Raw genomic sequence first — 72089 nt, 5'->3', positions numbered from 1 at the left:
CTGCTGTATCTGTGGTTCTCTTCGGTTGACGAGTTTGCCTCTCATGTAGTGGGCCACTCTAAGAAAACTTAGGTATCGGTTCCCTTAGAGACACGGACAGCTCCTTCCAGTGTGGAGATACCGTTGTAAGACAAATCTTTTTTTTTTCTATACGAATTTTCCCAACTAAAATACAACTTTCTTATATTTTCATGTAGTCAATTAACATAAGATCTCAAAATCTCACGCAAGCATAAGTTCAAAAACTTGAGAAACCTTTGTTCATGCCCAAGTTCAGGCTTATTAGTTGTTGTATTAATGGAATCATCATTTTTTTTTTTATTGTCTTTGTTCTGAAAAATGACTCCGAACGTGATTAGTTCCGAATTACTATAAAACTAGATTTTGCTAAAATATAAATAATAGAAAAACTGAGATCAGTTTAAGGTTTAGCACTCAAACATAAATTGATAGTATATCAAATCATCTTATTCTCTCTAGGATTATATAAGCAGAAATTTCGGATTTTAAAGTACATTTAGTACATGTAGTAAAAACAATCAGGGACTTAATCTAGGTGAAAAATTTGTTGACTAGTGATTAAAAAAAAAAAAAGATATACATTTGCCACTGGGAGATGAGCCAAGGTTAATAGAAAGATAAGGTTAGACCATCATGTAATTGGGCTTGCTAGAATTTTCAATTTGATGTACCGTACCGACTGCTGGGCAAGACAGACAGATTTTGAAAAACACGTAAGGATTCATAGTCTTTGACGTCACTATTACTAGAATTTTCAATTTGATGTATCGTACCAACTGCGGGGCAAGAAAGACAGATTTTGACAAAACATGTAACCACTTATACACCATGACGTCAATATTAAAAGCATGGTGTAAGTCAAACATCAGTCGTACACGTGCTATGAGGGTTGTATTTCTATTAACCTTGGACATGAGCAAACTAAAAAAATATATTGTATTATGAGCAAGGTGGTGCGACCTTCTGTAGCCTGACCTAATATAAGAACGCTCATGTCCTGTTAAAAAAGGATTCCGTATTTTTTTTTAAAGTGTAAAACTACTTCAATCCTCACATCATTATCCAAATGTTAAAAATTGTGTGCCTCAATGTAATTGATATTACTTACATCAAATCAAAGTTTGACTACACATTTTTTGTTTTTATGAGACACATGGGAACAAAATATACATATATGATCACTGCAACAATATTTGTTATTGTAAAAATACCCATTCCTCAAGTTTTATCCCACTCTATTATAAACAATGGAGAAACTCATAACTCCAAGCATTATCATCTTATTTTCAGTAGCTACTGCATCAGCCAACTCCGTCATCGCAGAGCACGAATCTCTCATGCATGATCTATTTGCTTCTTATAGTGTCTTCAGTGGTCCTTATCATTCAAACAAACCCCTACTGATTGGTTTCCATTTAACTCCAATCTATATAGACGTAACGGAGGACGGATTTATTGAAGGAGAATTTTGGTACAACTTGGCATGGAATGATTTCCGACTGCGATGGGATGAAGAGGCTCGTAATATAAGAGACCTTCACATATCCAAGGAGATTATTTGGACACCAGATATTGTACCTCTTTCTGGGTATGCTATCGTTATATTAACCACAGTCAACTCTCATCTTTATATCTATCAGGGACGTGGTTGAGACTATTGATGACAGAAGGAGCGCTATTCTGGATTATAAAGGGGAAATCATATTTTTCCCAAGAGTATTTCTACGAGGACGCTGCAATGGTGTTGATTTATGGAATCCATGGAAGGAATTTAATTGTTCACTAAAGTATGGGTCATGGAGTCACACTAAGGAGTACTTGGACTTTACAAATATAGTCCAATCCGAACCAATCTTTTTTAATGATTTATCGAATCCAGTTAATGTAAGTGCATTGCTCCAGTTACTTTTTACTAATTAACAAACTCTAGGTTATAAGAATCTCAGTATCCAAAGAGTATGAAAACCGGAACAATGACGATAAAATCTATGCTGTCATCAACATTAAATTAACTCTGAAGCGGAATCGATTGATATATTCCAAATCAATCATACCCAATCCTCATACAACGCCCTCTACTTGGTCTAAAGCATATGACACCATTAAAAGCTATTCGTTTGGTATTCTCTAATGACTTTCGAAAAATATAATGAAGGACATCTATTATTTGATCAGAGTTTCAAAGTCTCATCCCTCTCCCATAGGCGCAAGCAATGAAGTAATCCCTTTTATATAATATTATTGTATTTTATTTAAATCAAATATCAATAATAAAAAAACTTACGCAACTAATCCAGTAAGTTTTTCTATTGGCATTGCGTAATCTGTAGTAGTTAACGTCAAATGCATTTAACGATTTCATGTTATGAAAAATTTACTACTATAATTTCGATCCTGAAGATTCATTTCCAACTCTTTCAGCACGAATTTTTTCAGATTTTTTAGTATTTTAGAGTAGTGTGACTATATATTTAGATTCATACAAAAGGATGCCACACGAGTCCAACGAATGTTTTGTATCTTGATTTTTTCCCTGAAAAGGAAAATATGAGTTAACCTACTTACTCCATCCTTCATGAAGAAAAAAAAACAAAAACAAGCTAAGCTGGATGCTTTATTATCAATGTTACCAGGCTACCTCCTAGATCTAGTTGGAAAAAATATAATTTAGCCAAATACTGGACAGCTTAGCTGATCTATGCAATAGTTTGGCTGTTTTTTGTTAAATTTTAAACAATGTTAGAAATATAAATAAAAAATATATGTTCAATTTTGGGCGTGTAAATTCGGACAAATGATACAAACGAGGAAAAAATTGAATATTTAAACTAATTTTCTTTAAATACCTATGAATTTTGAAATTTTCTTCGCAAAAAATGTAGTCTATGAAACTTATTTCAAAAAAGTTTAATTTTTTGTTAAAAGCTGTGGATTTATAAAAATTTTATCGAAACATTTGATATTTAATTTTGTTAATTTTTGTCCAAAAAATTAAATTGTCAATGATTTAGTTATAGATAAAAAAAATATTGCAAAAAACCTAATAGTTGAAAATTTTATTTCAAAAAATTGAATATTTGAAATATAATTTTCGGAATTTTTTTTTCTTCAAAAATTACATTTTTCATATTTGTATACGAAAAATTTGAATTTTTGAAATTTTTTATCTGAATAGCAATTGATTTTTTAAAATTCTAAAAACAAAGTTCTTTTCAAAATATAATCCTGCGGACTCCCTTGTACCCTCTTCGACCCTTTAGGGTCGAAATGAATATATAATTTAGGAAATAAGTTATTTATTATGTCATGCGTTGCTTCATAAAAGAATAACAGAATCTCTGAAGACTCAGACTTCCCAAATAAACTACTTGTTTTGTGCTATTAAATAAAAAATACAATCAATCGAAAGAACATGAACCTTTCGAACAAAATAAAGAAAATGTGGACAGATTTAGATATTTATTTTGAAGACTTACAGGAAAATATATATATAAAAATCGTTTCATCTAAAAAAGTGTAAATGTTAAAATTTTCAGAAAAGGTTAATCGTTCAAATTTAGTTTAGGGATAATACATTTTTTTTATGAGCAGGCTCATTTGTCCAGCTAAAACTTTGAAAATGATAAATTTTTATTAAGGATGCCTAAGAAAATTAAAACCCTCTAATTATAAACCATTAAATATATTTAGCTCATTTTCTTTTAACCCACCTGGTAACACTGGTTATTATTCCATGTGTCTTAATTTCATGGTTAAAATGTTTTGAAGAGTGTAAATTTGTAAAAATTACCTTTTTTTTTAAAAGACAAACAGTTTTTTCTTTTTTCCGTTAATTATTAAATCTATAATTTTTTATTACACGACGAATATTCTTTATTGCAATAACTGTTAATATTCCTCAAAAGGCCAGTGGCACTGCTGTAAGGATATTATACCCCTAATTCAATGGCTTCTCCTAATATATTATACTGTTAATTCTCCTATCTGGATTCTTAGTATAGCTAAAGTTCATATAGAGTCTTTCCGAGTCCAAGACGCTCCTACTCATCATGGACTTACTCCATAAAAATCCCAGCAATTCTTGAGTGTATTAAAAAGTACTTGTAACTTTTGAAGAGGATGTAAAAAGAGGATATGTCGGGTTAAAAGAGAACGTTTGGTCCCCTTATTCTCGAGATTTTTATTTCTTTGAGAAAAATAATTCATTATTTATTGAAAAGATTGATTCAAGAAGGAAATTGTAATGTACATATTTCGTATTTCCTTCCCCCTTGTTCTTCTTATCGTCTTGTATTTTCTTTTATTATCTATTAAAGTACTGTCTTTTACGTACTATAAATAGTCATGTATTTTGTATATTAATTAGAGTAGGTTTTTGTATTATAAAGAATAGAGATGTTCCTTTAATAAGTGTTATATTTTTCCTCCACGTGATTTCTTCTCATTTGTCTCTCGGTCGTCCTGGATCTCTCCACCTATAAATAAGTTTGTGTCTCCTCTTCCTCGTCAAGACACAACAGAAATCATTTTCTTAGCATTTTACTTTTTTTTTAACAAACAGCTTCGACGCGAGACTTAAGATTACAAGGTATGTTTTATAGAGAGCAGGGCTTAAGTCAAAGATAAATGTGTGGTCATTTTCTTTATTATTTAAAATCAGAGTTAAAATTAATTTTAATTTAAGATAATAAATTTCTATTAATTTTTTTAGAAAAATATTTTGCACGTCCTCGTACGTTACAGTGTGGTACCGTGGTAGGTTTGGTTTTACCGTGAACTACAGGAACAATAATGTATTTGCAAATGTGGAGGGGGAGGGGGTTGACAATTTTGACGCTGATAACTTTTTAAAGCTATAAATTTTTTTTTTTTAAGGTGCACTTTTTTTTATTGTGAAGTTGTATGTCTTCACTTTTAGACCAAGTATGACCTTTATTTTGTAGGACTACGAGTTGAATTGAGGATGGATTTCCTTGTAATTCCTGCCCAGATCATTGCTAGATATGGAATCGGGGTTTGTGTCGATTTCCTTCATTTTATGGGTGCTCACAGATAATTTAAGGAAATGTCATGAGACCTTAAGCTGATCTCCTCCAAAACATTATAAAAATTGTTAGGAGGACTTTGTTAATTTTCCTGTTTTGTTTTACTACTTTGTCAGAACATATTATTTTCAACTGTGATAATGTACATTGACTTCAAAAACAATTCCTATGTCAGGTGAAGATTTGTAATATTTTCTGACCAATGAACCGAATTTTTTTTTACACATATTAGAAACACCTTTTTCTACATGAATCCAGCTCAAAATAGACACTCCTGCCGTAATGTATTCTTTAACAATAATATGGAGGTATAATTTAAATACATGTTCGAGTGTTTCCAAGATAGCTTGCCAATACCTCGGAACTACAAATAAATCAGTATTAAGCGGAATAATATTTTCTACAGCTTGGCAATATTGTGATTTCTAATCGATCTTGTTTATTATCGTAAAATGTAGACTGGCTCATTTTTTGTTATTAAAAAAATTATAAATTCATGAAGTATTACTATGAAATAACCCGTGTATATTTTATGTGAAGCTTTTTTTTTTGGAGAACTTTAGTTTATTTGTACTGAAAATAAATTATTAAAGAATAAATTATCAAAAAAATAGAAAAACTAATTTAATTCTAACAGAAAATAATACTAAATATAATACGGAATTGCGTATTTAAATATTTTTATTTAGGCAGCTGCGTTATTTTACCCTAAAATTTAGTTGTATGTGATATTTTGAATGTAATCCTTTTCTTAAATGCAAACTGGGAGACTTGTTATTTGTTTTTTTTTAATATTGTATTTGTAAATATATATTCATAATCACAACAAAAAGAGGATACTATTTACCTTCTGTTTTTATGAAAATCAAAACTACATATTATTTACTTAAGCTTTTATTACTCAACTAATTCTGTATGTGGACCATTTTGCAGTGTATGAGAGTATTTTTCATCTTTTTGTAATAGTATTAATCAAGATTGATAGACAGATGACAATATACGTAAACTAAATACTGTCTAATCTGTCTAAGTGTGTGATTTGCCAGATTAAAGAAACGTACTTGAAATTCTCGTTAGACTTGGGACTTGATTTTGAATTGTAAGTCGAACTACGGACTCGGGTCTTGAAGTTCAAGTTTGACTCAGGACATGGTATTGAAGTTCAAGTTGGACTCGGTACTATGGTGCGTCCTGAAATTTTGGCGAGTTCACAGCCCTGATGATTACATTCACACATATTTACTTGATCCTAGAAAGTACTCTCCTTAAGGATAAAATAATAATGATAACACTTAGAAAAAAAAAAAAAAAACACTGTGCTCCTAAATACAAAAAAATCAGGGCCAAAAATTCTTAGGATTTACAACACGAAATATACGTACTACCACATTGTTTCTTTAATTTATACGACGTGGGTTGCTTTTGCTACAATTTCTCAGTGTTCAAAGCGAGTTTTTCACTGGTTAACAGTCAAGATATAGACGTGTGGACGGTCATGAGTAATTTCGTATTTCCCGCCCTTTTTTAAACTAAGTATATCTTGTTCATTATTGGTCACATCGGATCATACGCTAAGGCATTGTAAAGGTGTGAATGCAAACTACAAACCCTTTTGAACAGTATAGTAGTTGGTCGGTTCATTCGTGAATTATCGTGCTTTGAGTATGGATTGGTGAATAGGAGACAACAAGACATTATTAAAACAACACTAGGCAGCATACATTTTTGATGACGTCCCAGAAGCTCCGTGAGTTTGAATGACAACTTCTTATGCATCCATCCTAGAGTTCAGACTTGCCACCAAGTGAGTAAAATTTGCTCTATAGCCAACGCACTGGGGGGTACAAATTTGGCCTCAATGGAGATTGTGAAAATTGGTTGTCCACATTTTTGTCAATAGGGACAAGGTTTCCACGAAAAGGGTATTATGAAGTGTTGGATTCTCATTGGTAACAAGTTATCAAACAGAACAGGGCATACTTGGCTTAACTCGGATGATTGCAATACTTCTTATAAAGCATTAAAGTAAAGCGAAAAATACGAAATTACTTTTTCCCCAATCTTATTAATATGTATCAGTGTATAAAGTTTTTGATACAAAAACTGGTCAAACTGCTCAAATAGAGGATTTTTTAAAACTCATATATCAAATATATCGACATTATAGGATTAATAATAACAGCGTCTCTGGTTAATTACCGTCTTTTTGAGTGATACAAGAAATTTGAGAAATCATTACTCAAATGTTTCGAGTTTTAATCACTCAAAATCAAGGAAAGTCATATTTTACAAAGTATGTATATTTCGGGTGAGTCCGAGTAATAATCAGAAAAATTAGTAGCTTTTATAGACTTAATTTTCCCCCCGATTTTGACTAATATTCGACTCCAACACTAATCAAAATAAAATACTATTGTCAATTATTTGTTGGTAATTATCATGACAGGTGTTATAATTAAAACAAATGTAATGAAACAGGCAAATTGCAGCTTAAACAAGTTACATATTGATCATAACATTAATAAATTATGATTAAAAAATTAAAAATTAAAAAAAAATCCTTATGAGATATTTTAGATCAATGTATGTATGTAAATTGATGAATAATATTGGAGCATTTTTCAACTTTGTTTCCCATCTTTTTTTAATATATATAGTATTAATAATAAGAGTAAAAATACAATTTCTATATCAGGGGTCGGAAGAAAACCGTGGACTGAATGACTGATTTTAGAAATATGTCAATAATTTTGAATTTTTTTAACAAAACTTTGAGACACGACCTTTGTTCACTCAATATAGCCGCTCTCAACAGCAATCACAGCCTCTGGAAAGCCTTGCAGGAGTTGATGATGAACTTCTCAGACAAGTTGTTCCACTCCTTCACAATGGCGGCCTTCAGGAAGTACATGTTCGGGTGAAATGTCCGATTAGTCTCACTCTCCAAAGTACTCACACAGCCATTCCAAAGAGTTCAAATCCGGTGAAGATGATGGCCAAATGTCCTTGGCCCAAAAGTCAGCAATTTTGTCGGCGTAGAACTTCCGTTATTTGGCCGATGTGGGTGAGGGTTCACAATCTTGGGTCCACAAATAGTTGTCCTCTGTGTAGGTACAGTCCACGTATTGTTTCCGAACCCTGTATGTTTTTTTTTTTTTTTTTTTATGGTGGAGGGGGGCAATTAAAAAAAAATGATTATAGGAAAATCATTTCTATTATTCAAAACTTACGACTATTATACAAAAAATAGTTTTTTGGGGAATAAATTTCTAAAATTCCCAGGACTTCTCAAAAAAATATTTAAAAAAAAATTAAATTTCTAATATAAAACTTTTTTTTTAAGAAGTGGAGAAAAAATATAAAATTGTATATGTATTTGAAAAATTTTCGTCCATAAATTTAATATTAGCAATATAATTTTTCAAAAAAAAATTAAATTTTTGGATTTTTTTTCTTCAAAAAAAAAATTCTTAAAACCAAGCCCCCCTCCAAAAATAATACTAATAATAATATATATACATATTTATAATCATTGCAAAATTCTTTTTGAGAACAGGTAGCGAGATCCGGTATAGATAAAGATGTGTCCAATGATATTATCACAAAACCTCAATTATCTAATCATTTTATTCCAATACTAATAACTAGGGATGTCCAAATAGTACATAAAATGGAGCTAAATATACAAATGCTAATAAAAAAAAACTCAAAAATATAAATAAAAATGCAGATCAAAAAAGCAAATAAATCTTTCAAAAAAGAATATATTATAGTAAAAAAAGCAAATGTATAGTTAAAATTTATCAATCAAACAGGTCCTTGTCCCGTTGAATTATCATTTGGAGAAGCTAGGCATAGTCTTTTTAGAGTACTTCTCCAAAAAGTCTTTGAGTTCCCTGTTGCTGATCATGGCAAGGGGGATATTAGCAAAGATCAAGTCCCTCACTAGATGAGTATTGAAGATACTATCGCTGATATCGTTGGAGGGATCGCGTTGTTCACCACCCGTGTAGCTTTGTCTCCCTTGTTGTTCAAATCAACATTTTTTTTGTGTCCATGCTGTTCTAGGACAGTCTTCCTGTTGGCTTAAGCTCTAAAGTTGCAGAACTTGTACAGCAAATACTTTGTTTTAGGCACATAAGTCCAAATCCTGGTACCACTGAGCTCCTTAATGAGTACTGAGGGTCCATTATCTTAGTTATTTATCTGATTTCAGGTCTTTTTTCTGTTTCTCTCTGGGAACAGGTAGTGAGATACGGTATAGATAAAGGTGTGGCCAATGATATTAAAACAATAGTTCAAATAATAAGTAATAATAATTTTGTTATAATACTAATAACATTGATTTATTCATTCTTTCAGACTCAGAAATAAGTAAAAATGTAACCGTAATATGGGGAAGGTACTCATAAAATTAAGACAAGTATCCGTTTAATTTTAGTTTCGAATCTGGATCCAAAAGTTTGAGTAACCAATATTTAACCAAAATTTTACTTGAAAAGATCTGAACCGACCTGAATCCGCAAAAACGTAGATCTGTGGTATGTTTAATCCACGGTTTATTATAATTCAATACTCACTTTATGTTTTTCACAAAACCTTGATCAGAAAAAGACTAAAAAATGAGTATTAGAAGACACCATTTTTATAGATACTGAAGTTTCCAAGGATCCCGCGAAATTAAAGAAGGAATAAGACTTAAGTACTTACAGATCATCATTCGATAGCTAACTATCTAATTAATTAGTGTATTAACAAACATTCTTACTATGTATATTTAAATACACATTGAGTGATAACAATCTGGGATGATAGTTACGCCTGTAGAATATGTAATAAGTACCTACTTGATAAAAACTATTATACGTATAATTAATGATGAAGTCTCGAATGATGTAACAAAATAACTCATGGAAGCGTTTATGACAACCTTACTCACCTATAATTTTTTTTTTTACGTTTATAACACTTGTTTCGTCGTACGGGTCAAAATGACCCGTTTTTAAATTTAACCTAGGAAAAATTTCATGACTTTTCCTAAATAGACCTCAACAATAGAAAAAGTAAATAAAAAAAATTTATCATTGTCTTACGGATCACTTTGACCCGGTTATTATAAATAATTTTAGAAAATCATATACATATGTAGGAAATTTCAATGAAATGTAGGGACCAAATATGATCATTTTGGACTGAGAGTAAGATTAGTCTTATTTTAGAATCAGTCGATTAAAAGCGACTAAGATATTTGTAACTCAATATGTATTTATATGAACTCTCCAAATATTGCACGAATAATATTAAAAATGACTTATTTTGAGGAATTTTATAAGAATTGGCGAGAATTGAACAACCCTTGATAGGACTGACCTTCAAGCTTACATTTGATTATTGAGATTGACAGGTGTCTATCAATCTTGTGATGAGGAGGCTACTCCTAGTCTTTGGGACGCAGAGAGTAGTAGGCTAATTTTTTTAGGGATACAATGACGTTGAAAGACTTCCAGACATACTCAATCCTATCAATTTTGCGTCTCCAAAAACGAGTGTGAAACAAGCTATTGATCTACAAAATGTAAACAAATACATCTGTAAATCCAAAACTAATATTGATATATATTGTCCTACATTCATCAAATTGACAAAATTATATTCAAAATATTTAATAGAACGTATTCCTAAATTGAATTTATTTCTTGTAATGCTCATAGTAACATGGATTCCATAGTCTCACTTTTGGCAGAGAAGTAAAGAAAAATTTAATACCAATTAATGTCAATGTTTACAAAAATGAATTTTTGGGACTGCAATTACTGAAGAGAGGGAGAAGGGTTTATGGCAATATATTCACTTAAAATTAGTATTTTTAAGTGAATAGAAGAAATATGTCTACGCAGGGTTTACAATATTGTACTTACCAATAGTGCCAGCTGCGAGCGTTTGTTCTCAAAGGCCAAACAGATCCTGAAGAGGACGAGGCTGAGAGACTATAAATTTGAGAAGCAACTCCTGATTATGTCAAAGAGCTAGAAGAGAAATGATTTATGTAGATATTTTATTATTCGCCAGCCGACTATATTTGAGTTTTTTTCTACATACGTAAATTTTTTTATTATTGTAAAATATTCTAAAAAAAAAAAAAAAAAAAAAAAAAAAAAAAAAATCCTCAGCTATTCATAAAAAAAAAATTCAAATATTAAGTTTTTTGGAAAAAAATTCAAAAATCCACAGCTGTTAAAAAAAATTAAAGTTTTAAAATAATAAATTTTCTTGTAAAAAACAAAAATTCCTTCATTTGAGGAGGGCTACGGTCCCTCCAGCCCAGCCCCAGTCGACACCCCTGTTTCAATTGTCTAACCGTCAATCATCGAAAATTAATTGAAACAACTAAAAGAAATCCAGAGGTTAGTTTTGTTTATTTCAAAAAGTTACATTTGATAGTTTGTCCAAAAGCTTTATTTACAAATATATTTTCGTTTTCTTATTGGCTATAAGTTGAGCAATAAGAAGATTGTCATCTAAAACTTTTATCATTATTTTCCGCACACCGGTATTCAGCATGACTTTACATTTCTAAATGTCCGATAATATGGAAAATAACTTTTAAATGCATAAAACTTTAATAGCAAAAATAACGATAAATGACTATTAAAAAGTAAAGTATATAAATGTATTTATATATCGTTGCGTTTTTTGTCAGGTAGTTATTCTTCAAAATATAAAACTCATGTTCCTTCCTAGGATTCAAAACGTTGAAATGTTGAGCTCATTTATGGATTGTGAAACTCTGCACAATTTCCCAATATTATTGAAGAATAATTCAACAACTTGGAGGAATTGACTTCCTACCAACGAATTTTTGGCTGTTTATTACTCCTCAAGATGAAGACTTACAAAAAAAGATAACAAATGGATGTACCCAACACCTTTCGCCACATTCTTATAGAAATTTCGCTCTTATCTGGATTTTATATATTTTTTAAGATTGTATCTGTATTCAGTGTAGCACATATTTAGTCTCGTTTTTTAAAGTTTAAATTAAACAATTTTTATTGAAATTTCTGAAAGTAATTGGCAACATTGAATTTATTAGGTTCTCAGCTAATAAATGATGTATTACATGATCCATTTGGAGTAAAGATGTCAATGGAAACTTACTAAAGACAAATGTTAGTTGATTAGATTCTAGCGCAATAATCAAATGTAAATATCCGGGGCATCGTAAAAGTAATTATTCAGCTCATCAAAAAACTTATAAAAGGTAGAGAAAAGCATGAAGAGGCTGTGAATGATTCCAGATGGGATAGTAAGCCTTGTACAGATGTCCAAGAGCAACTGAAAAATATCCAACAATGTCCAAGGGCAACTCAAAAAGATCCAACGATGTCCATGAGAAGAATCGGAGGAAACATGGAAGTTTCGAGGTCAACAATTTCACGACACCTCAAGAAGCTTGGATTGAGGTCTTATATATAAATATCGGTACAAATGTAGATGATAAAAAGTTTTATACAAGAATGAGCCACACGATGAAAAGTCCATCGTTAACTTATAAAAAGATATGAACAAAGATATATTTACAATTGCCCCAGTCTGCAAAAGGTGTATTGACAGATATCTGAGAGTATCACCAGGTAATGTTGCTAGTCTTTATTGGACAAAGCATCCAGTTCAAACCATGGTTTTTAGGGTTATTGCTTCAGGCGGGAAAATAATGCTACATATTTGGTCGTTGCTATACCATCAAATCAACTATATACAGTCTTTATGGTGCTTACATCAATATCCTTGTTTCAATTGGAACATATGATATATCATTTGAAAGCTGAGATCCTAATCAATTTAGTGGTATCAATTCCTTTTAGAAATTTTCATAAATAAGCGTTTAATTTAAACTTTAAAAAAAGTGACAATAAATATGTCCCACCCTATGTATTCCATGATAAATTCCTTCTGGGGTAGTGAGTAATTAATCATAGATTAGAGTAAACATACTAAAGAGGACACGTGGCTCTCTTAGTGATAGTTTTAGAGGTTAAGGGGGATATTGGAGCTAGTATTTTGTATGTTGTTATTTTATTAAAAAAAATCAATTTGACTTATATCTTTAGTCGATTCAATATTGATATAACACACCAAACCGGATATATAATGAATGAACTTGTAAAAAAGTGCCCTTTTGCTCTGGGCAGAAAATTAAAAGAGAGCAATGGTAATCTTATCCTAGATACTTTTAAATAATCAATAAAATCTTTTAGGCGCCTTTAATTGTGACAAAATATTATTTCAGATTTTGAAAGAAAATACTAAACTATCCTGAGAATGGTATTTTATTGATTTCATAAATATTTAAATGCTTTAAACTATATGTTAAATAAAATGTAACATTTTTAAGACAAATAGTAGGAAACACTCTGGATTGATGTCGTCAGATCCGTCTCACAAAATGAGTCAACAAATATAATTATTGTCTTGAACAAACCCAGAAAATAAGAACTAAATGAATCAATTCTTCCAATTCTTTAGAAACTCTTCAATGAGCCTTTCTCGAGTGATATATCCAATTGTAATAGCTCTTGAACTTTTCAAATTCATGGATTGTACAAATATAATTGAATCAGCATCCTTTTGAAAATTGATTGTAGACAAAGCGTCTAAAATGGAGGTGGATGCATTAAAGTAAGGGAATTTGGATATATACAAGTACTTGTCTATATCAAAATCCTTCCGAACAGCGTCTTTTACATTGACATATCCCACGACAGAGTTGTCTGGTCCATCTGTCAGTAGAATCATATTTCCTGTGGCTTTATCGAGGGATTTTTCACTATATGAGGACAAAGGCACCGTATTTAATTGCTTTATGGGTAATGCTTTTTCTCCTAGAGTAATAGGTTTATTTTGAATGACATCCTGCATGATTTTCATTTCCTTCTCAGTAATAATATTCTCTGATAATTTTTGCATAACCAAGAATAGTCCAGATCTCGTGGTAATGCTGGACTTACTTGATGGATCTCCTATGAAATAGTTTAAAAATAAGCCAAGAGGATAGGATAAGGGTGATGTTAAAATGATAAGAAACCGTGTTAAATATCGAAAAAGGTTTCCAAAATAGAGAGCATGGCGTAGACACACAGCTTGGGGTAGAATCTCTCCAAAAACAACTATGGTAAGTGTAGAAATGGCAACAGCAATAGTGCCTGAGCCAACAAGACTATCCAGAAATAAGGATAATATACTATTAACACACACATTTCCGAGAAGAATCGCCACGAGAACAACATTTCCTTCCTTTCGTATCTTGAGTACTTTTTCAGCATAGCGTCTTTCTTTTTTACTATCTGACGTCTCCGCAATTATGTTGAGATCCGTTACGTCCAGACTCATTAACCCAACATTGAGACCTGAGCAGAAGCCAGAGGCTAGTAAAAGGGCAAAAACGATAAGAAAAGAAATCAAATATTGGATTGCACTAAAGTGTCTCGATTTTGCTCCAATGATATTGACAAGGCCGTCAAAGACACATTGACATTCATAGTGAGTCGAGTTAATGCGAGTACGAATAGAAATAGGGGAGATGAGAGTGGAGCAGCAAACACTATTCAAATCGTTGGCAACATAGGAGGAAACCAATTGTCCTCCCGTCAAAGAAATACATATAGAAACCAGGGAAATCAATACAAGTCCCTTCCGTTCCATATTTATCCAACTATAAAGGAACTGCACCTTGAATCAAGACTGAATTTACTATTTATTGAATCACAGAAACATTATGCAATTCAATTGTAGCTCTTATTAAACATTTTTTTGATCTGTTACACACACAAACACACACTAGTGCGAGTTTTGACTAATTATTAACACATAATCATTATGATCCATACTACTCCAAACACCTTTTACGTATGTTAGCATTTAATAAGTGTAGTCGGGGAAAAAAAAAAATTACATATATACGAAACTGAAGCTCGCCCTCATCTTTTTTGATAATGATACACGATTTAAAAAAAAAATAACACATTAAACTTTGATAAATTTATGCTACCTCAAAGGGATCCTAACCCCTGATCTAAAGGGGTCCTTCTTTCCCTGACATCTTTTGACCTTTGATGATTTTTGAATTATATCATAATTCCTTCTACATAATACCTAGTGTGGAAATAGTGTTGTGTAAGTCCTCAATTATTTGGTCAAGTCCAGTCTCTTAGGACCGGTCTTATCAGTTCTTGGGCCCGGTCCTTCAGACTATTGGTCCTTTGCACTGCTAGTAGAAACCACACACACGTATTTTCTCATATTGCACTTAGTCAGTCCTTTTTTAGGACTGAAGACTGCAGGCCCGTCCAGTTCAGTATCGATCCAGTCCAGTTCAGTCCTGCATATCAGTCCTAAAACTTATAAAGTGGGGGGGGCGTGTTCGGCCCCTGGATGAACTGTTGATGATGACGTTAGATGTGTTTCCTAATTTTTAACATCCGTACAATGACATCATATGAAGTGTCTCAAATGAGTAAAAAACTCGCATAACCGTAATGAAAAGATAATTATTCTACAGGAAAATTCAGTCTATAAAGTAAGATTCAAAGGGTCGGTCCAGGATGGTCTAAGACTGGAGTATTGACGAAAATATCCGTCTAGAAAAAATGACTTAATCTCAAACCGGAAAAAATACCGGTTTCAGACTGTGTCTCAACACTACTAAACATATACATATGTTTTTATGAAGTGTTCTAATTATACTATGGTAAGTATAATTGTACCTGCATGAATATTTATGCCTTTAGTTATCACAATATCAGTGCATTTTTCATAATTTTAAATACATCAATAAGTATTTATGTTTGTAGGTAGAAAATTGAAAGAATGTCAATCCAATAACAACAATAATAGATATTATTGATAACTATTGTTGAAATATCCGTAGATATCTCGAAGGATGATCTCATTCATTCATAGTAATATATAATAATTAATTATTTTTCGTTGTGGAGGAGACGTCTTATGTATGCTCTTTAGAGTGTCTCTATGACTTTTGACAAACAAATAGTAGAATGTATTATGTAGCTACATCAGGGGTGTCCAGAGGGGGTGTAGCCCCCCCCAAAATTAAATAATTTTTGATTCTTACTAGAAAATTTAATATTTGCATTTTTTTTCAAAAAATTTAATATTTGTATTTTTTCTTCAATAAATTTAATTCTCTATGAATAGCTATGGATTTTTAAATTTTTCTCCGAACAATTTAATATTTTAACTTTTTTCTGGATTTCTAAAAAAAAATTCAAAACATTTTAAATTTAATTTTATAAATTTTTTCAAAAAAAATATTTTTTTTTTGTGAACAGTTCTAGATTTTAACGAATTAAATTTTTCAATTTTTTTTTCCCAAAAAATTGTCATTTTAGGATTTTTTTTTTTTCAAAAAATATTCAAAAACAAAGCCTCCCCACCAAAATAAAGTTTTTTTGATCTTACTTTAAAGGAAAGTGACAAAACGCACTTTTCAGCTTATGTAGATTCCTTGTTGTACTAATGATATCTTTTTTCCCCGCACAAGAGGTCGTTTTTTTAAAGCACTTACGTCATCATTATTAGAGTTGGGTTTCGGTCTGGAAATCCTGGAACCGGTCTGAGAACATTATATTTGTTGGACCAAATTAGTTCAGCCCAACAAAAAAGCTCGGTCTGGACCGGTCTCATAAAAATTGGGTATAGATCAGTTCAAAGGAAAAATTCGGTCTAGGTCGAGCCAAAAGAAAAATTCGGTCTAGTTCATTTCTAAAAAAATTGGTCTAAAAGGGTTTTACAGATAAATTGTTTAAACATGACATTAAATGTTTTTTCGAGTACAATAACGTTATACAAAGTATAAAATGAGATGGCTCGGATTAATTTTGACCCCACCGTCTCTTATATATATTCAGTAGTTATTCTAGAACTTATCGTGTACTTTTGAAATATTTTGAAAAAAATAAATGACAGTTGATCTAAAAAAAAGTATCTCATAATATATGAGACCGAAAAAAAATCGCTCTAGAAGAAATCTCTTAAAACCGAACCCAAAAAAAAGTTCGGTGCTGGACTAAGTTTGAACACTAATCATTACTCCTTTCTACCTTTTTCTTCCCTTCGCAGAGTTTACCTTGATAATTCAGTTACATATAACAAGAGGTGATATTTTTGTAATAGAACAACTAGGTTAATACATTACTATTTTGTTCATAATTAAATAGGTTGCCGTAGCGGTAAATTGTCCCTCTGAAGTAAGCATTCTCGTATATCTTTACTTTGAAATGTTTTTAAAATATATAATGACATAAATATATTTGAATTTAATTATAATTACAATATGTTCCCCCTACAATAATGCAATTTTAAATGTAGAAGGATATACTCTTTATAGAAGTTCCTCATTTTCTCTCGACCCCATGTGACAGGGAGCTGACAAGTGTCCATTTTGATTTAGTTGACTCAGAGGCATTAAACTATAATCACAACTACTTTTTTAACGGCTCATTTTAGGATCTACTCTATGTATTTGTAGATAGACGGTCAAAAAGGGATTGAAAGAAATCATTGCATAAATTCAGATGCAATATTATATTAATATGGATTTACCCATAGGTTAAAAAAATTAAAGATAGGAAGATTGTAATTCCTACCTGAATATAATTTATTATTTAAAAAAGTTGTCATCATTGTTACAAATGTCTTGAAGATGGAAGAATAAGTATAAAATGAGACAAAGAGTAACCTGAGGATTTGTTTTGTAGTTATATGTCCTTGTTGTCCTCGGAGTAGTAGAGTTGAAGATCCACATCACTGTATGTAATTTCTGCCTATATCATGGCTAAATACTAGCGTTGTATCGGTCCTAAGACTAACTTCCTAAACAGTATCCCCCCTTTGAGTCTTTTTTTATGTGTCCAATCTGTTTTACTAGTCAATGGTCCTAAGGACCGATAAGTTGATCTTTCAGCCCTACGGTCCTATCTATCTATGTATTTTCTTCACTCTTGTCAACGATTGAATAATATAAAAAGGAAGATAAAAATATAAAAAGATAAATCCTATAATAATAAGTTTTACCCACACACTTTCAACTTTCAACTTCAGGTGTCTTGTTTCTTTGAAAGACATGATGCTCAACAGCTAAAAGGACATATTAAAACCGTCATTTTAGCTGCTATAGTTACCATATAATAAACCAACAAGGACCGGTTCTAGGACTTACAAAATTTATTAGGACCAGACTAATAGGATGGTAGTCTTTTCAGTTTTATGGACCAACCAATACTTTTAGAGTACGGAGTGGGGCTGTGTTTATTTCCTTCTTCAGATAGCTGCAAGCAGCAATGAGATGAAACGTCATGACAGTTAAGCTGCTCTCCTCCGAAATAATCTGCAAATTATCAGGTTAACCAAATTACTTTTCGGTTATTTTGATTTAACGTATCGGTATTTCATATTATTTGACATACGTTTGTACCATGTTAACATCTCTTTTAAATAGTGAATATGATAATATCTTCATATATTACATCCAAGTCCGGAAGTATGGGTTTATGGAGCATTAATCGTTTGTGCGTTGGTATACATTATAATCCTGAACAACTAGGAATTTAATAAACAATACCTTGGATTAATCACTATGTATGTATGTAGGTTATTCTCTTTGATGAGTAACCCTATTGTAAGAGCTTCCTATGAGGTAACCAGCTTCTTCAAAGCCTCTGAAATATGGGCAACTATGTTAAAAGCAGTGGAATAGACAACTTTAGTTACTGATTATCAATTTTTTAGTCCACAATTTTTTCCACAAGCCTTTTTACTTCACCCAAGGTTAATAGAAATACATGGTTATACCATAGCGCATGTTTGACTGATGTTAAATTTCCACTACACTTTTAATATTTACGTCATTGTAGATGAGTGGTTGCGTGTTTTGTCAAAATTTGTTTTTCTTGCCCAGGAGTCGGTAAAATACATTAAATTGACAATTCTAGCAATAGTAATGTCATAGACTATGAGTCGTTGCGTGTTTCTTCAAAATCTACCTGTCCTTCCCAGCATTCGGTACAATCCATCAGATTGAAAATTCTAGCAAGCCGGATTACCTGAACCTTGTATTTCTATTTACGTTTGGATTCCCGAAATTGAAACGAATACAAGCTATAATAATATATTAAATCGTATTAATGACAATATTATAGAATATGTATGGTTGAGTAGTTGGTAATTTAAAAAAAAAATCACGAGGAGAAGGCGAGAGCATGACATATATTACACCTTAATTAAGGTCTGGTGCACGGAAAATATTGTTATTATATTTTAATTTATATATATATCCATTCTATTATTCATTTTTAAAACAATTTAGACCAAGGATAAGCAATAATGCATACTTCAGAGAGAGGAGTTAACAACATGAGAACCGATTAAATAGAAAAGAAAAAAGTGCACACGCAAAAACCGTTTTTCCTTTTATCATTTCTATTTCTAATTTTTTCATTACAGAAATGTCAACTTTACTCATAGGAAGTGTTGGACCAGTTTAAAAAACTATAAGGATCCAAGAACAGGTAATTATATTACTATTACTACTTATATTTGCGGCTAGAACATATTATTAATCGTTTTACCTATCAATAATAATTTTTTTCGCTATTATACTCTTCAATCCCAATTAAAAGTAAAAAAATAAAAAGATAGCTAGTATTGAAACCCGACCATAAGGTCATTAGGACCGTTGAACGGTAAAAAGATCGGAATGATAAAAAAAAGAAAAGAATGTAAGGGACGGAGAGACTGATTAGAGGATCAGTCCTTGGACTGATTCAACACAAATCATAGGTAAAAATTGTAGAATGATACAGAATCTCGAGTAATCTTACTCAAAGGCCGTTTATGTAATTACTCAACATAGGTTACCAAATTACCCAAGTAACGAAATATTTTACCATAATAATATTATATTTTAGGGTCCATCTCCTCCAAAAATGTTTTTTTTTGTTAAGAAACAGTATATCATTTTACTGATCCTTGTATCGTTTTATCTTTATTATTCGAGATGTACTTGCTTATAATAAAGAAAAAATAAAGTCTATTATATTCGTAAGTTGGACATTTATTCAGAGACGTTTTTGACATATTTACATGAATGCAAAAAATATACATATGGATATGTCTTGATTGATTTAAATTGTTAATTTGCAAAAGCAAATACATATCAATGAGATAATTGTTGGAGAATTCTACAAATACGTCCGATTGGGGATGTGTATATCCCAAAATTTTGACAGTCTGTTCTAACTCTTAAAGACGTGTCCGAATTGGGCGTAAAATACTTTTGTAAATAACGTCATCATAGAGATGAGGCAGTGACGTCATTCACTCATCTTCGATTTATCTCCATTAGTTGGATAAAAGAGTTTCTCCAAACCATCAAGAACTTATATACGTCGTTATTGTATCAGGCAACCTTTCAAAAGAAAAGAGACATGCAATAGTGTCAAAATCTGTTTACAGTTGGTCAATTCTTCGGAACTATTATTATATAATTAATGAGAAGTCTTTAGTGCTTAACAATAGCTAATTATAATCCCATCAAAGAATCCGTCTGATATCCAAAATACACACGGTGCTAAAAATACTATTTAAATGCCGCCATGTGCTCGAGGACTAAAAATTTATGGAGCTATAAGAACCTATATGAAAAATTTCAGCAAAATCCATCCATTGGTTCGGCCGTGATTGAAGGACACACACACAGACACATACATTTAATAGATAGATAGAAATATTGTTGAAGTTTAAAATTTAAAGTGTTCAGATTTTAATGGACCAATCGGTATATATACGAAGTCTGATTAAAAAGAACTCAGTATTTTCTAATTCCAAATTCCTAATTTAATTCTCATTTTTTTAATTATTATGTTGGTACGCCTGTCCACAACGTTTGCATTGCCAGTTTGTTTTTGATAAATCAAAAGGTTAGACGTCTTTTTTGACATATTGTCGTAGGGAGGCTTTTAACTATTTGGCACGTTTTCCATCAACCGATAACAGGTACGGAATGGAGTGTGAGACAAAAACTATTTGAATTCGCATATTAAGGGCCCATACACTTCAACTACGGAGTAACCATACGGATAGAAACATGCAAATGCTTGCTTTTACATACATTTCATTATATCATCCTATGTATGTATATTGAAAATCCAAAAAGCATCTAAGTGATTATATAAAATCATACGTAAATCCAAGCCACAGTGTATATTTATATATAATAATCATTATTATTTAACATAAAAGTCAACGGATATAAATGACTGTTCAAAAGACTCGTAAAATGACTTTTAAAGGAATGTGATTCGATGAATGAACCATCATGGTCTGTTCATTGTCATTAGATTTAAATTACAAATACGTATGTAATATGCACATAAGTTAATATAATGGGATAAAATCAACAATTAACACACATGTACGTATTTTGAAATAATCTTTTTTTATTTAATCACTTGATTATAAATGAATTTAGCAACCAATCAACTTCTAGGGCAATCTTAAGCTATACTTAATCTTTGTAACCTTGCTTGATACAAAATCAAAAAATAAGTTAAAGCTTTAAAATACGTCAGTTAGCTTGAGTAGCTAATTAGACTCCTTCTCATATTAGTGCCTTTTTTCGACACAAGATGTCTCTTCTTTCTATATCTAAGATTATGACATTTTCATATTTTCACTCATCTTTTGATTAAAGTTGAGTAGTTTGTGATAATAAAACTACATTTAATAATTAAAAAAAGATAAATGCTTATTGCGCGTGCTCTTTTTTTTTTTTTTTTATTCATTGTCTAATCGATCGTCATGGTGTTATCTTCTCCCTCTGCTGTAAGCATGATTCTCGCCTATATGTGGTATAAATTGTTTTACAAATGGATAAATATATTTGATATTTAAATATAATTACAACATTTTCTCTGCACTAATACTATTTTAATGTAGAAAGTGCATCTCTAAACAACAGTAATTCATTTTATTCCTCTAAAATCATATAACAAGCAGCTGATACTAACTTAATTCAGGTTTTCTTACAAAAATGTCAATTATACTCTTGATTAGAGTTGATATTAGAGCTCGAGGAATAGGCAGGACCGATACATATAGTATTACTGAATTAAGCTATCTGTTATATGATTGGAGAGGGGAGGGGGAAATGCATTACGGCTATAAAGAGGAGAGAGGTCTACATTTAAAATAGCGTTAGTGGAAAGAAAACAAGTTAAATTCATGAATATTTATTTTATTGAACATGTTTAAATCCCTTTAAAGCAAAGATTGGCATGAATTCTTCTTTTAGAGGGGGATGTTAAAAAGCCCATTACGGTTTAAATCATCAAAACCCCTTCTACTATTCTATAATGACCCCTATCAATATCAATTAGTATTGTTTAAAAATGTCAAAACCTTATTTACTACTGCTTCCTTGATCCTAAAATCACTGCTCTCCTTTTAAAAATGTGAAACCAATCACTTTGGTTTCCCCAAGGAGTTTACCAGCATCCCCTTGAATATGTTTAATTTTATATTACATTCATCATATTCTCTTAAATTAAATCCAGATTTTAATGAAATATTTAGGAGTAAAAATAAGAAATGAATGGAACAATTGCACTCCAATTTAACATACCATTCCATCGTTCAGTGATTTGTAAATGGTGTTTTGTGATAAATTTAACAGGAGAAAAGTAATGTACATAGTAATTGATAATTTTTCAAGATACATTAATTTTTATTTTAGGCACCCTCAAAGATAATAATAATTATATCCATAATCAAGAACAAAAAATTTAGTAATCTTGGGAAAAATAGGGGTATATTGTATAAGTAGGGATGGGATTTGTCTAAGAGGGCAAGAAAAGGCGAGAGCTAGACATCTGGCATTACTGTATAAATGCCTTGTTAATGTTAGCTGCCTGTTATATGATTTTGGGGGAGAAAATGAATGACTACTATCAAAAGGAGACAGGACTACATTTCAAATAGCATTAGTGGTGGAAAGTAATATATTTTTATATAAATTCATATATATTCATTGTATCATGGATTTTTAAATCAATTTGCACCAAAGATTGGCAAGAATTCTTCCCTTAGAGAGAAATACTAACTGTAATGTATTCGTGTTTTCTTCCCCCTTGTTCTTCCTCTTCTCGTCTTAATTTCTTCTATATATATATATATACATATATGTATTAAAGTACTGTCTTTTACCTAGTATAAATAGTCATGTATTTTGTATATTAATTAGAGTAGGGTTTCCTTGCTCTGCCTTGGAAAGAGCACATGTACCTAGAGTTACGAGCGTCTATCTACTACGATACGACAGCACTTCAAAACGACTGTACCCAACAAAACGTCGACTCCATCCACTAGCCTCTCACACACTATAGATCTCAGAATATACTTCCTTCGGTCTACCTCTATTTTTATAGTCTGTTCCCACACACATTCAATAAGGGTACCAACTACCATGTATTGTCATTATCTTCTTTTTTGATAGACTGGGCATCTTCTCAACGATAACTGCTCTGATTATGGTAAGGGTGCACCCTGTATTGATGAGGCCCCAGACCATCATACCGTCAGCTTTCAATTGGATTTTTGGGATAGAACACGTTGCATACTATTTGTATTCGATGGCGCTTACAATGTCCCCGGTTCGTTTCCCTGTACTTTGCACCATGTGCCCTCCTTTGCCACATACGTAGCATCTTTCCCTAGAAGGCCATAATCTGCGTGGATGAGGGCTAGAAGGATAGATGAGATTCAAAATGTCGTGCATAATCTGTCATGATCTTTACTGGGACACAATAGGGTCTATATTATCACTCAACAAAGGTATTTGCTACTCTTTTAAGAGTTATATCTTGCATTGAAAGTGCTTCTGACCACCAAGTAAACCTACCCAATATTGTAAGCAATTATTTAAATCCCTGAATTACAGTGAACGGGCCTAAAATATCTATATGTATCTCTTCAAATCTGCAATCAGTTTGGAATAAACGTCCAAAAGGTGACTTGGTGTGACGTATTATCCTTGATTGTAGGCATTGTACGCATTCTTTGTACCATTGTCTAATATCTTTCTTCGTGGTAGGCCAAAAAAAGGATCTGACACTCATTGTATCGTTGGCAATGCTCCTGGATGCGGGAGTTCGTGAAGAGATTCGAAAATGTTACACCTCATCCTCATCTCAAAAGGTCGTGCTGTACCCGCAGAGACATCACATGTTATAATAGATTTGCTTGAAAGATATGGCAGACGTCCAAATTTAAGGGACGAGTAATGTAAGTAGTGCTTCTAGTTCTTCATGCTCTTCCTGTAACTTTGCCAGGGCAACTTTTTCCACTTTTGGTAATTGCATGAAGAGACAGACTCGAAAGTCCATCGCCCACCTTGTTTGCTACGACTTGGATGTGTATAATATCACTTGTGAATTCAGATATAAAAGTCAAGTGGCTAATTTGACGTTGTAAACTCATATTAGACGTAGACTTGAGTGCATAGTTCAAAGGTTTGTGATCTGTTTACGCATGAAATTGCCGCTCCTCAAAAAAGTAGCAAAAGTATTTGATTGCAAGATATATTGCGAGCAATTCATGACCAAATATGCTATATCTTGCTTCAGGGGATTTAAGTTTCTTTGAAAAGAATGTAAGTGGTTTCCATTCATTTTGAGTTTTTTGTTGCAGCACTGTACCAGCTGCGATGTCTGATGCGTCAACCATGATATTAATGGGAGCTGTAGGGATGTATGTATTAACAAAGTCGCATTTGTAATTGCAATTGTTGTACCGGCAAAAACTGAATCAGCGTCAGTAGGCCAAGTTAGAGATGCTTCCTTTCCTTTTTTTGCCTCGGATACAGAGAACCCAAAACCGTAACACAACTTTAGAAAAACGATGATAGTATGTTATCATTCCAATAAACTCACGCAGTTTTCGTAGTAACGAAGGACAAGGAAAATCAACAATCGCTTGAACCTTGTCCATAGCAGGTTTGATCCTATTATAATCAATTACATGTCCAATGAAGATCAAAGATAGTTTCCCAAGTTCACATTTATCTGGGTTAGTTGTTAAGCCGAATTCTTGTAAACGCTGAAAATTTTTCTTAAGGTTATCTTCATTTTATTCTTGCTTGCAACTAAAGTATCGTCCAAATAAAATCAACAAAATTCAAATCCTAACGAAACTTGATCGATAAAGCTTTGAAATGTTTGAGCTGCGTTGTGAAGTCCAAATGACATAAACTCGAACATACCAAATGGTGTAGTAATTTTATGTCTTGGGAATATCTTCTTCTACTACTGGGTTATGCACGAAACAAATCAATTTAGAAAATTTAGATGATTATGGTAGATTTACAGTCAAATCCTGAATATGTGGAATTGTAGACATATTCTGGGTTTGAAACTCTTTGCAGGGCCTCCAATCACCATTCTTCTTAGGTACCATATAAAGAGGGGACAAGTAAGCATTAGAAGATGGCCAAATAATTCCTAATTATAACCCGTGATTAAGTTCTTTTTTTGCAGCTTTAAATTTATCCAGAGGAAGTCTCCTTTCTTTGGCATGAGCCGGTGGACCTTTACTTTCTATATAATGGCAAACGTCGTGTTTAATATCTTTAGTAAAGGTTGCAGGTCTGAAGAGCGAAGAAAATTTCTTAAAAATGCTTTGGAAGCGATCAGTAGAAGGAGGAAGAGCAGTGATTTTGAAAGACGAAAGTGAAATAGGTAATCCTATAGCACAAAGTTTGTTTAAACCATCAATGAGTCGAAATCTTCGTACGTACGGCAACAAATCAAAATAAGACAGAAAACTGGCTGCTGGAGTGGCCTTAATAACACTTAATTAAGCTCATGTAGAAATTGTTACTTGGATATTACGATGCTGATAAAGAAATGGCTACTTCATGTTGAAGAAGAGATGTCTATTGCAATTACATGGCCCATTCCCGTCCAAGAGCACCGCTTTTATACAATGCTTCTACTTCTCCCATTGTATTCATTTATTGCGAGTGAGCGGATAATTCAACCCTGTAATTTTCTTTTCAAGTCCTTGGAACTCTGAAGATGGCGATGTACTAACTGTAAAAATCATAGGTGTTGATACCTCCATCACTTTGTTTGCGACTGCAGCTACCACCTCCAAGTTAGCTGTCGACGTCGATACACCTGTTGCAACTGCGGTAGGTAAACATTGAACAAATAACATCTTTAAAATATTGTCGATGGAGGCCGTGACAACTAACTGTAGCATCCTACGCAATAGTAAGGAAGGCTTTATGTCTTCTAATACTTCTGTGACCAGGAGTTGTTGTAGTCGCTTCTCAGATGCTGAAAGACAATCAATAAACGCATCTTTCAAGCCTTTGAACAGATCTGCAGATGGGGGAATAATAATCAAATCCCGTACCTCTGCAGCAATTTCTGATTGACGGTGCCGACTACATAATTAAATTTAGTCCCTCAAGAGGTGTTTCTTTTCGATTTGAATATGGCCTCGATCTGGCCGAGGCACATTAGTCCATCGCTAATCCAGAACTCAGGTAGTTTAACATACGCGACTGTCGAAATATGCGAGTTACTGGGAGTTTCAGCTCATGAAACGGGGTTGCTTTGCTCCAAAGTAGGTTCGACGTCTTCAGGTCTAACCATTGCGCATAGAGATAAGAATAAGTTGAATTATTCGCTTGTCGGGATAACCAATGTAGATTATTAGTAATTAAATAATTAAACACAGTAGATAACGTCTTATCGATACTATATTTTGCAGTACACCCTTCTACAGAAAAGGAACAGAATAGTCTAAAATAATATAAATAAAAACAACACTAATTATGTGATGCACCGGTTTGAGTTTTATTTGCGGCATATACTACAAACGCTTTTTTTAGAGTATTGACCTTATCTAGTTCAATCATGAATTACCGTGCGTAGAGTATGAAGATCTCAAAGGAAAAAATTCACCATATTTTACATTTTGACTGCTGAAAGGAAAAAACGCATCGAAAGTGACCAAGAAAATTTGTGATGTATACGGGGCCGATACTTTTTGGTTAGTGTTGCACATTAACTGTCCGAGAGATTTTTTTTACCCCACAATTATGTCCTCAAAAGTGAAAGACTCGACCATTTGAAGCTGATAATCCAACAGAAGAAGCCAGTATTGGTGAATAGGAGACAATAAGATAGCACCAATCCGGACAAATCTTGGATGACGTGCCAGATGTTCCAGGAGCACGGAGTGGAAGTTTTTATGCATCCACGCCAAAGTCTGGACCTTGCACAAAGTTACTACCACCTATTTCTGTCTATGTTTGTCATTTTTTTTCGCAAATAGGGACACGGGCTTCTACGAGAAGGTCATTATGAAGTTGGATTCCTGTCGGCAACAAGTTATCAAACAGAACGGGCATACTTGGCATAAATAGGATGATTGTAACACTTATTATAATGAATTGAAATAAAGCGAAAAATACGCAATTAATTTTTCACCAGTCTATTATTCAAAAAAAAAAAAAAAAAGTAAGCCTTGTTGCTGGAATAAAGACAAAGTAGAAATCCAGGTAGTTAGTTACAATTTAATTGATATGAACATATAATTTAGACAACAAAAATAGTATATTTTGAATATAGATGGTTAACTGAGTTTTGGAAAGATTATGAACACGTCTTTCTGAAGCTTGTCACAAAATGAATCATGAAAATAGATAAAAAGTGCTATATCCAAAAGCAGAGCCCATACTAATAGCAAAGAGACCTCGAAATGTTATCCACGTCTTTGAATGGAGTCTGTGATTGTAGGCAGCCATAGTGATACAAGGATTGTTGATTATCTGTTCATTTAATATTTTCTTGAGACTAAAGATAATGAAACAATAATATGAGAATACAAATAATATTGGTAGTGTAAAATTATAATAAAAGTTGACATTTTTGTAAGAAAAAGACGGGAGCAATGATCAAATGATCAATGAACATATCAAAATCCAGTGTAGAATGATCATGTTAAAAAAACAAACAAACAGAAAATCAACATGGTATCCCTGACAATTTGAGGAATGTTTTGGACGAGAGAGAGATTAATGCTCATCACGTTTCATTAGATCAGCTGCAACAATTAGCTGTGACAAGAGAGGAAAGGAAAAAATAATATAAAATGGGACATTTGCTAGAATTATTCCAATGCCGATCCTCAATTCTAAACTGACTCCGACAAAGGTTTACTATTATAACTCCCCAACAAAACCTCAGGGTTACGGGCCGTCTTTTATGAGCACACACGAACGTTCAAACAGGTTTTGAATATAATTGAATATATTTAGGAAAGGATATTCACTACTCAGGAATTAAATAATAATGATAACTGCTAAGGAAAAGAAAATTTATTCTTTATACTACCAATTACAAGTTCATGGGCCAGCTAGAAAACATACCGGATTTACATCATTGCATATGATACTACTCAATTACGACCCTTTATAACATCAGCTGCCTGATATATGATTTTGGGGAGATACAACAAATTTTAGCTATAAAGAGGAGAGTCATCTAAATTTGCAATGACATTAGTACATGGAAAATATTAGGGTAGACTCCATAAGTATAGAAAGAGAGTGAGAGAGAGAAAAAAAAAGAGGAAGAATAATTAGAAAGAGAAAGTGGTGATGGTAGATTTTAGTAAACATGCCCGAAAGGACCTCCTTTGGGTGCATGGAACTAACAAATACGTTTGGATATTTGTCATAAATAATATTAAGTGAATTGATAAGGTAGTATTCTTCTTCAGGAAGTTTGAACAAAATACGAGCAATTTTCTCCAGGCCAGTTTTCCACGCACGATATTTTTTGTATTGTGCATTTTTAAAACACTTTAAGCAAAGATCACGCCCAAGGGAAAAATTAGGAGCACGTCTACCTAATCAACAAAAAAGAAGCAATAGAACACACAAAACCCATTTTTTCTTTTCTAATTTATAAACCTAGATATTTTCTTTACAAACATTTCAACTCTAAAGGAAATAAAAAATATTAATATACATACATAGCTTTTCTTGGACACGCAACTAAAAAGCGTTTTGGAAGGTAAGGTTTGGCCTCAATGTGACCATATTGGCAATACATATTTGACAGCTAAAAAAAGATAATGTTAATAAAATATATTTAGGCGGGCGGGTCCTTGCAGCCAGGGCACTGTTAATTAATTATTTCAGTAAAAAAAAAACCTGACGACGTTCGTAAAGTTTAGACTACACATTTATTTAATGAAAATGTATTTTGTTAAAAAAGAAAAATAATTTCAAATTTGAGTTTGAAAAAAAGAGGTATATTTTACTCGGACCTGTGTTGGAGGGGAGGGGGGTGGGGATTATAAAAATGAAAATGGATAACTATTAAAAAAGGCTATAAGAAAGTTCATTCAAAAAGTAAAACAAAACATTGTTTTCTAAAATGTCATTCTCGATATATTCTTTATTTTCTATAAAAAGTAATTTTATATTATATTAAAGTCGGGAAAAGTGGGAGGTCAGTCGGAAAATAAAGCATTCACCCCATAGGAACGACGGGATTTGACATCCCTTTCCCGATGGATATGCCATTTGAAAAAAATGGGATATCAGTCGAAAAAGTTTGAAATATTTTGTTGAGACGATTGTGGCATTTTGTTGTCAAAAAATTATGAATATTCAATAACCGGGAAAACATTTCTAAAAAGACAATTCAATTTTAGCCATATTAAAACAAGGTGATCGATTTTTTTCTAAAAAAAAGAAGGATATTTCGTCTTTTGATAAAAAAAAGTTCATCCTAAAAAATTAAACACAAATTTTAAACAACCCCCCTCCCTCAATAAAAACATACCTTATTAGCACTAATTGATCCATCCTTGCATGTAACGTATAGTAACGATAAGTTCTGAATTTCATCCCTTTCCAAGTCCTAGAAAAGAAAAATAATAATTTATACCAAATCCTCTAGTCACGGATTACAACTCACATAGTAGGGGAAGGATGCATTGGAGACATAAATTTTATTTTTATATTTGAAGACTGCCTCCAAATGTGCACTAAAATATAGAGGAGTCATGAAATTCCATTCATAAAAAGCAATAGCTGAAGATATATGAGCTAGATAAATAAATATTTTCCCAGTTATTAGGGAATCATATCCAGCGACATGAAACATGGATTGGCCCTCATAGTCCTCAAATCCATTATCAAGTCTTACAACGGGTTCAAAAAAGATTTTAACTTTATATAAATTTCCTTCAAGTTGTTTGTACAGAGACGAGAGCCTGGTCTTTCTCAAAAGCTCTATAGGATAAATTAATAAGATTTTTTTGCTATAAATATTCAGCTTATAATAAATTACTAGAAGCATCCTTCATATTACGAGACTCAAGTTCCCTCTTGAGAGATACGGCCATATACTTTGTATCGAAAATGACTGGGAATTCCTCCCTTATCTTTTCTTAAATGTCTCATAACAGTTGGATAGTGGATTTATAAACTGATGGTAGAGTTTAGCCAAATCCAAAATGAAGTTATGTCCAACAATGGGCTTCTTAACTTTTCTCAGTATACTTATGACTTCGGAAAGACCAACGTATTTTTTGAGTAACTCTTTCTTAATTTCGATCATTCCTTTTGATCCCTGAAGTCGAGACTCTTTAACACTTGGATCTATTTTAGAAATCAAAATGTTCTGTAAAATTAAGCAAAAATTTGTCACATTGTTATTTATAATGAAGGAGACCTCACTTGGGGCTCGTCCTTAAGAAGTGTGCTCCATAGATATTTAAAGCGTTGTTGAACTTCAATATGAACAATATAAGGGCAAATATATTTGCATTCTATTAGAAGATCTTTGGTTATATCCTCAGATAATCTCATTCGAATCTCCTCAAGCTCATCTTCCTCATTGCTAGTGAGGTTGAGCATTAAATGTGTTCCTTCTATTTCTTCTTGAAAGCATTTGACATCCCTTTCATTCAAAAAAGGAACGCCATGATAAAAGCACTACATAAGGAAAAACATAAATGGTGTAAGAGCAAAGAAGGAATTTTAAGATCACTTACTTGATTAAAGTCAAAATTATTTTGAATCAAAAATTTCAGAGAAGCTCCAGAGCAAGTAAATGGGAATTTTAATGAGCCAAAAGAGTCGGGAAAAACATAAAAATTCCAAGATTTAACCTTATATATAGTTTCTAGAGGCTCAAAACGAAAAGCAGTGAGTCCTAATTGAATAATCAAGGTATCAATTGATCCCTTGTGTAACTTTTCGAATCTTCGACATCCATCATCGAACAAACTATAAACAGAGTAGATAATAGCTAGTTGATCAGCCGACTCAAAATCAATTTGTTTCCCCTTTTGGAACTTGCCTATACATGTTCGAAGATCCTATTTTTAATCCTGTAAATTCAGCATCGAGTGCAATAAAATCTGCATTGGTAATGCTTTCCTCTATTTCTGAAAAGTGCTTAGAAAAGTTATGCCGATTTATTTCACACATCTCGGTAGTTTAATTATAATCCACTCCTACAGTTTTGGAGGGAAAAAAAAGATAGAACATTCAATTACATATTAGATGAATTAATGCTTGACCCAAAATACCAATTGCCTTATAGAAACTAGACTCATTTGCAGGATCAAATCGAATATAATAACAATAGTTTTATAAATGCATATATTTTCTTATATTCAACAATTGTATATGAATGATTTAATAAAAATTAATAAACTAGGAACAAATGAGGTTATCAAGTTTAAAATATTATTTTTAAGCGAACCACTTAAGGAATAATACTTAATCATTGATCAAAATATTTTTGTATATTTGACTAGAAAAAGGTGACTTAATTAGATCATATTTAAAAGGATTATATTAGATGAATTACTCTGAATAGTTAATGGAATTAAAATTGAGTCACATTTTCAAAAAATGCAAAGTTTAGAGATGTGCTTAAAGATCATAAGAAACAAAAATAATTCAAGAATTATAAATCTTGAAACGATGAAATATTTGTATCTATTCTAAAAAAGATGGTCTCCAGAGGATATGAGCGTTTTTCTTTATACACAGTATTTAGTGAGTGAATACAGGTTAATAAGTTAAAGAAACGTCATATTTACATTCTTAATATTTTAAAGAAAATAAGAGTAATCAAAATATATTAAGGCAACAAGAAAAAAGATCAATAGTCACTAAATGAGTAAGAAGTTATCACTGACTTCCAAAAACTTTTTCGGATTCTTGAAGAGCAACTTTAAAAGCATTGGCTTTGGCTCTTATTTGAGTCACAAAACTGTCGGTAGAAGTGCCAAGAACTGAGGCTGATGGAGGACCTGAAGGAATAACTAAATCTTCTAATTTTTGTTTCGACAAATAACTACTACTTCCTACACTGGACAAACTTGAAGTGCCATGAGTATTACGACATGAAGAGGGCCCCGTGGTTCCTTTAGCTCCTTGTTGAACTTTGCCCTTTCTTTTTTTCAAGGCAGCTGGTCGTAGAGGTCTTTTGTATACTTTCAAAACTCTATTCTCCATTTCATCGGCACTTCCAGGATCTGAGTCATTGTCTGGAACGGTTTCAATCACGTTATTTAAGGATTCTATCCTTCGATACTTTGTTAAGTCTTCAGATACACTTTTAAGATCTGGAGTACTCAAACTTCGTAAACATTCTGATAGTGACTTGAGTCCATTAGATACTTCTGAATCAACTTGCTCCTCTGGTGAAGAGGATTCAATACCGTTTAGGTTTTTAAATTCTTGTCTGTTAGATTCATTCACATTTTCCAAATGAGACAAAGGAGAGAGCCTTTTTTTCCTGATGGATTTAATTGTATCTCTGCTGCATGTACTACTACAATCTGTATCAGATGAGGACGAATGACACTCATTTGAAGATGCTATGGGCGATTCCTCAAAGAAGGTTGCATCTTCACATGGGTCTTCAGACCTTGAAGAAATTGTTTGTATGGATTTACCTAAATCCGTTTTGATTATTTCTTCCTCAATATCACATATTTCTTCCATCACTTTTGCTAACTCTCTTTTTATTATTTTTTCCTGAATATCCGCCGATGGAATATTAACAGGACTCTTCAAATTTTTGACGTCGGAGGAACAAATTTGAGAAGCTATTGCTTTTTCAATTTCATGATCATTCATTTCTGGAGATATAAGTCCTTTTTTCTTCGCCAAGGCCTCAGCCTCTCTTCTTTCTTGAATCACAGATCGATGACATAAAACGGATTTAAGTTCCTCTAATACACGAGATTCTCTTTTTCTTCTTCGAAGCTCTTCATCAGTGAGAAGAGTGGCAGGATCTTCATTTGATTTCCCTTCTTCCTCTTCAGCATTCGCATCTATCACAGCCTCAAACACTTCATCAATATGTTCTATTGGAGTGTCATCTATTATTGGGGGATTTTTTGTATCTTCTGACTCTTTGTTCTTTGGTTCTTGAGGAAATGTATGTGAGGAGTCATTTCCCTTTTTCTTATTCTGAATACCAGTGACTTGAGAAGCGCCATCATCCAAACAGCCTACACAAGCCTCTAATTCCTTTTGAATGTCCTGGAAACCATTTAACCAAATTATCAATTGATCTTCATTTGGAATCAAATCAAACGGTTCCTCATGCTTGATACTTTTCTTGTTATTTTTTTTAAACTCGATACTTTCAAATATTTTTTCTAGCTCTCTCACTTTCAAGAGTGAATTTTGAAGATGCAAGCCTGAGCTAAAAAGTGAAGTATAAATACTCTTCAAAGGAACCAAATCGAGTGAGTTTGGTTTACGTAGATTAAGATTTAGCTTCGTTTTATCCTCCAATATCCCCATTGCTTGATGATACTCAAAAACATTAGATAACTTTTTATTTATCTTTTTTATTGTTATAGCCAAATCGTGAATGTGCTTAAGAACACCAGCTTTGGATAACTTTTTATCTTCTCTTGCCTTTTCACAGAATGTCAAAGAAAATCTTCGAAGATATTCTGATTGCTGAATTAAGGCCAGTTGAACTGCATCTTTAAGTGAATTAATAGATGGTAAGCTAGCCTCGTTAATTTTGAATTTTTCGAGCTCAACAAATGCTATATAATGATCCTCATAATCAATGTGATCCGCTAAAGGACTCACTTCTAATAATGTTCGAACAGCTCCACGATAAGCTCGTATGAGATCCACTGTACAATTATAAGCCGCTGATCGTAGAGCTGGAAAACTTGTGGTACATGAACTATTCAAAGTCGTATCCATTCCTCCATGGGAAGAGTTGATAGATGGTAACTTGGCCCCCGTTTGTAAAAGCTCCATGCCCTGTTAAAAAAATAACAAAACCCAGTTAGTTATAAATGAAAAAAAAAAGAAGAAGATATTTATTGTAAATGGTGACCTTTAATAAATTTAATGTTTTTCGAGCAAGATTCTTAAAGAGCTTCATATCCTCCAAGAGATCCGAAAGAACTTGCAGGAACTGTTCCGAGGGCTTTGGTCTTTGAAATAGAACAGGTCCATTTGCAAGAGCAGCAATTCCTGCAGGAACTAGAGTTGCAATAGTGGCGGCCGTCATTTTGGTCCTATCTGACAACAAGAGAAGTGTTCCGGCCACTGCAGCAATGGAGCAGGAATAAAACAAGACTTCCCCTAAAGATCGACCTCCTTTTGATATAGTAGTTGTGAGAGCTTTTTCACTCTCAATTGAGGACAAAACATAATTTGTTATAAAATCCTCGTCTTCAACGACAAGGAGAGAGGACTCTAAGATTTTATGAGCAATATCTGCGCAAAGCACTTGCGTCTCTTCTTTGACATGAGATGAGGAGGGACTCTCTAAGGGAGGCAAACAAGACATGATACATTCTTTCATTTAGCATTTTAAGTTAAGAAAATTGGAATTGCTGCGAGGATTGGAGTTAATGTAATAGCCAGGGCTTGGATCTCAACCTTCATTCATTATTCAATGCTCAATCAATTATCCTCAAGTATGCAACTGGAATCTAAATGATAATATTTCATATTTGTGTAGAAAGAATGTATCATGGATTGCATGAATGGGGTGCAAGTCCCCTTCTTTCCTTCATCTGTGGGAGAGAGATCCGTAAGAGGCCAAACACTCTCTGAGGACTTTCCATGAGATCGAAGAGGAGTCACCTCCAATGGAATCCCTCTCATTTTCATCTCCTCATGAAGAGGAGATCCTTCAAAGATCACGTCTTCTTCCTCTTCCATCTTCCCTCACGACAACCAACAGACCATGACTCCACCTTTACCCAGCACTTGATTACACCGTTCATGCAGGTGGGACCATTGGCATTAGGACTTTTCCTCTGGTCTAGTAATATATCGTATAACAAGCGCCAGCTTCAAAATTGCCGTGACTAAAAAAACCGTCTGTACATGGAAATTATTAAAGAGAAATTAATAGAGAGAGAAAGAGAGCGCGAATGTCAGCAGCAGGGAGCTGAGAGAGGAAAAAGGAAAATAGAGAGAGAGAGAGAGATAGAACATCATCGATCAACCAAAAAAGGAGAGAAAAAAGTAGCTAGACTAAGACATTTCCATGATGAAATTTGAGACCCCCCATGTCCTTTAGAGAGCCCATTACAACCACTATCTCAAACAAATTGAGTACATTTATTAGATTCAATTTTTGTCCTTTTTTACTCATTAATTCTGAAGTATCGTAACTTTATGGTTCGTGTAATAAAATTTATAAGAAATTACCTCTAACAAAGTGGGAGTAGAACACTACTCATAATGTAATAATATAAAGCCCCATTATTCATGACTTTTTTTTCAGTACGGGTCATGAATTTTGGCCGTATGCATGGTTATAAAATATATCAAATAAATGATTCTAAATAAAAAGTATTGTATGTTCTATGAGGGATAAAATCTGCAGCATTATATTGTCGGGGGCTTGATTTTTTTTTCTTTAATTTTAAAATTAAAAATTATTGAGCTGGCACAGAATTTGACCAAATCTCCATTTTTTTACTATTTTGGCATCGGAAACTCCTTATTTTTAAGGGGGCGGACATCCCTGCCTATTATTAAGCATGTAAGTACCTAATTATGTTCAAGGGAATAAATAACAAGGATCTAGCTACCAATTTGTAATAGCCAGAATGATACATCTGGTAACAATCACTTGATATGACGTCATTCAGTAATAAATTCAATGTAAGTAAACAAAAAAGTTTCGAAATGTGGATGTGGACTTTAAAGTCTAATATACTTTCGGGATTGAAATGGACTTGTCACATTCGCACCCTTGTGACTCCCGTCCAAAAAAAAGGAACGCGAGTGATTTCAAAGTATATTTTGGAGTATCAAAGAGTGTTTCGTGAGAATGGTCCCGTGAAGGAACTTGTTCCTTTAAATGCACTTGGTTTTTTACGCATTACTCCTCTATTCTATTCCCTACATAGTTTTACTTTGACTTCTATTATCATCCTTATTTATTATTTGACAAGGAATTGTTTTTTAACGATTCTTATTTCACATTTTTTTATGAGTAATAATTGATAATGTAGAAATTCATTTAGTTGTGATTGATAATTTATTATGAATGGAATTGAATAGAGAGGCTTATTAATACAATTATTTATTTACTTCTACCATCATCATTGTGATAATTAGGTTATGAAAAATATATTCAAGTTCTTCGACCTGAAAATAGCATTGTCGATAATATTGTCAATTACATATACTACAAATCTGCAATTCAAACCCCTAAATATAACGCACTTTATAAAGGGATAATGAAAAACGATTTTTAACCTTCTGAAACATTTTATTAATATTTTATCTTCAAAAATTAGTTTTTAACTTATTAAAGGTGGACATAATACATATGTCTACGAATTTATTTCCTCAAAATACTGAAGAAAAATCTTATCTCTGAGTTTCTTTAAAATGACTTTAAAAAATATTCATTGAAAAAACTCCTTGGTTGGGAGTGACCAACATTTATTCTAGCAAAAAAGAAATGTAGAATTAAAATAATGAAGGGAAATCGTTTTTCTCTCTTTATCAATTTTAGGGAGCTTTGGAGTTCTTCAAACGCGTTTAAATTTTATAATGAAGGAAAATAATATACCCACAGGTCATTTCAAATTAGAAGAATCCAATTCCATTATCAAAAATTGGAATGAACTCTCTGATAGGTTTGGACTTGATGAAAAAGAAAAAACTGAATGTATTGAGGGATTTGATATTATTCACCCAAGGTCAAACAATCGATATAAAAAGCACATTTTAGGAATCTATTTAGGAAAGGACATTGATAGACACGGACTTGCTTCCTATGAGATATGGAGACGAATATGTTTCAAACGGAGAATGAGCCGTTTCTCAAAAGAAGAGGAAGAGCTTATACTTAAGCGGGTTGAAGAACTGGGTATGGGGTTATTGATTATCATCATTACTTTGTCTCTTATTCAAATTTATTTTTCTAATGCAGGAAAATCATCTCAAGCGTTTCAAGTCATATCGAAAGAACTTGGTCGTTTTTACTCTGTTAGTGTGAAAAATCGGTATAAACAGCTTACACAAAAGAGTCCCATGTATCGTCGTGGTCCATTTACTCAAGAGGAAGATGATTTCATTCTTGCAGAAATTGATAAATTGGGAGAAAATGCAAAAGCTTTTAACGAAGTTGCCCTCAAGATAGGTCGGAGGCATAGCCGCAATATAAAATTTCGATATTACAAACTCAAGTACAGCACTGTGGCAGAGCCCAAGAAAGACTTTACTCCTGCTGAACAAGAGGAATTGATCAAACTAATATTGAATGAATATCCTAATACTGAGCTGAAATATATTAAGCCGACCGATGCCTTTTTCACTGATTTGTATAAAAAATTCAAACGTGACTCTAGTATTCTTGAAAAACATTGGTAAGTGCATAATAATTATTATATTTCTGAATAGTCTCATACAAGCTTACTTGAAATATGTATAATACTCCTTAGGGCCTAGGTATTATTATGAGACAAACTGAGTTTCTTATTAGATCTATTTATATATGTTCCCTTTTGTTTGATTTTCTTTCCTACACTTCTTGTTATTAGTGTTGGTGTAATGTTATTTATTTGTTCCAGTCCAGTCTTAGGACAGGTTCTTATCAGTACTTGGGAAGGGTCCTTAAAACGAAGGACCATCAGTACTACAGGGTCTTTCAGGTAAATCCGTACAATCTTTACCTACTTCCTGAACAATTTTACTCGTTTATTTCAATTTCAAAGTGAGAGGTTGAGCCATAGCTTTACGTTAGTTGCGCAACTTTTAATTCAAAACAAGTATTTACGATCTAAGAGACCCAGAGGAACACAATTATTGAATTTGCTTGCGCGGAACACTGTCCAGCATATATCAAGAATAAGCTGAGATATCCAAAGAGTACATTCTACGACGTCTACAACGGCTGGAAGGAGGAGGCGTATAAGAGAAAAGTCCACAAGTACCGGAGTGATAAAAAACACTCCTCATGCCCATCATGATTGTTAGCAACGGCAGTGACATCCCCCATCTTCTTTGAGACAGTGGAGAGGGTGGATGCCGATATGTACTGCAAACACTTGTCTCACCAAGTGATACCTTGGATGAAAGCTGATGCCAGTTTATGTTTCAACAATACTCGACCCCCTCTTATAAGGACCCAAAACTTGTTTAAAGAAGAGAAGGTGTCATTTTGACATGCACACTTCTGGCCCTCTGACTCCTATATGAATACCATGGATTACTTCCTTTAGGAAAAGTTGGAAAGGAAACTTTCTGCCTGTTCAAACAACAGTATCGACTCCTTGAAGGCCTCCATCATCAAGTACAGGGACAAAGTCTCCCCCACGGACGTGACCAAGGCCAGGAAAATACTTTAGGCCTCGTATCGAGCAAATGATTGGCTAAAATGTTAAACACATTCAATGATTTTTTTCTTTTGTATTATTATAACTTGTAAATGAAATTTCAAACCTCTACTTGGATCAGGATGCAATTAATATAATTATATAATATGCAATTAAAGGTAGTTCGGATATACCTGATTGCTCGGACCACTGTTCTGGAACACAAAAGAAAAGAGTCTGTCTTGGTGACTTTTGACGCGTTTCTCACTTTCATGTAGTAAAATGAAAATCGTTTTAGACCTCCATTCTCGACGTACGATAATTGACGACTGAACTGGCCAAGGGTAATACTATCAGAAATACGTTTTTAGTATACACTTACAGCTTTACAACACCTTATCGTATTATCCCATGTGACCAATAATGAGCAAGATATATTTAGTTAAAGAAAGGGACGGGAAATACGAAATTACTTTGTTCCCAACATAATGTCATCCTAGAAGTCTGATATTTGATGTTAATACTTGATAACATGGAAATTCAGAGTGCTGAAAAAAAATTCTCAGATCTATCTTATTGTAAAATATGAATATACCAATATTTATAGTGAAAAGAATTGAGCTTTTCAGCTTAGTTTTGTAAAGTAAATATTTGAGTTACGAAAATTTGGCTCTCATCCCATCGTAAATTGGTATATTTTCCTAAGACGAACTCGACTGCATTCGAAAATGATGACTCGAATCCAATATTAGTATAAGTATATATCTATTATTTATGACCATTGAGTAATAGGATATAATTATTACCTATGAATAAATGGTTTAGTTCCTTAAATCAGGGGTGTAACTAAAATGGATATTACAGACGAGGCACTCAAATATACCCTATTTTTTTAAATTTCCTTTGATCAGGGCCGTGACTAAAAGTTTATTGCCGAATTTGTGTTATTTTCTGAAGAATTTTAATTTTTGTCGAAAGATTTAATTTAATAAGTCGTAATTGTGTTCCTATGCCCTTCTAAAAGAAGAATCCTCGCTCGCTTATCTTTGTGCAAATTATTTTAATAATGTATAATAAAATATATATTATTTTTTCCCTGCCTCAATGCTATTTTCTCTTCTTTATAGCAGTAATTCATTTTCTCATCATAAAAGTTATATAACAGGCAGTTGATATTAACAATGGTCGTAATTCAGTAATAATAAATGTCTCGCTTCCGCCTTTTCCTCCCCCCTCTTACAAAGATTCATTCTCACATCATAATTTATGTTCCTTTTAGTTAAAATTTAAATAAATAAAAAATACTAATTTGTTAAATTGATTTTGTTTGTTTTTGTTAGTGAGGGCTCCTTGAGATTTACAGTACTCTTTAGTTATCCTTTTCTTCTTCTTCTTTTCCAAATCGTTTTAATACTCTTTCATTCTTGAGGATAGAGTAGGTCATATGAATTGATGTAAGTATTGAGTAGTTACGTGTGCTCATGACAAATGTTGAGTAATTATTTCTTGGGGATTTATCTTCTATATTATTAAAACAAAATTTGTATTTTCGTTGACGTCTAATAACTCCGGACAATCCTGGGTATTAGCGCAAGTAATTATAATAATTAAATAAAGCATATATTATGAAATAATTAAATTTGAGACTCGATTACGATAACAAGCTATCCCGAGGGAATCTTTGGAAGGAACCAGGTACTAGACAGTTTAACTAGTCTTTCGCTCCTATACCTGCCCAGCTCCGACGATCGATTTGCATATCAGAATCGCTGCGGTAATATTTAGCCTTATGAAGATCCTACCTCACACTTTGAGCTGCTCAGAATGTTCTATATTTACTCTACCCTTATATGTACATCCCCGATAAACGAGATCCCAGGAGAGAATCTCTTACTGTGCCACTGTTTGAAATTTTCAGGAACTAAGAGTCCTTCGTTCGTTGAAACAAGAAAAGAAACAAAAAACAAAAATGCTTTCCGACATATTGAGTATAAATACAAAGTTTTAATTTTAATTGCATATACGATCAAATTATAGTCATATGAACAGATGCGATTCCATTTCCTATTGCTGTGCATTTATTGCTATATGTATACATAATAAATTATGGTTTCAATTTTTGGATAAAAATACTTAAATATGAACTAATTAAGTTGTAAATTTATTTAAAGAATGCTGCGCATCTTGGATGTAATTATTCAATTATATTTCAATTTATTAGTGTAAATCATAAAATTGATTTAATTATAGATTCTTATAGTAGTGTTGCTGGGTCTCAAAAACTAAAAAGACTCCAGTCCGGTCCTAATAAAGTTTGTCAGTCCTTGGACCGGTTCTTCATCATAATTCATAACCTTTTTCAAATAAAATATGAAAAGAGCCATGGATTTTTGAAATTTATTTCAAAATAAATTAATTTTTTGTTAATAGGTGTGGATTTTTGAAATTTTTTTTCTAAAAATTAATATTTAATTTTTTTTTCAGAAAGTTCAATATTGGGAATTATTTTCAAAACCTTTAGTATTTGAATTATTTTTCCACAAAATTTAATAATTGAATTTTTTTTCAAGAAAACTGCCTGTGAATAGCTATGGGTTTTTGAATTAAAAAAAAATGTATATATTAATTGAAATTTTGGTGTACAGCTGTAGATTTTTTGAAATTTTTTTGCAAAAAATTAAATATTCTAAATTATTTTCAAAAACTTTAATATTTGAATTTTTTTTCCACAAAATTTAATAATTGAATTTTTTTTTCAAAAAATTAATTGTCTGTCAATATCTATTGGTTTTTGAATTAAAAAAAAAATTAATTAATATAATTTTTTTTGTACAGTTGTTGATTTTCGAAACTTTTTTTGTGTTCAATTATGGATATTTGAAATTTTTTGAGAATAACTGTGAATTTTTTTTGAGCTTGACTATGAATTTTTGAAAAAAAATCATTTTTTTCTTTGGATATTCAAAGAACTGTGTAAATGTAATACGAAAAATAATTGGACATTGATTAAGTTTTTTGAGTAGATGTATATTTATAAAAGGGCTATAGGCGTAAAGGTGTAGGGGTTTCTTTTTGTTTTTGTGTGTGGATTTTGCCCAAATATTTGTGACAAGCATTTTTTTGGTAAAAAACAAACAAACACGTACTTGACGTTTCTTGATGACCATTACTAGACTTTTATACAAAAGTGTATTATATACTATTCTATTTGTCAGTGTCGGATTTGTCTGACCTCCTTTGAAAAAATTGTCGCTCTGGGGGAAAAACAATAAGAAAATCCCTGAATTTCTTTTTTATAGCATTTTTTTCTAAAAAAAAAGTCATTCGATCAAATTATGCAGAGGAGCAATTTAATTTTTTTTTAACAAAAAAAAAAAAGAAACCAAGCCCTTTTGGATCCCCAAAACACAAGATTTTTGCGCACGCCTCCTGCAAGTTTTTCCTCTCCTTAAATCGACATTTTGTTTACATACCTTCAAATTTAAAAGGATCATTATTTTGTTAACTATACAACTATACATTAAGCTATATTTAAGACATTTACAAATTAGGATGTTTAAAATCATTAGTCTGGCAAAATTTCTTAATATTTTTGGTTATCATTACCCAAAACGCTGATTTAAAATGATTAGCATAACATATTTTTTTGATTTTAGTCGGCTGTAAAACGCCTAGAAGGCTACTTTTTGTTCTAGCCGATTTTCATGACTAATGAAAATCCTATCCCTACGTCTCCTGATGAAAATATACGACAATAGGAATTTTTAGACAATTTTTAGAACCAATACGAATTTTGTAGGTATTTATTACACATTGCAGAGTCATCTGTTTGAGTGCTGTTGCCTTTATACTTACATGGTTGTACATTTGTACTTGATTCATGGATAGAGTAGATACTACAGACCTTGCTTTGCCTTGCCTATCCTTATTTGATTTATTTTTTAATTATAATATACTCCCTATTTATTTCATTTATGGATCTCGTAAAAAATGCAATTTATGTTTAATAACAAAACACTCTAATTAGTCAATAATCAGTGTGCCGAGAGGCCTATTAGCATTGTTATATCCAAATTAAATGTAATTGTAATACTCTCAATGGATATAAAGTGTTGTTTTCTCTCCCGTCTTTTTGCTCAAGGCATACCAGAACTTATCTTGGCTACACAATTTATTCCTTTCGATTTTTCAACAGTGAAATTTAAAGAAGAGGTTTTGTGAGGACATTCATTTAACAAAATCATCTGAATATAGTACTCGCCACAACTTTTATTCAATATTTGAGTTCTAATAATTGCCTAAAAGTAGTAGTCCAAAGGGTTCACGTCTTTAGTGGAGGTCGGTCAAATGTTGAGGTCCCAAATAGTCCGGAAAGTTGTCTCTAGGAAAGGACTTGGTCTTAGCAGTGGGATGACACGGAGCTCCGACTTCAGTGAAAACAAAGTTGTCCCCGAACTTTTCTCTGGCCCAAGGTGTCACTTTCGCATGCAGAAGTTCGATGTAAGCATCTGTATTGAGCCGTCCCTTCCTCTCCACAAAAATAAGGGCATACTTCGCCTGGGCTGGCCACGGTGGTTTCATCAGAAAAGAGAAAAACTTTGCCAGAATTTTTGTTGTACTTGTGAAAGTTGAGAATCTTCTTTGCTCTTTCCAACCGTCTCAGCTTGCTCTGTTCAAAGATAAGATGCCCTGTTGTCCTCCTCCGTGATTTTGCACCAATGTCATTCCGGATTGAAAATAATAAAATGTGACCACTAGTTAATATCAACCCTGTACTTATGTATATAAGACTGTGCCATAGGGGTAACACGTGAACAACAAAAAAAGAGCTATCATAGGCTTAGGTATAAAAAGGGCTTTTAATACAAAGATTTCTATTTACGAGGTATGTACCTATGAAATGAGAATTTAATCTTTTTTTTTAAACGTTTATTGTGAAAAAATGCTTACAAATTTAATTTTCCATGTATGCGCCTTCGCTACCCACACATTTTTCCTCATCTTACAGACAATTTATGGATGCCTTTCTAAAAAGAATTATTCGTCTTTGGCTGAAAACCAGCCATCGATCCATTTTGTGGCTTCAGCGTGAGAATTGAAGCGTAAATTATTGACCCATCTATGAAAATTTGTTGTTATGGGTGGTTTCTTGTTACATCTCCGAAAATATATCATAATCTGCAATTTACTCATGACAGGCTCCACCTTAAAAGCCCTGGAAAGATTCGGATTGGTGCCCACTACCCAATCAGTTTCTGACGTGGAGACTTGTAGTTTTTATTTTTATTTTACTTGACACATCCTTACCAAAGGATTCACCCTATTACACTCGTAGAAAATATGTGCTGACGTTTCTATTTTCTCGCTACTGAATGAGCAGTTCATACTTTGATCCTCGTTATTCGATGGTTAATGAGTTAACGACGTGCTCACAATCACAAAAATGTTCACTGTATTTTGTTGTTAGCTGTCGAAATTCTTCTTCTTATTAGTATTCTTAACATCGATTGATTGGATACGAATTACTTCCTATGAAGTTGTGAACAATCGCATAATAATACCATAGTTGGAGGAATCGGCTAACTACCAACTGATATTACAAAACAGTCATTATAATAATAAATAATAGTTATGTTGTAATATTAATAAAATTGGTTTATTAATTATTTTGGCAACAGTAATCACTAAAAATGCAACCTTCCTCCGGATCTGGTTTTATTTAGATCGAAACTTTGAATAAAATTCTCCTAAAATTCGAGGCAAATGTTTCTTCTAATTTTTGTTTTAGATCTGAATCCGAAAGTTCGGGATCCATAAATTTAATCGAGTATTTACGTCGAAATATCCAAGTTGACTCTGGTTTGAGAAAATGTGGATTTATCCTATCTTCAGGTGGGGGAGGGTTATTAAAGATAATCACTACTTTAATGTTAAAAATCAATCTTGGGAGGTATATTTATAGAATCTATGGGGGTCAGGGGTGTGCCTATGATTTTTCTTTTTTTAGATTAGTTTTTTGATAACCTTTTTTAAAATGACTCCTTTTTTTAAATATGTACTAATATCTATGTATTTTTCCGATTGACATTTCCATCAGTAGGGGGAGGGGTGTGTCTTAAAATTAGATTCAATTTTAGACCTACTTTTTGGATGCAAGAGCATCTTTTAAGCACTCTAGAAAAAATAATTTTATATATCCGGACAAACCGGGTATATAAAATAAAAATGTAGCTTATTATATATAATTAAATCTATCCAGAAATATACAATACGAATATTTTAAATACACGGTATGGTGTTTGCATGGAAGTTTGATACCCTTCAGCAATATGGAATTATTTATCAACGACATTTATTCTTTATTTCTTCTACAAAGAGTTGACCATATTATCTGTTGTCCAACTATGTGTACATACATTTGTTATTGGCATTCCACATAAAAGTAATTTCTTTTACTTTAGCATCTTACAGTATAATTTAGGGCTCAACTGTTCGATTTGGAGCTGAGTAGAGTGGTTCTGATCGTTTGAGTATAAGAAGTATTTCGTTGGGCAACAATTTGTTTTTCTTCAACATGAAAAATAAGGATTATATTTTTATGTATCCCTTGAGAAAATTAAGTATAGTGGAACTTTTGAAATTCAACAACATCACTTTAAAATTTAAACTTTTGAATCTCTTCATAAATAGGGAATGTCGTTAAAAAAAGTCATTTTCAAATGGCTATAGAGCTAAAAAAATACCCTTTAAAGGCTGATACTTTACAAACATGACTTTTTCTGTTATATACAAAAGAAGATCGAATTAACAGGTCACCCTTAAAATTGGACATCTTTGTACACATCCTATAATATTAATTTAGAAGAAGTTGAGCTTTTTTGTAACTTTTGACCTTTTATATGACCTTAAAACTGTACTTTATAAACTTAAAGTGTTTGCTTTTAGCATAAAAGTACTTAATGATCACAGAATTTGTGAGTTCCTGCTTATTACTTTCAAAATAGTTTAAATAAATTTGCATTATTGGGTGAAAAAGTAATTTTCTGAGTGTCTTTGACCGGAAATAGTTTTTTTCTAAAGTTCTTAAAAGATGCTTTTGTATCCTAAAAGTTGGAATAAAATATAATTTTCTTATTAGCAACAACTACAAAACAGCCTAATGGGTGGCATATACCCCTTGTCGCCTTTGCCAACTGCGCCAATGACATACATTATTATGTAGGTATTTTTATACCTACATGTGTAATGTGTATATACATGGTACCTACACAATATATTTATGTTACAGTTCCGTTAAATGTGTAAGGAAGACACAAGATGAAACTTTTAGTCACGATTCTTCTCTTAATTCTCCTTCACTGGCTCTTCGCTTCTTCCTTCTTTTAAATACTTTTCAAAAAATAGCGCACAGTTACTAGTTAAATAAAATGTAGATATATTTATGTCAAGGGCTCTAGAAAAAATCATCTTCAAATCACTTCCTGTGTAACTTGTGGATTTAAAAAACAGAGAAGAAATTGAATTACTTCTTTCCTTGAAACGAATACCATTTTAATTTATAGTTAAAGAGTTAAATTATTCAATATTAAATTGAAAGACTGACCTCTGATGCACTTACTTATTTGGTACATTCAAAGCTACATTTATTATCTAATTTCACTGAAAAGCAACATAGGTATTTTATGCTTAGGGGGGGTATAGCGAATCTTGAAGTATAAATGTGTTTATTCATAGATTTGGATATCTTCTCTAATAATTCGTATTTTATTATCTTCCTCCAGGCTCAAAGTAATTCTTCCAGCACTTCTATCACATGAACTCGGACTATCCAACAAAAATTGGCAAATTCCGCTCATTCAAATTCTTTTGACGTGGACTAAAGAGTCCAAAATCAGAATGGCTCGTGATTTGGACTACATGGAACTCCTCGAACTTTTCCCTGGTCAGACCAAACAAAGTATTCAATATTTCCTTACCATTATGTCTAGAAATATTATCAAGAAAGTTGGTAGAAAGGATCTAAGTTTCCAAGAGATTCTGGAAAATGCTGTTAGGCTGAATTATTCGGCGAGAAGTCCACTAATATCAACCGTCATTCGAAATGATATTCTTGTGGACATTTACGAAAACATTAAAAAGTCTAAGCAAATTAAGAAGTGTTGAATGTGTTAAAGTGTTAAAATCTTTGAGAAAATATGCATACTTTACTCGTGTATATATGTTATATAACGTCTCCAAGAAAATAAACCTTAACCAAAATAGCAGGGCGTGGACACGATGCCGTGAGATTGCTCATTTTGGGTGCTTCTAAATTTGTTTGTGTGCTTTTTTGTTTTTTTAACTTTAATGTGTTAATAGATCCAACAAATATTGACAAATAAATAGTGAAAATATTTTATAAATATACATATATTAAAGTCCATGAAAGTACATGATGAAATAAATTAACAAATTGAAACAATCATAAAAAAAGAATTGAATGTGTTTGTCTATTGAAAGACTTTAAAAATATAAAAAGAATAGTAAAAACACTTTATTCTGATTGAATAAGCTGGGAAAAGTATAGTTCACTTCTTAGCCGTGGTAAGGCCTGTAGACGGGGGTGGGATGGTATGGTGCAGGCTTGTAAATTGGAGTAGGATGGTAGGGAGAAGGTTTGTGATAAATAGGAGCAGGCTTGTGGTAGATTGGTGCTGGACGATAAGGAGCAGGCTTGTGATATATGGGGGCAGGCTTATGATATACAGGGGCTGGTTTGTGGTACACGGGAGCAGGCTTGTGGTAGACTGGAGGAGCTGGCTTGTAAGGGGCTGGCTTATATTCATCATAGTGGGGCTTTCCCTCGTATTTTACATCAGCAACAAAGCCATTGTAGTCATCTGCGGTATAAGTGACGGTTTGAAGACGACCATCAGGAAGCTGGACATTGTATGATCCATGTACGGTTTTTCCATCAGTTGTTTCTTGAGCGTTGAAATTGGTTCCCGTGTATTCATCATGGACACCATATTCGAAAGCATAGGGCTTGGCCGGCTCATGATAAGAAGGCTCAGGATGGTAGGGAGCGGGGTGATAGGGTGCTGGTGCATGGTAGGGGTTATCTCCTGCAACAATGCAAAGTACTGATGCTAATACAACGAAGGCTTTAAACATCTTTGTGGTCTTAATGTTGTGTTGTTTGAAGAAACTGAATTGATAGGAAGAACTGATGTCATATTCTGAGAATCCAAGTGCTTTTATACAACTTTCAACGGAGTAAGCAAAATCTTTATTTTCCGTGATTGTAAAAACAAGGAGGCAACATGTCTGTGGGCCGCCTTGTTTCATTCCGTCACCGCCCAAATTCCTTGCGTACGAAAAATGCGTAGACTCATAATAGTAGTGAAAAAGGAAAACCCGTGTTGAGATATCAGTAGTATTTCCTTTCCTCTATTATTACCTGTTTTGTTTATGAAGATATTTGTTTATTGTAATACTTTTAATGATATTTTACTGCATATAGCAGTAAAATATCATTAAAAGAGTCTCCATCTTAAACAAAAGAGGTCATTTTTGTCAACCAATACTTTTTTGTAAGTTGAATGATTTTATCATAATATTACTGGACAAGAATCAGGGGAGTCCACAGAGAGTGGGACGAAACCCTTCAATCCCCCTAAAATGAAGAATTTTTGCTTTTTACTATAAAATTTAATATTTGAAATTTAATTTAATTCTAGTTATTTTATAAATTTTTAAATGTGAACTGTAGATTTTTTCCAAAAAAAATACTTTTATAATTTTTATCCGAAACATTATAAATTTTTTCAAATTTTTACCAAAAAATGCAACTTTTTTTCAAAAAAATTACAAAAAAAGTAGAGAAGTGTAAAAGTAGAGAGTTTTATTGTACTTTATTTTTGTAATAATGCATTCAATTTTTCCTGTAGGTGATATGATTTGAATTATTAATTATTTTGCTAGGAGTTAATATAATTTTTATCAAAATTTAAAACTCCCCTACAGAGGTGAAATTTAAGATATTGTAATTAGTTTTGTGTTGGGCCTTATTTATTCGGTCTAGTCCAGTGCTTCATGGACCCGTCCTTAACTCTCGGTCCTTGGAATTTTATATACAAATATCGATGGTTTATTAAGACAAATAAGATATACGATGGATATGTATTAAGATAATTGCACATATCTTGCAAAAAATATTATTATATTCATAATAATACAATATAATACGCCCATATTATACTGTTACCTAGTTAAATAATTTAGTCGATTATATAATGGAATAATAAATAAAAGGAAAAACACACTCAGTGACGTCACGAGGGATCGATTTGACCTGAATTAAGGACCGACAAATGGTACTGGACCGGACTGCAGTCCTCAGTCCCAAAAAAGGACGGACACAAGACTAACTATAACGGATTAAAATAGAAGAAATAAAGTTTTGTAACGTCGTGAAGGACCGAACTTTTTCTGTTTTTGGACTGATGTGCGGAACTAAACTGGAATGGAATGAGACTCAACTAGACAGGACTAATATCTTCATTCCTAAATAAGAATCAAAACAACACCTCTAACTAGGGATGGGTTTTGGGTATTTTTTAGAGGAACAGATAATTAATCTTTGGACACGAGTAAACCCGGGTAATAATTCAAGTACTTAAAAGTATTATACTAGAGTATTTTGTATGACCTATTTTGTATTGTCCTTGCATAAAATAGGCATTTCTTACAAGAACAAAGAGTTATACATTATCATTCAGACTGACCCCGCTGTAGAAAAAAATCTTACACTTGAGAAATCCGTTCCAAATTTGTTAATCGCCATTTTTTTCTATAAAAAGTGGAATAGCTAGCTTATGTTCCAAAAATCGTTCTAACATCACAAAAGTACTGTTTCAGTGCGTTGTGCAGTCCAGAACGAGAACCAAACTTTCCATGGTCAACTAGGATTGATCTTTATGAAGCATTTGTGCTTCGTCTTATCAATGTTAAAATTGACTTTATTCCTATGGGCATCCAATTGATTATTCTTCTTCATCCCCTCTTGAGCTACCAAATCAAGAGAGTGGGTGAAGCAGCGGACATGCTTGATGTTGGTATTTTTAACAGCCCGAATCATAACATGTGCATTGTCGGTTGTAATATAAACATTTTTTCCTTGATGGATAGCTTGTTGATAGTATTTACATTGAAAGATTGAATATAATGTGCATTATGGGCGTTCATAAATGAATGCCAAGCAAGGCGGTATTCTTACACAAAGTCCAAATATCTGTAATGAGGGAAATATGTTCTGCTGTTGCTAATTCACCCATGAGAGGAGCTTTCACTCTGTCAAACTATAGAGAGAAGATTTTATTACTAAGTGTCTTTCTATTAGGCAAAATATATTCTGGATCAAGATTGATGACCAAATTTCGGAATTCGGAATCTTCAACATAAGAGATTACAAACTACTTTTTTGTCCATCTTGGTTCTTATAAAATCTTTATACAATATCCTGACTTTGGGGCTACTTCTCCAGAAAAAGAAATCAATTTATTCTAGGTAGTTGACGGTTCATCTATGGATCTATAGACGTCTATGGATCATTATTCAATAATAAAGAAGTATAGTAATAACCTTCATTATCCATTGATGATTGCATTGGGAGGCTTTGTTTAATAAAATCCTCATCTGGACCTCATTCATAATGATCAAATAATCCTTCCGTACTACTTCTGGGTATATCCGGGTCCATGCCTTGGGAAGTCGAAAAAGGACCACACTTTTCTTCACACTAGATAAAGCTTATTTTTATTCATGAAATGGAAATACATAAATTTCTATCGACTACAACAAAAAAATCAACCAACCTTAGATTCATATTATAAAATGAATAATATATATATAAATATGCGAGGTTGCGTTATTTTAATACAAATACCTCTTCTTTTATTGTCTTAATACTACAGTTTTCAAATATAAATGGAGTTAAACAGGTACCCGCCTCAGAAAAGAAATACCCAGATTCTTTTGATAAAATATTAGCTGGTAAGGGTTTTTACCCGCCGAGTAACTCTTTTGGGTACGTTTTCTAAAATCTACCATCACCACTTTCTCTTTCTAATTATTCTACGTTTTTTTTCTCTCTCTCTTTCTATACCAATACCTTTTTTTCTCTAGACTCAACTAGATACTAATCCGACAGCAACCTAAATATTTCAAAAACCATCCTGTAAGGTTAGGTAGGCCTAAGGGCCTTGTTGAGATCGACGAGTCCAAGTTCGGAAAGACAAAGTATCATAGAGGTGGGCACCAAGTAGAGCATCGTTTTTTTTTTTTTTTTTTTTTGGGTGGGGGCTGATAAAGACAGCGGGGATTGTTTCATGGTTGAGGTTGAAGATCGAACAGTGGCTACTCTGTTGCCACTCATTGCAAAGTACGTCGAACCTGAAACTAATGTCATGTCCGACGATTGGGCGTCCTATAGGTGGTACATTCCTTATGTTTTACTGTGGTGCATAAGAGGAATTATGTGGACGTCTTGACTGGAGCTCATACTCAGAGTATTGAGTCTTTGTGGAGTCGAGTCAAGGGCATGATGCGTAGGCTACGTGTTTTCAACAGTTCAAGAGATCTCTTTCTCACCTATCTCCCAGGGTATATCTGGCGAAAGAAATTCTCAAAGGATACAGTTTTTGATCACATTTTAGATCATATTATTGAGCTATATCCACTATGAGTGTCTGTAAGAGTAAAGGGATTGAAGAGACAACACGGATTAGTCACTATTGCTTCTCTGAACCTCTGATAATAATCAGAGTTTATATTGAAAACATATAAGTTAGTATCATTCATTATTAGCTACTTCTATGATTAATACTCATTCAAATTCAAATTAGAAAAATAAAAATTTGTAGTATCTTATTCATTAATTTCCTATATATATACTGTTGTTCTATGTTAGAACATATTTAATATCTAGTTGAGTCTAGGGGAAAAAAGTTCTTGGTATAGAAAGAGAGAGAGAGAAAAAAAAAGGAAGAATATTAGAAAGAGAAGCAGGTGATGGTAGATTTGAGTAAAGTTGCCCCGACCCTTTCACGAGTAAAATACAAGTATATTTTTCATTGATGTTCCGGGCACAAGTACCCGTACCCATCCCTACCACAGACCAAATTATATAATAAAAGACTATATATTTATGATCTAATTATATCCTATATAATTAAAATAATTTATGTGTGTGTGATGCTTGTCTCACTTAGTAACAGAAAAAGGAAAAAAGTGTATTAAATACAAATTAATTAGCGTGTAGACTCGGTCCAGCACCGATTTTTTTTTTTTCGGTTCGGTCTTAAGTGATTTTTTCTTGACCGATTTTTCGGTCCAGAACATTGCCTCAGACCGTGGACGTTTTTTGGGGCTCACTTTGTAGACTGATCTTGATTCGGTCTCACTCTAGGGACCGATTTTTTTTTTGGTCTCAATTTATGGACGGATTTTTTTCGGTCCCATATATTATGAGAGACCATTTTTTTTCTAGATCAACTGTCATTCAATTTTTTCAAAAAAAATCTCAAAAGTACACGATAAGTTCTAGAAAAAATACTATACGGGGTCTAAATTTATCAGAGCTATCTCTGTTTAAACTTCGCATAACATCATGGTACTTGAAAAAACATATGATGTAAATCGGTCTAGACCGGTTTTTCTTGGGCCGAACTAGACCAAATTTTTCCTTTGCAACGATCCAGACTAAATTGTTATATGAGACCGATCCAGACCGAGCTTCTTGTTGGACCGAACTAACTCGGGGAAAAAAATATACCGGTCTCAGACCGGTCTAGGATTTCTTGACTGAAATCCAACACTTGAATTAGTAGAGATAAACTAAGTCTACTGTATCAATGACATATTTTGTTAAAGGCGTACCTATACATTTGGAATTGCGAACGTATAGCTACACTATGACTAAGGTTGATAATTTTGGTAAGAATACAAAAGCGTGCGAGGAGAAGGGGAAAATTCTTATGGCATCATTGATTAAATAATATACATCTTCTTCGATCAAGAACGCTATCATTCCCGCCTTTATTATTCAATATTAATATAATATTAGATGCTGATAGTTGATGGAGAACTGAATAAAATGCTAAAATAACGTCGCCTTCTGTATGGATTTCTGAAAATGGAGGCCCAGGAATTTGGAAAATACTGATTGGATGAGAAACAGATGGCTTGTCAGATTTGTCGATATGAATGTGCCTTTAGTCGCCTGTCTTGTATTACACGCCACTCATTATCCTCATCTCATATCAAGAGTATGGATATTCATCTATAAAATCAAGTTAACGTTGAATACATCAAGTCAGACTTTAACTTTTTATCTCACAAAGATGCTTATTGCATGTAATATAACCTTATCCATTGCTAATCATCCAAAAAATTATGGAGAAATACACGGGTAAATTCTTCCCTTCCCGAGGAACCATCATTAATCAATGTAGGATGTTGTAATGATGCCATTTATAGAAATACCCTCATTGTAAATTGTGAAGTTAAGATAATTTTCTGCATGTTTAGAGTCATTCACACCAAATTACAAAATGGAACTCTGAATTTTGTACCATCTAACAGTATGTATTCATTTAAAAAAAAAATATATAATCATAAAATATTATTCTATTTCAGCAAAAATTATCAAGAATTATGATACACAACTCATTAAATGGCAAAAACAAGTGCTTAAATGGTCACAACAACGGGGGTAGTAGCTTTGGATGGTTTGCAACTAGTTTGTCTGCCATTAGTTTCTTCACTTAAAGACTTGGGTACATATTTATAATAATATAATATTACATAGTCAATAAATATTACTTTTTCATCACTTAAGGATTAGTTATGGTTGATAAGCTCCAAGAAATGGTGCTCAGAAAACTCATAAAAGGGAAAAACAACGGGGTTAGTTGCATTGGGTGTAGCATTATAATTAGCAATTGTGTGTATCCTTCATGATATGCTGTTATATAAGCATAAATAACGGGGGGTTTTTTTTTTGATGCTCTTAATAAGGAGTAATATCGCCGGACATTACTACATAATTAGCTTTTGCTCTAAATCATTACGATGGATTTAATTCCAACGTTTTTATATTTGTATATTTATTGTCTAATTTTACTTTATTATTAATAATTATTTAGATCTCATCGAAATCTATCCAGTGCACAATTGTATATAGCAACTTCCACATTAGGAAAAAAGGGTGATGCTCTTTTTGATGAAACTCCACGCCTGGCTTGTGTTTAGCAACGTAAAGTTATGACATATTTATCTGAATTTATGTCATAACAAGAAAATATTATTTGGATCAATCTATTATTTCAATATTCTGTATTTATAATTTATTGTTATTATTAGTTATATGATTACAATTGTTTAATTTTGTACATATATTTAATATAAATGTATGATGGTTTATTTTTTAGTATGTAGATTACATTTAATTTAAGCCTTCTTTTTAAATTTGGAACTTTAGATATATATTTTGAAATACTCTACATTGTCGTTTCATTAAACATTTTGATAATAAATACTTTCGTTATACCATCAAAAATCATAATAAAGTAAGGAGCTGATAACCCCTTCAGTATTTTAAACAATGATACCATAAGTCTTTCCTCCCCCTCCCCCCCCTCTTCTCCTCTGACGCGTTTTTCTCAACAGAATTATCAACTTTGTCTAAAACATAAAATAGCCCAATAAGACGGTAGTGTAGATTTTCCTACATGGCTATTTATATAAGTTTAAACTTGTAATATCTCCATGAATATTTAATTTATTGGAGCTTTTGTTTTTGCTAAGGACGCTCATGATGATCGAGATAATACCTTATTTTGATATTTTTAGATATGAAGTACTATTACTATTTGTAGTCTTATTCATAGAATCAAAAACCAAAATGAGGTGTTCACATTTTGAACATAGTGTAACGACATTTTTTACTTTTTTTTAGACATACTTTTTTATTTATTTATACGATATATTAGAAGATTAACAAGGTACAGGTACAAATTGAGACTCTTAAATACATTTTTTATTCAAAAAATAACTACTAATAAGAAAATGAATAAAATGTAGTTTTCGTAAAATACACACACTCGTTTTTAGCGTTCATGTCCTGTAGTAAAAGATGTCATTGAGGATGATTATGTTAATTTTTGGTTTGTTTTTTTAACATTCTCATTCTACACTGGATTTTGATCATTGATTATAGTGAGCAAGTATACTCAAAATAACATCAATACATAGACTACATTCCTTTGATGTTTAAAAAAAATAAAACTATATTTTTATAATTTGGCATGATACGTATCGACTTTGAATAAGAACGTAACTCGGATATGGAGTAGAAGTTATTACTGGGGCTTGAGTATTGTTTACTAATATTTTGTGTTAGGTCGATCCTTATTTTTAACTAAAGACTACATTCCCGTCCAGTTGAGTCCCGGTACGGTCCAGTTCAGTCCTAACACTTATAAAATTTGCCCCTTGATATACGTCAAAAAGCTTTATTTCTTCTCTTTTCAATCCCTTCTAGTACTGAGTGTCCGAAGGACCGACGGTCTTAAGGCCGTTCCTAAGAGTGGAATGAACAAAATAAATAAGAACTGACATAACACTATCTATATTAGTTTGTAATTGTAAACAAAGGGACAGAGAGTTGCACCATCTTACGGCAAAATAATACAATTCCCAGAAGGATAGTATCATTTAATATTTATATGATGTATAAGTGTATGATACTCATATACAGGGCGATGTGAAAATCATTCTGAGCATGCGCTATTTTTTTAAAACAACTAAATAATAAAAAGAAACATTCCGTCACGCCATCTTGCGGACAATATATATTTTTTACTTTAAAAAACCTTTTGAATGACTTTTTTTTTTATAAAATACAATACTGTATGAACATTTTTTTACACTGTCAAGTCTGTCTTTTTCAAATATTAAAAACAAAAAAGACAGTTTGCCTAAATTGGAGAAGGAAATACGATCTTGTGCCATGCTTGTCTCCAATCCTAGTGACTTGTAAAGTAGGTACTTTTTGCCACATCTATCTAATATTTGCCCTGATATTTTAAATTTTGAGGATTTTATCTCATTTAGAAACTTTGGAAAATCGTAACTTCAAAGACCTACACAAAAGGCATGCCTTACGTTTTTTAAGTTGGATAAATTCAAGCTTAGGATTTGACGTATATTGGCAATGCCATTTATATTCCTTAATTAGCTCCTTTGTTTGAATTTAAATACACATTGTGCAATACTCAAAATTCCCATGAAGTTCACTTTTTATTTTACATATTTTTTCATTGTTATTTTTGAGAATACATTTAATTTTCTTGATCAAAATTCATTCAAAAGTTTTTATTTTAAAATTTAGTATTCAATACATTTTGTAAGACCTCAATAAAATTATGTTGTTGCCTTTTGTCGAAATAACGATTGATTTGAGCCATGATCAAAAATAATCATTGGATGTTAAACAACTCGTGATGCATGTATTTTGTGAAGTTAGGATTTCCTTCTCTACAGGATACTTGAATAATATTGAAATACATTTCTGCCAAATAGAATCAAGGAAAATCAGTTGACTCTCTTCCCCACCAGACCACCCTGAGTTGAAGATGTTTCCTTAATTTAATTGAATGACTTTTAAAAAATATAAAATGATACTCTCAATTATTAATATCCATGTAATGCGATCAAAAATAATATTAAACTACTCCTGCATATATGTTTCAATTATATCTTTACCTTCATTTCACTGGATAATCTTCATACTCACATTATAAAATATTTAAGAAGTATTTTTCAAAAATGGTTATATTTTACTTAAATATATTTTTTGGAGTTCATTGCTATGTGTTTTATTTATACTTTTTGTCCAAAAACTACCCAAAATCATAAAAAAATTGCATTTTGGAAAAAACTTTTAAGCCGATGTGGCTGGGCATAGGACAGACATACTTAGATCACTAACAAATATATTTTCGAGGTTCTCACATCTTAAAGCATGTGGAAAAATGTGGACACATCAAAATTCAAAAAAGTATATTTTTGAATAGGTCTAATGTATTATTAACAAGTAGATGAGGGGGGGGGGTAATCTACGGCCCGCAGTCCGTATGTGTACCGCTAAACAGATTTTGAATTGTGCCTTTAAACTTTTCTCCAAAAATTATATACTAGTTAGTTAGGCTAGGACAGTACGCTAAAGCCACAGTTCGGCACGAAGCACGGTGCCCTGATTGGTACGGTATAATGGAAAAATGGTTTAAAAAAAAAAATAGAATAATTGTAGTTTTTCAAAAAAAATTGATATTTTATTCTTTAATCATTTATTTTTTGTACAAATAAATTATTCTCTAAAAAACAAAGGTTGATATCAAATATGCGCGGGTTATATTTTCTAGCAATAAACAAGGCCGAGTAGTAGTCAATGCGTTTTTATCAATGTTTTTCTAAGCGGTACGAACATCAAAGAAACACTAAACTTACTTTAATTCCCGGTACTAATGCTATTTTAAATGTATGTAGTAGTGATTTTTCATTTTCTCCCCCCCAAAAAAAAAAAAAACAAAAAAAAACAGACATGGAGCAATGTAAAAGATTCACTGTGATCTAACTCACTCGTGAGAACATGGATCAGTACCTATCATCAAGCTCACGGGATTCGCCAGGAGCAGATGTCTACGCACCAGATTCAAAAAGGAAGAAAGATCCGCACATAGTGCCAAAAGTGATCGTAAAGTCACTCCTAGGTATCTGGCAGGTCTGAGGAGGACCGTGACCTCTAATCTATCCTTGAATAGGACAACACTAGCCAGTAAGAAGGGTGTGGTTCGCAGCACCATCCAAAAGGCATTGGGGGAGCTTTTTATGAACTCTTGCAAGTTGTTTGTAAGTCATCTGTTGACTTAGAAGCAATATTAGGTCAGGTTGGCCCACTGCAAGACTCTGCTCTCTGGCCTCAATACGTCCAATGCAGGTCACAATATCATTTTCTTAGATGAGAAAATATTCACTATTGAACGCAAAAGGAACTCTCAAAATGACAAAAAAATATACTGGTATGTTCATTAGAATGACCTTTGTAGACATTTTACTTTGCTAAAGTCGTGGAAATCATCTTAAGAGGGGTGTCGGAAGGGTTGAGCCGGATGGGCTGTGCTCCCCCCCCCCAAATTAAGGATTTTTTCCTTTTTACAAGAAAGCGAAATATTTGAATTTTTTTTTCAAAAAATTTTATAATAAAAATTTAATTTACTTTTTCCAAGTTTTCTATCAAAAAATTTAATTTTCTAAGTTTTCTTTCAAAAATTTAATTTTCTCTGAATAACTATGGATTTTTTAAATTTTTCTCCAAAAAAAATAATATTTGAATTCATTTTTCATTTATTTGTTTTTTGTAAACAGCAGTTTTTTCAAAAAAATTAATTTTTTGAGAATAGCCATAGACAATGGATTTTTATTTTACAAAAATTTAATTTTTGAAATCTGTTTTGAACAGCTATTAATTTTGAATTTTTTTAATATTAGTAATAGATTGTTGAATTTTTTTTTCCTAAAAATTTAATTTTTGTGAACAGCTGTAGATTTACGAAAAAATTTTATCATTAAATTAAATTTAATTTTGGAAATTTTTTAACAAAAAAGTTATTATAATAATTTTTTTTTTTCTCATATAATACTTTTATTAAATATTATTTGGATATGAACTATAATATTCATTTATGTTTTTGTAAAAGAAATTGTTCAGTTGCTTTTTATTTATATAATCTACTTTTTATCTCTACACTTAATTTATTTGTTAAAATAAATAAATTATTTTAACCAAAAAAAATTGTATATTATTAGGGATACAACTATTCAGTTTTAATATATAAATTCCATAAATTATATTGATATTTAAAAAGATGAAAAAGGAGTTTTATACATTTTTTTAACTTATACATTAATAGTTCAGGAGAGTATCATAAGAACTACTATGCGGCTAGCTGTTTGCCTTCACTTGAAAAGGAGTCCATGATTTTATTCAAGGTGGACACGCAGCTTTGGATTATGGGTAGAATAATCCCGTTTGTGTTCTTTGCTGCGCAGAGCGTTTCCTGGACCTTGGAAATAATGTTCTCTATTTTGAAACACTCATCATATGAAGGCGGCGTGACCACAAGCCAATCCAACTGGGTGAGTCTCACTTCGAAGACCACCATACTATATCCTCCACCACTCATAACATAGGTACAACCACTTGACAAGAGTAAAAAAACAACATGAAATGATGCCTCCTTCTCCTTTTGATAGAAGGAGCACTTTCTATCGCCAGGAATCGATCTCGAGTTATTGGTAAAAAGTGAGGACGTAGCTAATCTATACCTAAGCCACTTATGGATTTTTAAATAAGGAGATTAAAATAGAAGGTGATTCGAACGTTAAAGCTAAGGCTCCAATAAATACTTCCGAGTGGATTAATGTTGTGGATATCTCCCAGTCTGCGGATGTTGAATTCTATCATGAAATCTCTGTTATGGCTAAAAACATGGATGAATGTTTGAAATTTTTTTCTAAAAAATTCCAAGGTGGGAATCGCTGTAAGGATTTTTCAAAACCAACTAATGGGTATACTTTATTCATGTCTCTTTTTAGGTCTTTGTGGAGTGTTGCCCCACAATATGACTGCTGAAGAATGCTTCTCTTATTATTTTACGAGAGAAAGTTTATAATGCAATGTATGCCGGAGTTGGAGGCTCTGAACGATTTCTTCGAAAAATCACAAAAACCGAGCTCCCAAAAAAAAAAAATATATATATGGTCCTGCAGACACTACTGATAATCCCTTTTAAACTGCCCGATTCATCTGAAAGTTTGTATGTGGTATATAAATTAGTTTAATCCGTGTATGGTTTGTATGTAATTTTTGACCAATAAACATTTTTTGCTCTAGCATAAATAATTAATGAGGTTGTATATAATTATAAAACAGGAGTTATTAATTTGTTATTTCCCTGAATTTAGTAATTAGATTTGTTCCCAATTTGATTGTTATACTAAGTAATGGAAATCCTGTATATTTATGTTTAAAAAAATAAAATCAAAATCAAAATGACAATCCTGACAATTTGAGGAACGTTTTGGAAGAAAGACGCCTAGTTGTCATGACGTTTTATTATATCAGCTAGAAGCAGTTGTGATGGGGGAGAATTCGATTCTATAAATCTTCAATACAACTCTATGTGGAAAAAGGACTTACAATTATATGTCCGCAACAAATCTTTTTTCGTCTTTTAAGAGCACGCACGAATGCTTTATCAGGTTTTAAAAATAAATGAATAAGAACTGAAATACTCAGAAGTTAAATAATAATGACAACACCTAAGGATTAGAAAATTCATTCTTCAGATTACTCATTCCCAAAAAATGGGGCCATCTAGAAAAACACACAATTTACATCACTAGTTATATTATAAAGCCCTTAAAGCAACTGCCAACGAGCACTGCGACTCCATGATAGAGGACTACATTCGGAGTGCGTACCAGGCCTTCTCCCGCCGCCTGGAAGGAATCATTGCCGCAAGGATGCCTACATTAATGATTAAGAGAGCTCAGACCCACATCTATTTATTGTATTACTTTTGTTTAAATTCCATTGTTAATTAATAAATTATATCTTGTTGAAGTTTAAAATTCAAAGTATTCAGATTTGTATGGACCCCTCGGTATGAGTGCTGTTTTGTAATTTCATCATATGTCGTGAAATCTTAGCAAGAAATTATAAAGTATACCTAATATAGAATTATAAATTGTTTAATCCATTCAATCACACTCATCTGTGGGGGGGCGCAGGAACCCAATCACGTAACTTTTTATTGTTATTGTCTATCAACAAGTGGACTAATATGATCAACAATTATTGGTAATTTAGGCTCATTACTTACATAGTTGCATTAGTATGTTCTTTCGTACTTCTAAAAGTTTTATTATTCAGAACTAAAATGTGTTGTATTCAAATACTCGGTTCAGCCCAAAGTTCAATCACATGTATCTACTAGGTTCAAAACAAGAAATATCCGAAACTTATTCATACCCTTGTCATAACGTAAAATAATTCATTTTTCCATTCTCCAATTGAGTTTGTTGAATCATTGGAAAAGCGTTTAAGAGGGGCGCGAATTTCCCATCTGCCTTCTAAGTTTCAACAGGCCTCAGTTAGAGGCTCCGTTCTCAATTTGCACCTAATATTTTACTCTTTACACATTAGTCACATCATGGATCAAATTTTAAATTCTATAATGGTAAGCAATTATAGGAATATATCTCTTTAGTGAGTAAATTGAACGCAAAGCTGTTTTGTAAAGTAAATAGTAATTATTACTCCCAGTTAAGTGTTACAAGCAAATTACTATTGTAGTCATAGTAGTTATCATGTAATTTGTCGAGATGAATAAATAATAGTTCTGTTTGTTTGGAATGTATAAATTACACAATAATATACAAAGAAGTTTTTTTATAAATAGTTTAAGGCGAAAATACCTGGCACCTAAATGTATCTAAGACTCATATTATATACACTTAGGTAGGTTGATCAAGCGTTCTCCTTTACCTGGACATTTCCTATTATTACATTCTCTCCAGAGCGTAAGGACACTTTTATATAAACTCATGAAAGTTCCAAATTTTTGTAAGACAAATAGTACATCTTGAATATGGACTGAAATCAAAATATTTTTAATAATATAAGGTGTAATAAAAATAAATTAACAATCTTAACATAAATGTTTATCTCCTTGGCAATTAAAATAGTGCTTACGTCATGTAAAAATCAGATTGGACATGATGTTGCGGAATCGATAGAAGATAAATTGCACGTGATTTGCTGTTATAGAGCCATAAATACTATTCCCGTAGGCCAGAGTTGTACCTTGTATCGAAGAAAAACTATCAAATATGGCGTATTTTTTCTTTCATTGTGTTAATCTTTGACGCGTGCTCAAACAATCACAAAACTGTCTCATATTTTTTTTTTGTACAAAATCTTATCCTTCTAACATAATCTAACGTAGAACGGTTGCACTTTTACAACACGAGACACCCAATACTAAAGCCATGTTCTGGAAAAATAATGGATTTTCTTTTAGTACAGATCTTATAATTTGACAAAATTCAATAAGACAATATCAAAACATGGTTCAAAATATATTTAACAACAAAAGATTCTAAATTTATTAATTCCAAAATATCAACACTCCACTAAACTCCAATGCTGAATTAGGCTATGATCAATCTACCAGTGGTGGAGGTAAAATCACTCTCTCACACCCAAACAAACAAAACAAAAAATATATATATACACCAAAGGGGTGATACATAATTTTGTTTTGACCAAGTTGCAAAAACATTCATTCTTACAAAACTGACACTGGTAAGGCCAAGTGTCATATTATTTTGTTTAGTGTCAGCCAAAAATAGAGTATCTTTAAAATTGAAATGCCCCCTTTTCACAACTTTTTTTTTTTTTGCATGTTTTTCAAGTCCAAGGGTTCAACTAAAAGTCAAATCATATTTCAAATGAGTCGCAGTCAAGTCATAAGTAATCAAATTAACTACTCTAGTCCTCAAAATCTTTCGCGCTCTGTTAGCGAATATCGCAAACAATTAATTATAGTCATTTCAATTTGAAATCATTTTTTTTACTATTGTCTCCATTTTACACTCGTAAATATCAATTAAAATGTTCAAAATACTTGTATGAATAAAATACACGGAGAAAAAATATATCCTTATTTTTATAATAATCTTAAAAATATCAATTTTGGATTTTTACAAAATATAATTTATTGTAAAAAAAGTAAATTTTTATTGTTGATACCAATTTCTATACAATACTCATTACTTTATGGGAATTTCGGATATCCAATTAAGACCCATCAGCTTTTGATAAGTCTGCACGTACTATATAAAATAACAACTACAAAATAATAATTTGGACGCTACCGTTGTGTGCCTCAGTCCCCACATAAAAAAAAGGAACACTCCATTAAATCAAAAGGAACGACTTTTAAACAAAACAGTTAATTCAGCTCACTAAACCTCTGTGGATTTATCAAAATAAATAAAGAATTTGATATTATCAGACTTAATGGTCTAAAAAATTAGAGGGATAAAATGTAGGTTCAAAGGAATAAATCTCAGGGTGAATAATATACTAGTTCTTTTCGGTGTGTTAAGGCAATGCTTTTCAAACTTATTATATCTATGGGGTTACCAAACTTTAGATTAATTATTTTTTTCTTATTTATGTTTACATAAATGAAACAGAAATTTCAAAGTGCATTAGAGACACTCTATAATACAGGGTACATAGTTTTATTAAACTGTCTAAAATAATTTAGATTACACTCACGGTCTTATAGATGTTTAGAAATTCATTAATTGCGATGTATATTTGCTGATAGATGCAATGCTTGATACAAATAAGGATATCTTAATGATAAAGAAATAAACTAAATTCGTTTCTCTAGGCTTCATTTTCCTAGATATATACACAATATATATGTGTATATAGAAAACCTTCAATAAATATGAATAATTTATATTAATCTTTCTCCCTCTTGCTTTGGATAATACCTACTTAAGCCCAAACAAATTCCATTGCGAAAATAATCAAATTTCAAGTATATTTTCATTATTTAATTTATTTTTCCTTCATTGACTTAATTTTTTACGAGTTTGGAATAATAGATTTCTTTATTAAATTGCAGACACTGAACACACCAGAAGCAGTCAACTTGGGATGACCTAGTGAATCTGATTGCAACATACATTTTTTAACTTTTTTATTGAAAATCAAAACTATGACGAGCATATAGGTATAGAGTAGCCATTCATTCGATATAATCACTGCTGGCATCAATAACAGCCTCAATACGGCCTCTGAACCGGCCGCAGGCTCTTCTGACCATCTCATTGTCTATGTTGCCGAATATCTCCTTGATGGAGTCCATCAGGCTGGCCTTGGTGCTATGGGGATGTCTGGGGCTATGTCGAGAGACATAGCCCCAGACAAAATAGTCCAAAGGATTAAGGTCGGGAGAGTTAGGAGGCCACAAATCCTTGGTTACGATGTCATAACAGTTCTCGGTTAACCACTGCATGGAGATTTTGGACACATGGCAGGGTGCTGAGTCCTGTTGCCACACCCAGGGCCTGTCTCCGGCCACCCCTTGGATCCAGGACAGAACCACCTTCTCCATAACATCCAGGTAGACCTCTGTATTGACCTTTAGACCCGTTTCAAACATGTGGGGAGGCATAACATGAGCTTCACTGCTGACCACCCCGAACACCATGCCCATTGCAGGGAACTTGGTCTTCATTATCTTCCTCACATGGCTGGTGCAGGTGGCTATCCACCTGTTGTTCTGCTTGTTGACTTTCTGATCTTGACAGAAATTCTTTTCATGAGTGAAAAACCACAGCATCCCGGGCTGCTTTGGGTGCTTGAGCCTGTTGAGCAATTTTGTTGACTTCATCAGCCTGTTGTCCTTTGCCTTCTGGGTCAAGATCTGGCCCACCTGCATCTTGTAGCTCCTGTACCTTAAATCCTCAGATACATTTTTGTGTTACTTTTTGGACGAAAGGTTGAGTGATATAATAAAGGTATAATCGTTTTCTCATAGTCATTATTGTAATAGATAAGAATACATTCTATGAAATTTCGATAATTAATGCCAGAATTACTTAATTTCCAGACATTAATAAAGTACCTCCCATCGTATCAAAATTGAATACATTAGGAATGGACATTGAAGGTGGTGTAATAATATCTTACAGACAATATATATCAAGGATTTTTTAGTCTTTGGGGGGAGGGTTATCATCCCAGGGTTAAGTGTAAAATATTATATAAATGCGATATATATATATATTATATTATTTCAAATGCTTGAACATTCGTTGTATTGTTCAAGGTTGACTAAAATAAATATGGATTAGTCCACGGATCAATGACGTCACTTGTCGAATTGGAATTTCCTTTATAATAATCTCTTAAGTGATGCATTTCCGTACGTTCATGCTACAACACTTGAAAGTAAAATATAATCCGACATACTTTTTTTATGTATGGCTCTGCAAACGTCTTCACTTATTCCTTCATTTTTTCCAAAAATAACATCCATGATTTCCTAAATATCCGTATTTATATGTTCTTATTTAATTGGCATAGTCCCAACGATGACTTTTTACAATTCCAAACAATGATTTAATAGTACTTTTAGAGTTACTAAAAAAAACCAACTGATCTTGTGCCTCTTTTCTACATGTTTTTGGAGGAAAGGTTGCAAGAATCAAAAAAGGTAACGACATCCATCCGTCTCACTTATTCTGTAGAACCTAAATCCAAATTTGTGGCTTCTTCCCTCTCCCGAATGGACCATATCGAGAAATCTATTTCGTTTGTATCTGGAGAAGGAGGGAGCCACATGCCCTTGCTCCAAAAGGAGTGAGAAACCACTCTTGCACAGATTTTAGAGTATATGCAGGTGGCCTGTCCTCCTGGAAGCAGTAATCCCCTTCCAAGCGCTGTTTCTGGATCCCGGAAAGTAATTGAGACTGTAAAATGTCCAGATAAACACCTTGAATGATCTTCACACCCTCGGGAAGGAAGATCAAGGGGATATTCATCCTGCAGAAGGTGACACCCACCTAGACCATCACTTAGGCAGGCTTTTGGCACTGCACTCTTTCAGGAGTTGTCGGCTTCATCCCTTAGGTTCTATCTGACCACCCTACGCATGGGCGTTCTTTTTCATAGAGCGCTTCTATTTGCGATTGATCTTCGACATTGTTCCCTCCTTCAACCTACGTGTCCTCATGGACCTTGGAGGACAACTCCTGGGCCCATCGTACCACCTGATCATGTAATAGACCCATGACTTGGACACGTTGAGGTATTTTAGAGCCTTGGTAACGGCTCTACAAGCTTTTCCCTTCCAAATGAAGAAAAATGATGTCAAACTTCGGGTTCATGATTTTGTTGGTAGAGGCTCAAGAACACGTTTTAGAAAAAAGTTTGTATAAGAACAAACCAGGATGGAGGATGCATAAATCATATGCAACAAGCAGAATAAAAATATATACACCTATCTAGGAAAAACATTAAGTTGAATTTGCTGACCTAAGACTTATGGATCACCCTGTAATTAAATTTCATTCATGACTTAATTCAACCGGTGTTTTTTTCCAAAAAAATAATGTTATTTTTTTTTATGGCCACTGCTGTCTTTTCCATTGTGAATATTTATTTGAATATTATTATATTAATAAAGTATCCAAGATGTATATTCATTTTTTATTCTATATAAAAATACACTTGAGGAGCTTATTGACATACAAAATATGTCAATAGCTGTTAAGAAAAGCTGTATTAAGTATAGGGTTAATACTAAATATTCCTTTACACTTGCACACAATTGATATCATTTTTTATATTTGCTTCTCTTCTAGAATGTGAATAAATATACTATGGATAGCGGATATGGATATAGCAGTTCCAAAATTTAGAGACTCTTTGCTATATGACGTCATCTTTGGTATGAGGCAATGACACAGAAGAATAATTTGATGTTATCGAGCATCAATGACATTTGAGATTTTTCTGAATGAACCCATGAAAGGATGTTACAAAATATAGAACGATTTTTAAGGATCGATAACAGGGGTAGTACACATTTTAAGTCCCGTATAAAGGACTAAAACAATATAGAACAATTTTTAAGGATCGAAAACAGGGGTAGTACAGATTTTAAGTCCCGTATAAAGGACTAAAATTACCCTAAAGTACATCAATGTAAATTAAAGATATATTGACTTGAAAATTATGATGTGATTGTAAGTAATTAGTTATGGATGAAGAAGATGAGAGGCCATGGGCGTCCACATGATTATATTTATATATATATATTTATTGTTTTGTGAAGCAGGGGGCTGGTTTTTGGAATTTTTTGGAAAAAAAAATCCAATTATGAAATATTTTTGGAAAAAAAATTGAAAAATTTATTTTAAATGTCAAATATTAAAGTATTTCCAAAAAAAAAAATCCAAAATCGACAGTTGTTCACAAAAAATTAAACTTTTAAAAAAAAGAATTCCAAAAAATGAAATTCAAATTTTACATTTTCTGGAAAAAAAGTATCAAAAATCTACTCTTATTACAAAAAATTATTATAGAAAAATTTCTAAATCCATATCTATTGGCAAAAAATAATTTTTTCCCTTTAAAAAATTCAAATATTCCACAGTTGTTCACAAAAAATTCAAAAATTAAACTTCAAATATTACATTTTTGGGAAAAAAATTTCAAAGATACATGGCTTTTTATGGCCAGTTTAATTCTCGGGAAAAAAAAGTGAATAATTTAAATTAAATTTCAAATATTAAATTTTTAAAGTAAAAAGCAAAAATTCTACATCCCCTGTATCCCACCTCCTGTGGACGCTCTTGTAAACATTAAGGCATTTCTACTTATATGATGTTTCTCAGTGTTATCAGAACGAAGTATTGTCAAGTCAAATTTTTACACTCACTGGAAATGGCTATTTTTTACATCTCTAAATTCATGTATCATATTAAATAGTTATATATATCTAATCTAAAAAAGAATATGGAAAAGTTTGCAGTAGATTTATACACACATAAATTCTACAGTTTTAAATCTCATTAGCATTTGACTCCAGGGAATCCATGAACTGTGATAAATCCATGTTGATACGTCTCTTGAAGTGATCCTTCATTCAATTGTAAGAAAATGAGTTTTTCGGCCGATACTGGATGCCAAACTATACACTTATCGGAGGTAATATTTGAGTAATAATGACATTTTTTTGTGGGTGGAAAGATAGGTATAAATCCAAATAGTCTAATTCTTCGACAATGTTGTAAAGCCAATATAAAACCAAGGAAGCCCGTTGTTGGAGGAGTCTTATATTGAATACCCTTGACTTCGCTTTGTAACCAATCAAAAATAGACCAAACTGATTCTGAATTCTGAATATGTATGATTTGTGATGCGTTCTTTTCTCTTCGTTCAATAAATCTTTTAAAGAAAGGTTTATTTCTCCAAGTAGTGAGAGGCGTATCATATTCGGTAGTATCCCAGAAGACTTGTGGACTGGCCTCATAAAATGATTCTGGAAAAGGAACATTTATGTCATTGCGTAAGGGCTGACTATTGGAGTATCGAACACTTGTCTTTTCTCCTACATCTGCTTCATATCCATTAGTTGGAGCAAAGTTGAATCTAAGAACAGATAAAGGGATACAGAAGAAGAACATTTATAGGTCACAGATCAAATTTTAGTGACTAACCTCATTACCATATCATGAAGATCTATTAATTTTCCATTTCCCAATCCATTGAGATCCCCAGAGTTAGACACGAGAGCACAATCCTCAAATACTTTGTTTTCGAACAACGGCTTATCCATGAATGCCTTGTTCTTTTTTGATTCTTGAAATAGAGAATCCTGTTTTAAAATGTACTTAAAGACAATTTCCCGCTTTGCGTCACAAATTAATTCTTTGGCAGGGGTGTTACTCAACTCAAAACTTCCATTTTTGATTAAAAGTCTTTTGTTGGCTGTAATGTGTTCTTCTAGCGACAAACTGTCCTTTCGATCAATTTTGATGAGGAGTCTGGAAACTATATCATCTATTGCATTCTTATTAACCACTATTTCATGCTCCAAGTACTTTATTATTTTTTGGGAGATGAACAACAGATTTAAAAAAGTAAGAGCACAGAAAAATCCAAATATGATGGAACTTTTTTTATGAGCAGACATTTTGTAACAGAATTGATTCAAGATCTTGAAAAGAATGTGAACAAAAAAGTTCAATATATACTTTTGAATATTTAACACATATGTAAACATGTAAGTTTAGCAGTATTTATGCCTGAGGCAGGTCCGTAAGAGTCAAGTGTAAAATTGGAAGTGTTATACTATCCAACACAATCCAACTATTTTTTTGTATTAGTAGTTTGATACTTTCATACTGAAATTGTCCTTATTGTCCCATTTTTAGCCTCAGTGTTTTCCAAAAAAGGTTAATAGAGTTATGTTATTGTTAATATTTTTTAGTCCCTTGGTGGGGTAGATATGGATATATTATATGAAATTCTGCAAAACCTAGTGTTAAAATATCCCAAAACCAATTTTAGAATGTCCTCGTCACATATTGATAACTTGAGTTGGTTTTTTTTACAGTTAAAAATAAGTGCTATTACTTTAAAGACTCATAACTCTAAGAAAAATAAATTCCGATAGTTTAAAACTTTTCAAAGATGTAACTCTATTTTGAATTGATTTTGTACGAAAAGTGGATGTATTGGAGTAGTATAGGTAAAAAAGAAGAGAATGCAAACTCTTAAAGACAAAAAGTGTCAAATCAAATTATTTTTGAAAGTAGAGTCCGGAATTTAGGATCGGTTTTTATCAATGGAGGAGTGCACATGCATGTGTGGGAATGAATTCCTGGTAAATAAAATGCAGTCGTACCAGTTACACTCTGCTTAACTAGCGGAAATCCAATTGGATCACAGACAATGACTGTTTGTATTTTGCCAATTAATTTCTGCGTCTGCCACAAACTTTTCCTTATTGACTTTCAAAGCCACCTTGTGCTTCAAGTAGTTCAAAAGCTCAGGACAGAGATCACCTCTTATGGACTTGGTCTTCTCTGTGAGATAGTTCCTTGTTCTAGGGACATAGAACATTTTTCTTCACTGCTTTAACGTTTTCATCTGTTGTTGACGTGCTTGGGTGTACAGAGCAAGGCTCCTCATTGGCATCTTCTTGGAAGAGTTTGTACAACTTGTAAAAAATTTATTTTACTCAGATCAGTTTCACCGTATGGCACTGTCAGTATTTCTAGTGTTTAGGAGAACTTAATTTCATTTTTTTTACTCAAAATTTGATCCAAATCCATTGATTCATGTTTTTAAATAGCAAAAAATCCCCACACACAAAATACTTGTAACCGTTACACTTCTCACAAACAAACTATATATATTATATAGCTGAAATAGCAATTAACACACACAACTTACTAAATAATGCCACAAAAAAAAGAAGAAAAAACACACGCATCAACTAAATTTACCTTTTCTAATCGCTACATTTAGTTTTTTCTTTACAGAAATCCCCTCTAGATTTATGACTTACGTTCTTGCTTGAAAGCGTGCGACATAACGTATGACTCCCTTGTCATTATATTACTCATTAGGTAAAAAATACAAGATAAGGGGAATTCATTACCAACGTTTGTCAAGTTTGTCTTCCACTCAAATCGCTCTCTTTTCTTATAAACCGTCAACTTGCTAACATTAGAATAGTGAAATCAAATTGATCAAATGTTTTTATTCAAATAGATTTGTCTCTCACGAGTCAAACTTTTCAATCAAGTAAAGCATTAGTCAATAAGGGATAAAACCCGAGTTGGGCACGTTAATGCAACTTAACTTATTTAAGTTACTAACTTATGTTAATTAACTTTTAACATAACTAGTTAATTATATAATCAACGTTATTTTAACTTCAACTTAACTACTTAGTTTTTAGTTTATCAAAATTAACTTTAACTTCACTTTATAATTTTTCTAAACTGCATTATTATGAATTTTAACTCAATTTGATTAAGTTAATTAGTAAAACTTAAATTTATTTTGTTATTTTAAGTTGAAATACTAAAAAACTGCCTCTTAGTAACAGTTAGTTCTTCAATGATTTAGATTAACACTTGGTCGACACTATTTGTTTTATTAAACTTTTCAACTGGGTCATTCCGCATCAAATTGATAAAAAGGATACTTTTTCATTGTCGTAGAAAATGTAGTTTTTATATTATCTTCGATATTTTTATAATTTTACATATTGTTTAAAATTAGATAGAAACTCAAAAATCTAAAATTTTAGCTGTCTTTGACTTCCATTTTAGTAGTAACTTGAATTTGTATTTTTTTTTCTTGATTGTTCAATTTTAAGTGGAGAAACTTTCAGCCAGAGAGACTGACAGAATAATCTTTACTATACAGCCTTGATAAATAACTCAATGAACTAACTTAAATAGTTATTTTTTAATATCAAAGTTAATTTTAACTTAACCAAGGTTGGGTTAGTTAATTTAAATTAAATTAATCTAAAGTTAATTAACTTAAACTTAACTAGTTAAAAAGATAAGTTAACTTGCCCATCACTGGTTAAAACAGACAAAAAATTTGTAAAGTCTCGGATCCAAAAATATTTTGATTTTGACGCCTGCTAAATTTGGGCCTAACTTTGATTTATGTAATTATGCTAGTCAAATGACTTCCTTGAGTTGCTTGTTTTAAATAATATATAACACATATGGAATAACTCCGAATATGGTTGTAATGGAATTCTTCTACTTAATATATATATATTAAGTACAATGTAGTTCCAAAAAAAGATCCAAATAGACGTCGGAAAAGGTGACTGTAGGTCTGTTTATTATGGATAATGGTATAAATCACAATTAAAACTATTCAATATCTATGCTTCATTATATTCTTAAGCTAAGATTCCCTATTCATGCCATTCCAAAATAACAAAAACATCTTCAAGGCTTTTCTTAATTATTATCACTCACTTCCTAAATGTTTACCAATTCATACGGTTCTTTACGTGTTATGGATTTTACTCAAATCTTAAGATAAATTTTTATCCCGAAAAAAAAAAAAAAAAATGCAACTGTTTGACTGAGACAGCTGATAATAATTACAATGTTCTATAGAGCAGGCTCGACTGTCAAAAGTATTCTGTATTTTTCTTGTTACCGACTGTTCATTATTATTTTGAGAATATTTATTAATTATTAAACAGGATGTTCAGATCAAGTCGATGGTTTAAAAAAAAAAAAAAAAAATTATCAATTAGGACATATTTTTCAGCGAGTTACTTAAAAATGGGTTTGAATTGTGCATATAAATGCTGAAAAAGAGTTCATTTGATG

The 72089-nt window shown here is 32.3% G+C and overlaps 7 protein-coding genes across 9 annotated transcripts; 2 read left to right on the top strand and 5 right to left on the bottom strand.

Annotated features, from left to right (window-relative positions):
* The first annotated feature begins 1083 nt into the window (after positions 1–1083).
* On the top strand, positions 1084–2313 carry LOC121128415 (neuronal acetylcholine receptor subunit alpha-6). Its single transcript, XM_040723991.2, has 3 exons — positions 1084–1609; positions 1662–1905; positions 1952–2313. The coding sequence occupies exons 1-3, from the start codon at positions 1269–1271 to the stop codon at positions 2150–2152; spliced, it is 786 nt and encodes a 261-aa protein (XP_040579925.1). The 5' UTR covers positions 1084–1268; the 3' UTR covers positions 2153–2313.
* An 11258-nt stretch (positions 2314–13571) lies between these two features.
* Positions 13572–14768, bottom strand: LOC121127661 (metal transporter CNNM4). Its single transcript, XM_040723086.1, has one exon. The coding sequence runs from the start codon at positions 14766–14768 to the stop codon at positions 13572–13574; it is 1197 nt and encodes a 398-aa protein (XP_040579020.1).
* Positions 14769–27625: 12857 nt separating this feature from the next.
* Positions 27626–38252, bottom strand: LOC121128592 (pre-piRNA 3'-exonuclease trimmer). 3 transcript variants are annotated; one of them, XM_040724183.2, is made up of 9 exons: positions 38114–38252; positions 31529–31685; positions 31221–31455; positions 30904–31161; positions 30515–30847; positions 30140–30456; positions 30005–30082; positions 29187–29275; positions 27626–28003 (listed from the first exon to the last, which is right to left on the bottom strand). In XM_040724183.2, the coding sequence occupies exons 2-5, from the start codon at positions 31657–31659 to the stop codon at positions 30605–30607; spliced, it is 867 nt and encodes a 288-aa protein (XP_040580117.1). In that variant the 5' UTR covers positions 31660–31685; positions 38114–38252; the 3' UTR covers positions 27626–28003; positions 29187–29275; positions 30005–30082; positions 30140–30456; positions 30515–30604. The 3 variants fall into 3 exon arrangements, with proteins under 3 accessions (XP_040580117.1, XP_040580121.2, XP_040580120.2); XM_040724187.2 differs by lacking the exon at positions 38114–38252 and having other exon boundaries at positions 27626–29060; positions 31529–31664; XM_040724186.2 differs by lacking the exon at positions 38114–38252 and having other exon boundaries at positions 30515–30825; positions 31529–31664.
* LOC121128590 (uncharacterized) lies at positions 31820–35553 on the bottom strand. The gene is made up of 2 exons (XM_071893088.1): positions 34556–35553; positions 31820–34479 (listed from the first exon to the last, which is right to left on the bottom strand). Exons 1-2 carry the CDS (start codon positions 35027–35029, stop codon positions 32371–32373), a joined length of 2583 nt encoding a protein of 860 aa, XP_071749189.1. The 5' UTR covers positions 35030–35553; the 3' UTR covers positions 31820–32370.
* On the top strand, positions 36328–47483 carry LOC121128591 (uncharacterized). Its single transcript, XM_071893089.1, has 5 exons — positions 36328–36553; positions 36805–36924; positions 37211–37564; positions 37628–38063; positions 46793–47483. The coding sequence occupies exons 1-5, from the start codon at positions 36370–36372 to the stop codon at positions 47172–47174; spliced, it is 1476 nt and encodes a 491-aa protein (XP_071749190.1). The 5' UTR covers positions 36328–36369; the 3' UTR covers positions 47175–47483.
* Positions 47403–48228, bottom strand: LOC121128593 (uncharacterized). Its single transcript, XM_040724188.2, has one exon. It carries the CDS (start codon positions 48162–48164, stop codon positions 47586–47588), a length of 579 nt encoding a protein of 192 aa, XP_040580122.1. The 5' UTR covers positions 48165–48228; the 3' UTR covers positions 47403–47585.
* Positions 48229–66397: 18169 nt separating this feature from the next.
* LOC121127991 (beta-galactoside alpha-2,6-sialyltransferase 1) lies at positions 66398–68948 on the bottom strand. The gene is made up of 2 exons (XM_040723569.2): positions 68427–68948; positions 66398–68358 (listed from the first exon to the last, which is right to left on the bottom strand). Exons 1-2 carry the CDS (start codon positions 68900–68902, stop codon positions 67779–67781), a joined length of 1056 nt encoding a protein of 351 aa, XP_040579503.1. The 5' UTR covers positions 68903–68948; the 3' UTR covers positions 66398–67778.
* Positions 68949–72089: the final 3141 nt, after the last annotated feature.

The sequence above is a fragment of the Lepeophtheirus salmonis genome, chromosome 13 (assembly GCF_016086655.4).
Source record: "Lepeophtheirus salmonis chromosome 13, UVic_Lsal_1.4, whole genome shotgun sequence".
Classification (NCBI taxonomy): domain Eukaryota; kingdom Metazoa; phylum Arthropoda; class Copepoda; order Siphonostomatoida; family Caligidae; genus Lepeophtheirus; species Lepeophtheirus salmonis.
The sequence above is the reverse complement of the archived record's forward strand: the minus strand, read 5'-3'. Positions and strand labels throughout refer to the sequence as shown.

Coding starts and splice junctions, on each gene's coding strand:
- LOC121128590 (XM_071893088.1), bottom strand. CDS start 35,029: ATGAAAGAATGTATCATGTCTTGTTTGCCTCCCTTAGAGAGTCCCTCC. Junction 34,480..34,555: donor AAACATTAAATTTATTAAAG/GTCACCATTTAC, acceptor TTTTTTTAACAG/GGCATGGAGCTTTTACAAAC.
- LOC121128592 (XM_040724183.2), bottom strand. CDS start 31,659: ATGTGTGAAATAAATCGGCATAACTTTTCTAAGCACTTTTCAGAAATA. Junction 31,456..31,528: donor GGATCTTCGAACATGTATAG/GCAAGTTCCAAA, acceptor CTCTGTTTATAG/TTTGTTCGATGATGGATGTC. Junction 31,162..31,220: donor ATAATTTTGACTTTAATCAA/GTAAGTGATCTT, acceptor TTCCTTATGTAG/TGCTTTTATCATGGCGTTCC.
- LOC121128593 (XM_040724188.2), bottom strand. CDS start 48,164: ATGTTTAAAGCCTTCGTTGTATTAGCATCAGTACTTTGCATTGTTGCA.
- LOC121127991 (XM_040723569.2), bottom strand. CDS start 68,902: ATGTCTGCTCATAAAAAAAGTTCCATCATATTTGGATTTTTCTGTGCT. Junction 68,359..68,426: donor CTTCATGATATGGTAATGAG/GTTAGTCACTAA, acceptor ATCTGTTCTTAG/ATTCAACTTTGCTCCAACTA.
- LOC121127661 (XM_040723086.1), bottom strand. CDS start 14,768: ATGGAACGGAAGGGACTTGTATTGATTTCCCTGGTTTCTATATGTATT.
- LOC121128415 (XM_040723991.2), top strand. CDS start 1,269: ATGGAGAAACTCATAACTCCAAGCATTATCATCTTATTTTCAGTAGCT. Junction 1,610..1,661: donor GATATTGTACCTCTTTCTGG/GTATGCTATCGT, acceptor TATATCTATCAG/GGACGTGGTTGAGACTATTG. Junction 1,906..1,951: donor ATTTATCGAATCCAGTTAAT/GTAAGTGCATTG, acceptor AACAAACTCTAG/GTTATAAGAATCTCAGTATC.
- LOC121128591 (XM_071893089.1), top strand. CDS start 36,370: ATGTGGATGTGGACTTTAAAGTCTAATATACTTTCGGGATTGAAATGG. Junction 36,554..36,804: donor TGTTCCTTTAAATGCACTTG/GTTTTTTACGCA, acceptor TGTGATAATTAG/GTTATGAAAAATATATTCAA. Junction 36,925..37,210: donor TAACGCACTTTATAAAGGGA/TAATGAAAAACG, acceptor CAATTTTAGGGA/GCTTTGGAGTTCTTCAAACG.